General features: G+C 39.8%; 1 protein-coding gene across 2 annotated transcripts; it reads left to right on the top strand.

Moving 5' to 3' along the window:
- The first annotated feature begins 20,173 nt into the window (after nt 1–20,173).
- Nucleotides 20,174–50,667, top strand: RLIM (ring finger protein, LIM domain interacting). Of its 2 annotated transcripts, XM_030933955.1 has the most exons (5): nt 20,174–20,351; nt 22,159–22,222; nt 39,514–39,706; nt 41,192–41,275; nt 42,828–50,667. In XM_030933955.1, exons 3-5 carry the CDS (start codon nt 39,538–39,540, stop codon nt 44,441–44,443), a joined length of 1,869 nt encoding a protein of 622 aa, XP_030789815.1. In that variant the 5' UTR covers nt 20,174–20,351; nt 22,159–22,222; nt 39,514–39,537; the 3' UTR covers nt 44,444–50,667. The 2 variants fall into 2 exon arrangements, with proteins under 2 accessions (XP_030789815.1, XP_030789814.1); XM_030933954.1 differs by lacking the exon at nt 22,159–22,222.
- Nucleotides 50,668–72,089: the final 21,422 nt, after the last annotated feature.

The following is a 72,089-nucleotide window of genomic DNA, read 5'->3' on the forward strand; positions in this document are numbered from 1 at the left end:
GAACTCATCCTTTTTAACGGCTGCATAGTATTCCGTGGTGTATATGTGCCACATTTTCTTAATCCAGTCTATCACTGATGGACATTTGGGTTGGTTCCAAGTCTTTGCTATTGTGAACAATGCCGCAACAAACATGTGTGTGCTTGTGTCTTTAGCGTAGCATGATTTATAATCCTTTGGGTATATATCCTGTAATGGGATCGCTGGGTCAAATGGTATTTCTAGTTCTAGATCCTTGAGGAATCACCACACTGTCTTCCACAATGGTTGAACTACTTTACACTCCCACCAACAGTGTAAAAACTTTCCTATTTCTCCACATCCTCTCCAGCATCTGTTGTTTCCTGACTTTTTAATGATCGCCATACTAACTGGCATGATATAGTATCTCATTGTGGTTTTGATTTGCATTTCTCTGATGACCAGTGATGATGAGCATTTTTTCATGTGTCTGTTGGCTGTATGAAGGTCTTCTTTTGAGAAGTGTCTGTTCATATCCTTTGCCCACTTTTTGATGGGGTTGTTTGTTTTTTCTTGTACATTTGTGTAAGTTCTTTGTAGATTCTGCATATTAGCCCTTTGTTAGATGGGTAGATTGCAAATATTTTCTCCCATTCTTTAGGCTGCCTGTTCACTCTGATGGTAGTTTCTTTTGCCATGTGGATGCTCTTTAGTTTAATTAGATCCTGTTTGTCTATTTTGGCTTCTGTTGCCATTGCTTTTGGTGTTTTAGTCATGAAGTCCTTGCCCATGCCTATGTCCTGAATGGTATTGCCTAGGTTTTCTTCTAGGGATTTTAAGGTTTTCGGTCTAACATTTAAGTCTTTAAACCATCTTGAATTAATTTTTGTATAAGGCGTAAAGAAAGGATCCAGTTTTGACTTTCTACATATGGCTAGCCAGTTTTCCCAGCACCATTTATTAAATAGGGAATCCTTTCCCCATTTCTTGTTTTTGTCAGGTTTGTCAAAGATCAGATGGTTGTAGATGTGTGGTGTTATTTTTGAGGTCTCTGTTCTGTTCCATTGGTCTATATCTCTGTTTTGGTACCAGTACCATGCTGTTTTGGTTACTGTAGCCTTGTAGTATAGTTTGAAGTCAGGTAGCGTGATGACTCCAGCTTTGTTCTTTTTGCTTAGGATTGTCTTGGCAATGTGGGCTCTTTTTTGGTTCCATATGAACTTTAAAGTAGTTTTTTCCAATTCTGTGAAAATGGTCATTGGTAGCTTGATGGGGATGGCGTTGAATCTATAAATTACCTTGGGCAGTATGGCCATTTTCATGATATTAATTCTTCCTATCCATGAGCATGGAATGTTCTTCCATTTGTTTGTGTCAGGAGGAGGTTTTTTAAAAGAGACACGGTCTGGCTCTGTCACTCAGGCTTGAGTGCAGTGGCACGATCATAGCTCACTGCAGCCTTTAACTCCTGGGCTCAAGTAATCCTCCTGCCTCAGCCTCTGAAATAGCTGAGACTACAGGCGCATGCACCGTCACGGCTAACAAAGTTGTTTTTTTTTTTAAAAAAAAGAAAATGTACAGAGAGAGGGTCTCACCTTTTTGCCTGGGCCGGTCTGTAATTCCCAGGCTCAAGTGATCCTCCTACCTAGGCTTCCCAAAATCCTGAAATTATAAGTATTGGCCACTGCACCCAGGCCATTTTTTACATAACATGGTTTTATCCATATGGATACTATTTTTGGACTTTTGTTATTCAACGTTAATTAATTGACTCAACATCACTGATTAAAAAGTAATCTATTATTCAGTTGATTTGAAATGCCATCTTTATCAGATATGTACTTGGAATATTTGTGTATGATTTGAGTTTCTATCCCTGCCCCACTATCTATTCATTCCTGTATCTAGCACTACTTCTTTGACATTCTCTTAAAATAATAATAGTATATCACATTTGCTCCCAATTAAGTTCTTCTCTAGGGACTCAAGTTCACAGAACTAACCTTGCCTACAGTGTGTAACTGCCTAGAGTGTGATTTGATATCAAGCACTCCCACCAGAAAATGTCTTCCCCACCAAACTACTATGGCTCCCAAAAGACCTCCCTTTAGGTTATACCAAAGTTCCCAAACAGGATGCACATTCAAATTACTATTTTTTTTTTAAATACAGATACTTTGACTCCACCCCAGACCTACTGAATCAGATTTGCTCTGGTACCAGTGATTTGGAGCTTTGAAGGTCATTGGTTTCAAGAACAAAAGGCAGCAAGTATCTCAAGCATGCAAGAGTTAAAACCCATATGTATTACCTGGAGTCTCCTCCAATCTTCTCTCCTAAACTGGAAATTGGTTTATCCAATCTGTACTAATTAACACTTTTGACTAGGCCACTAAGGAGGCTTAAACCCTAAGAGGAAAAACTGTAGAACTAGCTTACTTTGGAAGGGAAGGAAGAAGCATAATGTAGTAACTTCTGGACAGGAATGAGTTCCAGGCCAGGAACGTCAATCCAAAAGGGTTTTTCTTGCTTATGTTATTCAGCACGTCTTAGGTAATATTCAGATGAACATTCTGCAATTTTTTTTTTTTTTTTGTGACGGAGTCTCACTGTGCTGCCCAGGCTGGAGTGCAGTGGCGCGATATCGGCTCTCTGCAAGCTCCACCTCCTGGGTTCACACCATTCTACTGTCTCAGCCTCCCAAGTAGCTGGGACTACAGGCACCCGCCACCACAACCAGCTAATTTTTTGTATTTTCAGTAGAGACGGGGTTTCACCGTGTTAGCCGGGATGGTCTCGATCTCCTGACCTCATGATCCACCCACCTTGGCCTCCCAAAGTGCTGGGATTATGGGCAAGAGCCACCGTGCCGCCTGGCCCAAACATTCCATATTTTAATAATTATGTATTGATTTTTTTGACTATCATCCATTTATGGCAAGTGATACTGGTTTTTCATTTGTAATAGTGATATAAGATATCACTTTAATTAATATATTTACATTTTAATAGGTAAGTCCTTTTCTAAAAATCAAGAACAAGATATAACAAAAGTTTTAATCGTAGCTAAGAGTAATTAAAGTTGGGTAAGCACTGACAATGAGATTCCTGGGATAGATGCTTGAAAGTCTAGTTGGGGGAGGGATGCTGAAAAGACAACCAAAATAGGTTTTGTCTATCTGACAAATTTGTTTAGGGTCAGAGCTAATATTAACTCTTAGGTCCCCCACCTCATTTTGTATTGGCTTATAATGTATTTGTTCAGTGGGCAGCATGTCAAGCAGTACAATTTCAATTCCACATGAATGGAAAATGACCAATCTATCTATGCTGCTGCCTAAGTCTGATGTTCTATTTATGACTCTAGGCTTCTTGCTGAATCAAGTTCTGGACCAAAGAAAAGAGTAGGAGATTTAGTTATGTGCCTTACTATGATGATATTTTTATTACTGTGTATCTTTTTGTAGAAGATTTTGTTAAAAAAAAAATTGAACAGTAATCCAGGACTGTGGCATTCTGAGTCAGAGAAACTCCTCACTCTTTGCTCTTTGAAAAATAGACTTAATTCTATCTAAAAAGAAGACTTTTTAGGTGTTCAAAATCAGGCAGCTTCAAGCAATAATCCTTCCTTCAAAAGTGCAAGTGTGCCTTCCAGTATGGGAGTAACTGAGAGACCATGATGGAGAAGATAGTGCATTGAGTTAAAAGGAGCATGAAGTATTTCTTTTTCTCTGTTCAGTGCTCAGACCACCGCAGGTCAGCCACTATTCAATATGAAAGGGCTATAAGGGAGGTAGGCACTTAACATTTGAGAAACAAATGCATCTGTTGGCCCAGTGCTCTGTGGGGAATACAAAAGCATCTAAAATAAAAATACGTGATTCCACTGCCTATTCTGGGTCATGTGGGTGTGTCTCTTTAATAAGCCACTTGCAGTTCTTTTTCTGTCTAAGGTGTGCTATTTTCCTGAGAGGTTAGTTTGTGGAAGTAGATAAAGTACTTAAACACATGGTCTGAACTCTAAAGTCAGACAGACTCAGTTTGAATTCCTGGGTCTTCCACTTACTAGCTGTATTACATTGCTAGTTACTTTAAACTTTAATTTTCCCAGCTGTAATATGGGTATAATAATACTTATGCCCAGGTTTATCATGAGCCTTAAGATACTTAGTACAGAGCCTGACACATTTTAAATGTACAATAAATACTAGTTTTATTAACTACTTATTACCATTTATGTAGGTAGTAAGGTGTATTTTTAAATAGCATATTTTATCCTTGAACTAAGAGTTATAGAAGATTGATAGCCATTTTCTCACAGCTGGATTATCTAGAGTGCTTGAAAATATGTAGTGCAGCACTGCCAGTGCTTTCCTGAAGTCAAACACTGCATCCTTTTTCTAAATATTTCCAAGTGCTCTTGTTCTGCCAAAAAAAAAAAAAAGTAATGAAACTGGCCAAATAAATAGGTGACTTTGGCTGATTGCTGCCATAAGGAGAGAGAGAGGAAGAGGGGCAAGAGGTGAAAGGGAGAAAGGAAGGAGAGAGAACTTATATTTGAAAAGACCATGCCAGCCGGGAGTGGTGGCTCATGCCTGTAATCCCAGCACTTTGGGAGGCCAAGGCGGGAGGATCGCCTGAGGTCAGGAGTTCAAGACCAGACTGGCCAACATAGTGAAACCCCATCTCTACTAAAGATAGAAAAATTAGCGGGGCCTGGTGGTGGGTGCCTGTAATCCTAGCTACTGGGGAGGCTGAAGCAAGAGAATCACTTGAACCTGGGAGGTGGAGTTTGCAGTGAGCTGAGATCACACCTCTGCACTCTAGCCTGGGTGACAGAGCAAGACTCTGTCTCAAAAAAAAAAAAAAAAAAACCCAAAGCAATCAAACAAAAAAACCATGCCCATTCAAGATCGTTAGTATAAGGTATACAGATAGAACTTCTGAGGAAAGAAATTGCCAGCAGAGCCAAGTTTTCCATCTATTAAGTAATCTTTAAGAAAACATTTTTTAGATTTATGATTCACTTGAGACCTGGTTTAGGAGCTAGGAGACCTGCCTGGGTTGTTAGATGCAGCATGCACTTAGAGTCCAAACCTGTCTCCTTTACTTACTACTGGTGTGATTGCAGATAAATTTTGTTTTTCCTGTTGTTTCTCACTGCTCTGGGCTTCATTTTCCTCACCTATAAAATGTTCATAACATCTTACAAGGTTTTTTTTGTGAGAAGTAAATGAGATAGTGTGCCTATTTCTGACACATAGTAGGTACACAGTAAATGGTAGCTATTATTGATTTAAGTATACCCATCTTCCAAACACTTCTCTGCAGATAGCCTGCATCTGAATTTTCTGGGGACTTTATTCAAAATGAAGATGCCTGAATTCCACCCGAAAATGTCTAAACTGGAATCCTAGAATGGGGCCTGGAATCTGTATTTTAATTAAGCACCAGATGAGTTCTTGGGGGAGAGGAGGTTTTTTGGAAGCTGGCACTTTTCGGTCAAAGTACTGAGAAGGAGAAACTCTCTACCAAGGGACTAAGAAAGCTGGAGAGCTTATTAGTATTGAATGCACTGTTTCAGAGGGCTTGGTGGAAATTGTTGAGAGTGTAAAGAACAGCGTAAGTGGAGATGAAAGTGGAAACTGATCTCTATGAAAATGGAAGTTTAGGTGGATGTGGGACCAGATGGACTTGAGGTTTTTATGGTGACTGAGGAGAATCAAGATAAGAAGCAGGGATGGAGTCATCTTGTCTTTGGCAAAGAGAAACTTGGTATGCAGCTGTTTGGTGTCAGAGGCAGTGCATAATCAACCTAGTCTACTGTAAACCTTTTATTCTTCACAATTTAAATAATTAAATGGAGGGGAACCTATTTATTTATTTATTTATTTTTTTTTTTTTTGTGATAATATTTAACTTTATTTTTTTTTATTTTTTTTTATTTTATTTTTTTTTTTTTATTATACTTTAAGTTCTAGGGTACATGTGCATAACGTGCAGGTTTGTTACATATGTATACTTATGCCATGTTGGTGTGCTGCACCCATCAACTCGTCAGCACCCATCAATTCATCATTTATATCATGTATAACTCCCCAATGCAATCCCTCCCTCCTCCCCCCTCCCCCCTCCCCATGATAGACCCCAGTGTGTGATGTTCCCCTTCCCGAGTCCAAGTGATCTCATTGTTCAGTTCCCACCTATGAGTGAGAACATGCGGTGTTTGGTTTTCTCTTCTTGTGATAGTTTGCTAAGAATGATGGTTTCCAGCTGCATCCATGTCCCTACAAAGGACGCAAACTCATCCTTTTTTATGGCTGCATAGTATTCCATGGTGTATATGTGCCACATTTTCTTAATCCAGTCTGTCACAGATGGACATTTGGGTTGATTCCAAGTCTTTGCTATTGTGAATAGTGCCGCAATAAACATACGTGTACATGTGTCTTTGTAGTAGACTAATTTATAATCCTTTGGGTATATACCCAGTAGTGGGATGGCTGGGTCATATGGTACATCTAGTTCTAGATCCTTGAGGAATTGCCATACTGTTTTCCATAATGGTTGAACTAGTTTACAATCCCACCAACAGTGTAAAAGTGTTCCTATTTCTCCACATCCTCTCCAACACCTGTTGTTTCCTGACTTCTTAATGATTGCCATTCTAACTGGTGTGAGATGGTATCTCATTGTGGTTTTGATTTGCATTTCTCTGATGGCCAGTGATGATGAGCATTTTTTCATGTGTCTGTTGGCTGTATGAATATCTTCTTTTGAGAAATGTCTGTTCATATCCTTTCCCCACTTTTTGATGGGGTTGTTTGTTTTTTTCTCGTATATTTGTTTGAGTTCTTTGTAGATTCTGGATATTAGCCCTTTGTCAGATGAGTAGGTTGCAAAAATTTTCTCCCATTCTGTAGGTTGCCTGTTCACTCTGATGGTAGTTTCTTTTGCTGTGCAAAAGCTCTTTAGTTTAATTAGATCCCATTTGTCAATTATGGCTTTTGCTGCCGTTGCTTTTGGTGTTTTAGACATGAAGTCCTTGCCCATGCCTATGTCCTGAATGGTACTACCTAGATTTTCTTCTAGGGTTTTTATGGTATTAGGTCTAACATTTAAGTCTCTAATCCATCTTGAATTAATCTTCGTATAAGGGGTAAGGAAAGGATCCAGTTTCAGCTTTCTACTTATGGCTAGCCAATTTTCCCAGCACCATTTATTAAATAGGGAATCCTTTCCCCATTTCTTGTTTCTCTCAGGTTTGTCAAAGATCAGATGGCTGTAGATGTGCGGTATTATTTCTGAGGACTCTGTTCTGTTCCATTGGTCTATATCTCTGTTTTGGTACCAGTACCATGCTGTTTTGGTTACTGTAGCCTTGTAGTATAGTTTGAAGTCAGGTAGCGTGACGCCTCCAGCTTTGTCCTTTTGACTTAGGATTGTCTTGGCAATGCGGGCTCTTTTTTGGTTCCATATGAACTTTAAAGCAGTTTTTTTCCAATTCCGTGAAGAAAGTCATTGGTAGCTTGATGGGGATGGCATTGAATCTATAAATAACCTTGGGGAGTATGGCCATTTTCACGATATTGATTCTTCCTATCCATGAGCATGGTATGTTCTTCCATTTGTTTGTGTCCTCTTTGATTTCACTGAGCAGTGGTTTGTAGTTCTCCTTGAAGAGGTCCTTTACATCCCTTGTAAGCTGGATTCCTAGGTATTTTATTCTCTTTGAAGCAATTGTGAATGGAAGTTCATTCCTGATTTGGCTCTCTGCTTGTCTGTTGCTGGTGTATAAGAATGCTTGTGATTTTTGCACATTAATTTTGTATCCTGAGACTTTGCTGAAGTTGCTTATCAGCTTAAGGAGATTTTGGGCTGAGACGATGGGGTTTTCTAAATATACAATCATGTCATCTGCAAACAGGGACAATTTGACTTCTTCTTTTCCTAACTGGATACCCTTGATTTCTTTCTCTTGCCTGATTGCCCTAGCCAGAACTTCCAACACTATGTTGAATAGGAGTGGTGAGAGAGGGCATCCCTGTCTTGTGCCAGTTTTCAAAGGGAATTTTTCCAGTTTTTGCCCATTCAGTATGATATTAGCTGTGGGTTTGTCATAAATAGCTCTTATTATTTTGAGGTACGTTCCATCAATACCGAATTTATTGAGCGTTTTTAGCATGAAGGGCTGTTGAATTTTGTCAAAAGCCTTTTCTGCATCTATTGAGACAATCATGTGGTTCTTGTCTTTGGTTCTGTTTATATGCTGGATTACGTTTATTGATTTGCGAATGTTGAACCAGCCTTGCATCCCAGGGATGAAGCCCACTTGATCATGGTGGATAAGCTTTTTGATGTGCTGCTGAATCCGGTTTGCCAGTATTTTATTGAGGATTTTTGCATCAATGTTCATCAGGGATATTGGTCTAAAATTCTCTTTTTTTGTTGTGTCTCTGCCAGGCTTTGGTATCAGGATGATGTTGGCCTCATAAAATGAGTTAGGGAGGATTCCCTCTTTTTCTATTGATTGGAATAGTTTCAGAAGGAATGGTACCAGCTCCTCCTTGTACCTCTGGTAGAATTCAGCTGTGAATCCATCTGGTCCTGGACTTTTTTTGGTGGGTAGGCTATTAATTGTTGCCTCAATTTCAGAGCCTGCTATTGGTCTATTCAGGGATTCAACTTCTTCCTGGTTTAGCCTTGGGAGAGTGTAAGTGTCCAGGAAATTATCCATTTCTTCTAGATTTTCTAGTTGATTTGCGTAGAGGCGTTTATAGTATTCTCTGATGGTAGTTTGTATTTCTGTGGGGTCAGTGGTGATATCCCCTTTATCATTTTTTATTGCATCTATTTGATTCCTCTCTCTTTTTTTCTTTATTAGCCTTGCTAGCGGTCTGTCAATTTTGTTGATCTTTTCAAAAAACCAACTCCTGGATTCATTGATTTTTTGGAGGGTTTTTTGTGTCTCTATCTCCTTCAGTTCTGCTCTGATCTTAGTTATTTCTTGCCTTCTGCTAGCTTTTGAATGTGATTGCTCTTGCCTCTCTAGTTCTTTTAATTGTGATGTTAGAGTGTCAATTTTAGATCTTTCCTGCTTTCTCTTGTGGGCATTTAGTGCTATAAATTTCCCTCTACACACTGCTTTAAATGTGTCCCAGAGATTCTGGTATGTTGTATCTTTGTTCTCATTGGTTTCAAAGAACATCTTTATTTCCGCTTTCATTTCGTTATGTACCCAGTAGTCATTCAGGAGCAGGTTGTTCAGTTTCCATGTAGTTGAGCGGTTTTGATTGAGTTTCTTAGTCCTGAGTTCTAGTTTGATTGCACTGTGGTCTGAGAGACAGTTTGTTATAATTTCTGTTCTTTTACATTTGCTGAGGAGTACTTTACTTCCAATTATGTGGTCAATTTTGGAATAAGTGCGATGTGGTGCTGAGAAGAATGTATATTCTGTTGATTTGGGGTGGAGAGTTCTATAGATGTCTATTAGGTCCGCTTGGTGCAGAGATGAGTTCAATTCCTGGATATCCTTGTTAACTTTCTGTCTCGTTGATCTGTCTAATGTTGACAGCGGAGTGTTGAAGTCCCCCATTATTATTGTATGGGAGTCTAAGTCTCTTTGTAAGTCTCTAAGGACTTGCTTTATGAATCTGGGTGCTCCTGTATTGGGTGCATATATATTTAGGAGAGTTAGCTCTTCCTGTTGAATTGATCCCTTTACCATTATGTAATGGCCTTCTTTGTCTCTTTTGATCTTTGATGGTTTAAAGTCTGTTTTATCAGAGACTAGGATTGCAACCCCTGCTTTTTTTTGTTCTCCATTTGCTTGGTAGATCTTCCTCCATCCCTTTATTTTGAGCCTATGTATGTCTCTGCATGTGAGATGGGTCTCCTGAATACAGCAGACTGATGGGTCTTGACTCTTTATCCAGTTTGCCAGTCTGTGTCTTTTAATTGGAGCATTTAGTCCATTAACATTTAAGGTTAATATTGTTATGTGTGAACTTGATCCTGCCATTATGATATTAACTGGTTATTTTGCTCGTTAGTTGATGCAGTTTCTTCCTAGCCTCGATGGTCTTTACATTTTGCCAAGTTTTTGTGATGGCTGGTACCGGTTGTTCCTTTCCATGTTTAGGGCTTCCTTCAGGGTCTCTTGTAAGGCAGGCCTGGTGGTGACAAAATCTCTAAGCATTTGCTTATCTGTAAAGGATTTTATTTCTCCTTCACTTATGAAACTTAGTTTGGCTGGATATGAAATTCTGGGTTTAAAATTCTTTTCTTTAAGAACGTTGAATATTGGCCCCCACTCTCTTCTGGCTTGTAGAGTTTCTGCCGAGAGATCTGCTGTTAGTCTGATGGGCTTCCCTTTGTGGGTGACCCGACCTTTCTCTCTGGCTGCCCTTAAGATTTTTTCCTTCATTTCAATTTTGGTGAATCTGGCAATTATGTGTCTTGGAGTTGCTCTTCTGGAGGAGTATCTTTGTGGCGTTCTCTGTATTTCCTGAATTTGAATGTTGGCCTGCCCTACTAGGTTGGGGAAGTTCTCCTGGATGATATCCTGAAGAGTGTTTTCCAACTTGGTTCCATTTTCCCCCTCACTTTCAGGCACCCCAATCAGACGTAGATTTGGTCTTTTTACGTAATCCCATACTTCTTGCAGGCTTTGCTCATTTCTTTTTCTTCTTTTTTCTTTTGGTTTCTCTTCTCGCTTCATTTCATTCATTTGATCTTCAATCGCTGATACTCTTTCTTCCAGTTGATCGAGTCGGTTACTGAAGCTTGTGCATTTGTCACGTATTTCTCGTGTCATGGTTTTCATCTCTGTCATTTCGTTTATGATCTTCTCTGCATTAATGAGTCTAGCTGTCAATTCTTCCACTCTTTTTTCAAGATTTTTAGTTTCTTTGCGCTGGGTACGTAATTCCTCCTTTAGCTCTGATAAGTTTGATGGACTGAAGCCTTCTTCTCTCCTCTCGTCCAAGTCATTCTCTGACCAGCTTTGATCCGTTGCTGGTGATGGGCTGCGCTCCTTTGCAGGGGGAGATGCGCTCTTATTTTTTGAATTTCCAGCTTTTCTGCCCTGCTTCTTCCCCATCTTTGTGGTTTTATCTGTCTCTGGTCTTTGATGGTGGTGACGAACTGATGGGGTTTTGGTATAGGTGTCCTTCCTGTTTGATAGTTTTCCTTCTGACAGTCAGAAGGACTCTCTGTTGGTCTGTTGGAGATTGCTTGAGGTCCACTCCAGACCCTGTTTGCCTGGGTATCAGCAGCAGAGGTTGCCGAAGATAGAATATTGCTGAACAGCGAGTGTACCTGTCTGATTCTTCCTTTGGAAGTGTCCTCTCAGGGGTGTACTCCACCCTGTGAGGTGTGGGGTGTCAGACTGCCCCTAGTGGGGGATTTCTCCCAGCTAGGCTACTCAGGGGTCAGGGACACACCTGAGCAGGCAGTCTGTCCGTTCTCAGATCTCAACCTCCGCGTTGGGAGATCCGCGGCTCTCCCCAAAGCTGTCAGACAGAGTCGTTCGCGTCTGCACCGGCTCCCGCTACTTCCCCTGTTGGTCTTCAGCTGTGCGCTGTCCCCAGAGGTGGAGACTACAGAGACAGGCAGGCTTCCTTGAGCTGCTGTGAGCTCCACCCAGTTCGAGCTTCCCAGCGGCTTTGTTTACCTACTTAAGCCTCAGCAATGGCGGGCGCCCCTCCCCCAGCCTCGCTGCTGCCTTGCGGATAGATCGCGGCAGACTGCTGTGTTAGCAGTGAGGGAGGCTTCGTGGGCGTGGGACCCTCCCGGCCAGGTGTGGGATATATTCTCCTGGAATGCCTGTATGCTTACAGCGCAGTATTGGGGTGGGAGTTACCCGATTTTCCAGGTGTTGTGTGTCTCAGTTCCCCTGGCTAGGAAAACGGATCCCCTTCCCCCTTGCGCTTCCAGGTGAGGCGATGCCTCGCCCTGCTTCAGCTCTCGCTGGTCAGGCTGCAGCAGCTGACCAGCACCGATTGTCCGGCACTCCCTAGTGAGATGACCCCAGTACCTCAGTTGAAAATGCAGAAATCACCGGTCTTCTGTGTCGCTCGCGCTGGGAGTTGGAGACTGGAGTTGTTCCTATTCGGCCATCTTCGGGGAACCTATTTATTAAAATGGATTACAAATTGGAGCTAAAGTGAGTATCTATTATCTAAATCCAACCCTTTTGTCTTCTCCCTATTATACTGCTCTTAATTTGTTCTAGAAAGCTTACTTTCTAGCTGCTTTGGCATGAGTTGGAAAACCACCCTGTGCTTTCTAAACCAGCGCATCTGAAACATTTATGTTTGGATGTGTAAGGCACTTGATATTGCTTCACTGGGCAGATTACTTTTATATTCCCAGAAAGCATAGAATGTGAAGAGAAGCCTTTCGCTGCTGCTTTAATTGCTGGAGGAAAAAAATACATGACAGTAAATCTGCTTCGAATTCCCCGATACTAACATAATTAACCAGGCATGGGTACATATTTTATTTCTACTATATTTGAATATTTGCAATAACATTTCCTATTTCTAGAATATGCTTTAATGGGGGATAACAACCCCAGTTAATTAAGTTCCAGGGCATTTGTGGGAGGAATAATATGCATCATAATACACCTTTTCAAAGAGATACATTGAGCTCTAGAGAAACTAGGTTTTCAATAACAATGCCAATATAAACAAGACATTGTGCTGCTAGAAACAAAGGCAATTGTAATCTTTTCTACTACCATAAAATGAATATATACGATGCTGTTTTAAGGCTTTTGGGTTAAAAATACCTTCTACAGATGTTAAGGAATAAAACGGCTTTACTCTTAAGATTTGCGTGCTATACTCTTTAAACCTTGATTTATTTTTAAGATCTCCGACATTCAACAGGTACAAACCTCCTAAAGCGACTTCCTAAAGAGTGATACCTGGGCCCCTGCAATGAAAGCAACACATCAACTTTAGTTTTCACATATGTTTACAAAATGACTAGATGAAATTACATCCTACTAGGATGCCACTCTTCTCCTGGTTTGTGAGCATGTTCAGGGCAGAGATTACAGCTCCAGAGCCTAGCACAGAGTATTGGGACAAAATAAGTATCTGTTGAGTGGGTGACTTAACTGAATTAATAAATTAATAGATCACTGATTATCTTTCACTTGTCTTTCCATCTTGCTATTCCCCTTCTCAGGGCAAACTGAAGCAAACGCTTAGAATTCATCCATATCTTGAATTTTATTGTGAACTCCTAAAGGTGCAAACTTTGGCAAAATGGAAGCACTAAGAGACAGACATTGGTTTTCTTGTCAAATTGATTTTGCCCAGTGATTCTTATTCAAAAGATTTAAAAACCTCCCTAGCCATTAGAGGCAAAACTTAAACTAAATAAATATTTTGTGGGTGTCTCTTAAAAAAGTCCAGTTGGCTGGGCGTGGTGGCTCATGCTTGTAATCCCAGAACCTTGGGAGGCCGAGGTAGGTGGATCACGAGGTCAGGAGTTTAAGATCAGCCTGGCCAACATGGCAAAATCCCGTCTCTACTCAAAATACAAAAATTAGCCGGGCATGGTGGCATGTACCTATAATCCCAGCTACTCGGGAGGCTAAGGCAGGAGAATGGCTTGAATCCAGGAGGCAGAGGTTGTGGTGAACTGAGATTGTGCCAATGCACTCCAGCCTGGGTGATAGAGCAAAACTCCATCAAAAAAAAAAAAAAAAAAAAAAAACTCGAGTTTCTTAAAGAAGTATTGTAATCTTAAAACAGTGACCGTATCCACTATAAAGAAAAAGAAAAACACTGTTTCAAACACATAGCAGCCAAGAAGATCTTTTTATTTTAAAAAACAACTGAATCAGATTATATGGGGTTCCTTTTAAAAACTCTTCAACAACTTCTCATTGCTCTTAGGATAAGATCCAAAATGTCTAATATGAACTACAAGCTAATTTGATTCATTGAAGAAATATTGATTGAGTGCCTTTTAGGTATTTTAGGCTGGGAAAATACCGCTGGGGGGGTGGGACAAAGTCTCAGTTCTCACGGAGCTTACACTTGCCAGAAGTGGGGGCGGGCCAGCGGAAACACTGACAGACTATAAACATATAAATAAAATCAACAAACAAAATCAACAAATAACAAGACAAATTCCTTTCTGACGAGTACTACAGAGAAAATAAAATAGAATATTTGCTAGAGAAAACAAGCTATTCTTCCAGTTCCCCAGGTTCCTTTCTCTCATCCCATGGAATTTGTACGAGTTATTCCCTCTCCCAGGGTTCCTCTCTCATCTTCCTCTCATCCGGAACCATCATTCCGTCTTCAGGTCTCAGATAAAAATGGCAGCTTCTTTTGTTTAAATGTTCCTTTTATATACTTGCCATTGTCCCCTTATGTCTCCTTTGTAATGTTCATTACATTTAAAAGTATCTGTTCAATGTCTTTCTTGCCATAGGGAAGGGTCTTCTAGTGTATGTTCTACTGATGGTGGTATGTCCCCAGCGACCAGAAGGTAGCAGATTATCAATACATTTTGTTAAAATGAACAGAAGGAAGATTGGGAAGATCTTTTCTTTTTTTCCTATTAAGGGCCACTTGACCAAGAATGGGTAAAAATCATTTGAAGGTCACACATACATAAAAAGAGCATGGGGCTGGGCGCTGTGGCTCACGCCTGTAATCCCAACACTTTGGGAGGCCAAAGTGGGCGGATCACCTGAGGTCAGGAGTTTGAAACCAGCCTGACCAACATGGCGAAACCCCGTGTCTACTAAAAACTCAAAAATTATCCAGGAGTGGTGGGTGCCTGTAATCCCAGCTACTCAGGAGGCTGAGGCAGAAGAATCTCTTGAACCTGGGAAGCAGAATTGCAGTTAGCTTAGATCGCACCATTGCACCTCAGCCTGGGCGACAGAGCGAGACTCCGTCTCAAAACAAACAAACAAAACAACATGGGAGGAAAATGCAATTAGGTTAAATAGAAACCAAATAAGTATTTAGTAGTCACTTTGGTAGGTTCTAGAGTGGCACTGAATGCCACCATGGGATAAATTGTTTTCAGAAGTACTTTCCTTGATATCGTAAGTAAAGTAGCTCCACGTTTATAAAAGAACACAAATGAATATGTGGAAAAGGAAAAGAAAGAAAGTATATTTGAAGCATGGAAAGAATAAGTGGTAAGGGAGCTATGTATTTTTCAAATCCAGGCAGATTTTCCTTTCAAAATAAAAATGGCTCTACCCCTTTCCAATACCAAGTAATAATGCACATTGTAAAATGTTGAAGACAATACTGAAAGAGGTAGAGAACATAAAAATGGGCCCTGAGCAGTGGCTCATGCCTGGAATCCCCGCACTTTGGAAGGCAGAGGCGGGTGGATCACTTGAGGTCAAAAGCTGGAGACCAGCCAGGCCAACATAGTGAAACCTCGTCTCTACTCAAAATACAAAAATTAGCTGGGCGTGGTGGCACGAGCCTGTAGTCCCAGCTACTCAGGAGACTGAGGCAGGAGAATCGCTTGAAACCAGGAGGTGGAGGTTGCAGTTAGCCGAGATTGCGCCACTGCACTCCAGCCTGGCTGACAGAGTGAGACTCCATATCACAAAAAAAAAAAAAAAAAAAAGTAACCTGAACCTATTTACAGCTCAGGTACTCATTTTTAATGCCTACATAGTAGTCTATTATGTGGTTATACTGTAACTAATTATTGTTGAATTGTTATTTTTTCTGATTTGTCAATATTTCGGTGTCATAAATCACACTGTAATTAGCATCTTTGCACATTCGTTACATACATATTTGCAAATTTGTCCACTTCTTTCCTTAAAATAAATTTCTGTATCTGGACGTGTTGGTCAAATACTATGAATATGAGTCTTTTGAAACACATCACCAAATTGCCTTAAGAAAACTGATACTGGCTGGAAGCGGTGGCTTATGCCTATAATCCCAGCACTTTGGGAGGCTGAGGCGGACAGATCACAGTATCAAGAGATCAAGACCATCCTATCCAACATGGTGAAACCCCGTCTCAACTAAAAGCCTGTAATCCCAGCACTTTGGGAGGCCGAGATGGGCGGATCACAAGGTCAGGAGATCCAGACCATCCTGGCTAACACGGTGAAACCCCCGTCTCCATTAAAAAATACAAAAAAACTAGCTGGGCGAGGTGGTGGGCGCCTGTAGTCCCAGCTACTCGGGAGTCTGAGGCAGGAGAATGGCGCAAACCCGGGAGGCGGAGCTTGCAGTGAGCTGAGATCCGGCCACTGCACTCCAGCCCCGACGACAGAGCGAGATTCCGTCTCAAAATAAATAAATAAATAAAATAAATAAAAAAATTAGCTGGGTGTGGTGGTGCACGCCTGTAATCCCAGCTACTTGGGGGCTGAGGCCAGAGAATCGTTTGCACCTAGGAGGCGGAGGTTGCAGTGAGCCAACATTGCACCACTGCATTCCAGCCTGGCAACAGAGACAGAGTGAGACTGTCTCAAAAAAAAAAAAAGACAACTGATATCAATTCGTCCCACTGGCGATACAAATGCGCCCATTTCATGGGATCTTCATCAACAATTAATATTATCAATTTTTTTATCCTTGACATTCTGATAGGCAAAAAAAAAGGAATTAAAAAAATTTTTTTAGTTCATTAAATTTTTTTGTTTTGGTTTGGTTTTTCTGAGACAGAGTTTCACTCTTGTTGCCCAGGCTGGAGTGCAATGGCGCAATCTTGGCTCGCTGCAACCTCCGCCTCCCGGGTTCAAGGGATTTTCCTGCCTCAGCCTCCCAAGTAGCTGGGATTATAGGTGCCTGCTACCACGCCCAGATAATTTTTTTTCTGAAGTTTTAGTAGAGACGGGGTTTCACCATGTTGGCCAGGCTGGTCTCAAATTCCTGACCTCAGGCAATCCACCCACCTCAGCCTCCCAAAGTGCTGGGATTTCAGGCATGAGCCACCAAGTCCAGCAATTGTTTTTTTAATTATTGTGGATACATAACAGTTGTACTTAATTGTTTTTATTTTTATTTTTGATTAATTACTAGTGAGGCTGAATATATTTTCATCAAGTACAAGGTTATTTAGTAACAAGAAAAAAAGAATATATTGTCATATGCTTATCAGTCACGTGTTTTATCCTTTTATGAATTACCCATTCACGTTCTTTGCACATTTTGAAATGGAAGTAGTTATCATTTTTTTTTTTTTTTTTTTTTTTTTTTTTTTTTTTTTTTAAGATGCAGTCTTGCTGTTGCCCAGGCTGGAGTGCAGTGGCACAACCTTGGCTCACTCCAACCTCCGCCTCCCGGGTTCAATCAGTTCTTCTGCCTCAGCCTCTCAAGTAGCTGGGACTAGGCGTGCACCACCATATCCAGCTAATTTTTGTACTTTTTTAAGTAGAGACGGGGTTTCACCATATTGGCCAGGCTGGTCTTGATCTCCTGACCTCGTGATGCGCCCGCCTCGGCCTCCCAAGGTGCTGGAATTACAGGCGTTAGCCACCATACCCAGCCGGTATTTATCTTTTTAAAAATCAATGTTTAACAACTCTTTATAGGCTAACATTAGCCATATGCGTTTATTTCATATGTAACATTTTTGCTAGTGTTTCATTTATCTTTTTATTAAGTAAAGATATTACCCCTTGGCTGTAATATGTTATTTTGAAATGATTTTTTTCAGTTTATCATTTGTCTTTTAACTTTACTAACCTTGTATTTTGACATTTAGAAGGTTTACTTTTATTTATGAAGTTCTACTTATTAGTCTTTCACATTACGGATTTTGTGTTGTATTTCGAAAGTGCTTCTGCATCCCGAAGGCTATAGAAATATGAACCTAGGCCAGGGCAGTGGCTCACGCCTGTAATCCCAGCACTTTGGGAGGCCCAGGCAGGCAGATCAGGAAGTCAGGAGTTCGAGACCAGGCTGGCCAACATGGTGAAACCCCGTCTCTACTAAAAATACACAAATTAGCCGGCCGCGGTGGTGTGCACCTGTAATCCCAGTTACTGGGGAGGCTGAGGCAGAAGAATCGCTTGAATCCAGGAGAGAGAGGTTGCAGTGAGCTAAAATCATGCCACTGCACTCCAGCCTGGGCAACAAAGCAAGACTCCAAAAAAAAAAAAAGAAAGAAAAAAGAAAAGAAAACAAAGGAAGGAACGGAGGGAGGGAGGAAGGAAACATAAATAGTAACCTATATTTTATTCCACTTCTTTTGTGATTTTATATTTTACATTAAGCCACATAAGCATCAAGAATACGTTAAGGAGTGGCTAATGTTATTGCCATAATCAGAATATCAGGCTTAATGGCAATTGCAGGCTACTGAAGAATTCATTTTACACGTTCTAGGTAAACGTTCTAGTACATGATTATGTAAAATAAGACAATAATCTGAGTAGATACACAGCACCTAAATCATGTATCCCTCTGCCAAAAATGACAATATCAATGAGTCTTCTAGGGAGTTGAGCAGGTAAGTATGAGGGATATTGTTTTAACTGCTTGGAGTGAAATACTTATATTCCAGGCTGATATAACATCCATCAAGCTGAGGGGGTAATTCTCCCAAAGTATTTTGAGGGCTATGTGGTCGCTGGGGACACAACAGTGAACAAAACAGAGAGGTTTACTGCTCAGAAAGGGTGAAGTAAACAAATAAATAACATACTTTCAGATTAAGTGTTTTACAAGAAAAGTAAGCAGGTAAGGAGATGGGAGAAATCGTTATTCCTTTTTTCTTTTTTTTTTCCTCAGACCCTTTTCCGCCTTCAAGAAGAAGTTATTTTATGTAGGGTGGTCAGGGAAGGCTTCCCTAGGAAGGTAATAATTGTGAGGCTTGGATGATGAAAGCAAAGATATGAAAATAAAATATTCCAGCAAAGGTAAAGTAGTTGAGGTAGGAAGAAGTTAGCTTTGCTGAAAAAACAGTAAGAAAGCCAGCATAGCTGGCATGCTATTGGAAAACAGAAAAATTGGGAAAAGGAAAAGAACCTAAAAACTTGGGTAAGGTTTTCCTTTAACTGTGACAATGGGAGTGGCATGCTGTGTGGCGCGTTCCCTCAATTCTTTCAGGCATTACTACCGAAGAAAGGCCTTCTTTAACTGCCCTTTTACAAATTCCAACGTTATCAGATTTTCCCACCCTTTTACAATCACCGCCCTTTTTCGAATACTTTAGAGTTACTGCCTCAAAGTTATCAGTCTTTTAAACATCACGAATCCGTTTGCCCCTAGAAGGAACTCTTCCCTCCCCCTTCTCCTTGATTGTTCTCCTTGGTATTTACCACTAACATGATATATATATATATATTTATTTATTTGTGTGTGTATATATATATTTGTTTGTTTCTAAATTATTGTCCCCGGCCCCCAGTAAATTATAAAGACTCAAGAACTGGGATTTTGATATTTCTTCTTTCTTTTTTTTAAGACAGAGCCTTGCTCTGTCACCCAGGCTGGAGTGCAGTGGCGTGATCTTGGCTCACTGCAACCTCCGCCTCCTGGTGTCAGCTATTCTCCTGCCTCAGCCTCCCCAGTAGCAGGGATTACAGGCGCCCGCCACCACGCCTGGCTAATTTTGGTATTTTCAGTAGAGACTGGGTTTCGCCATGTTGGCCAGGCTGGTCTCGCACTCCTGACCTCAGGTGATCCGCCCGCTTCAGCCTCCCAAAGTGCTAGGATTACAGGCGCGAGCCACTGCGCCCGGCCTCTTTTCTTTCTAAATTTTGGTCTATTTTAATTTCCTAAGCAGCTACAATGGCGTTTGACATACAGTTGGCATTCAGTAAATATATCTTGAATAAAACGTAGGCTACTGTATGAACTGGTCTGGACGGATTGTGTGAACTGATGTGATGCCAGGTTAAACTAATATCACATTTCTCACTCTCTGAAAATGTCTTCAAGCAGTCAGACCGTGACGTCCTTCAGTTTTCAAAATGGGAAAGCGAAGGTTCCCACAATTCTCACAACGCAAATTTCTCGCCACAATTCAAAATGGCGGAGGAGGGTGGGGCCTGTCACATGGTGGGCGTCATAACAGCTTTCCTTTTCCAAACCGCCGCGTCGTCTGCCGTCCCCCTCCTCCTCCCGCGGAGCCTTTTCGAGGAATCGACTGGGATTGGCTAATAGGCTGGGAGTGGGGCTGCGGTGCCGGGACGCGGCATCATCACTTCCTGTTGTGGGCAGTCGTTTCCTGTCGCTGCTTGGTAACAATGGGGAAGATAATGGCTGCCTGAGCAACGTCTCCGAGCAGGCGCTGGGCTAGAGGCGGGTCTCAACCAGCTACTCATTGGAGCGGGCTTGAGAGCGGCGGCCAGGGAGGTGCGGAGCAGCCTCGGCGGCGGCGGCCGAACCAACCGAGTCGGATCCTGACCCTAAAACCTAGTAAGTGAAGACTTGGGAATCCTGTCAGAAATGGATGTAGAGCGAGAGGAAGACAGCGGAGCCGCTCGCTGCTGCCGCGTTCTCTCAAAATGGCCCGAGTGACGCGTCGTGGCAGAGGCTCAGTGCCGCCTCCGGACCCCAGGCCCGTTGCTGCGGGGGGCTCCGTGGCGTAGTCGCCGCTGCCATTTTAGTTGAGTGGTATAGTCGACAGGCTCTTTGAAGGGGAAGAAGGTGGGTAGTACTTCCTCTCCGTGGCCGCGCGAGCTGCAGCCCAGGCCCTCCCGAGCCTTAGGAAATCAGGGGAGGCGGTTTTCGAGTTTTGGCCTCAGGCGTCAGAATCTTAGAGCGTCTCAGGCTTTTTCTTCTCTGTTATCTGAAGGCTTCCCTGACCTCCCCGCGTTTTTCATGGCGGGCTTGGGTTTGGGAAAAGGAAAGTAAAAAATCAGGCTGCCCCAAGTGAGATGCTGGGAACTCCTGGGCCTTTAGATTTCCCCAGATTTGCAAAACCTCGTTTTGTGCCCTTCTGCAGGGTATTACCAATTAGGCGCCCCCTGGGGTCGCGATGACATCTTCCCTGAGGATCTGAGGCAAATGTGGTCTTGCTCGAATAACCCTGGCATATCCTTTGCCAGGTATCACTGGAAGGATCCCCTGCAAAAGAGAGGGAAAAGCCGTTAGGTGTTTGTTGTTTTCTCCTGGGTAAGGGATGGAATTAGGCCAAATTATTTTCAAGTTAATTTCTGTTTAATCCACCAACAACCCAATCCCTCCCCCGTTTAAAAAAAAAAAGTCTAAGGGGTCTCTGCTTCTGCAGGCGGTACCTGCCACGCACGCCATAGCTTAGTAACTAGTATTAACCGGTTGGGCTTCTGCTTCCTGAATACTCGGTCCCTTTTTCCCTTATGCTGATTAATTTCAAGATGGAGGAGACAGCCACGTTCCTTCCCTAGACAGTTTCACCATACTTATTCCACAGGTTAGTCTGGGAATGTGAGGCCTAGCAGTCTTGTTATTGAGGTCGTTTTTTTTTCATTTTGGGGCAAGAGGAAGCAGTTATATCAGATTGTCATCTACCATTTGCAAGACCCCACAATGATTTTTTTGCCAGAAATAAGGAGCCCGCATTTCCTGAATCAGAATTAACTGCAGTGCTTTGGACTGATTGAAAGGGGGAAGAAATAATAAACCTACTGCTGCTAATCATTTCTTTCACTCTTCGTGATTATAGACAAAGTAACTACTTATCACCCCATTCGGTATATTGTATCTTCCCTGGAAGACTGGCACAATTATAGCCTACCCCGCTCCCCGTGACTTTTCTAAACTGTAAAAATATAGCTTAGGTAGGTAGAAAGACCAATCCACTTTTTAAAACTTGATTTTTGGGCACTCTCCACTTACTGAAAGATGTTACAAAGATTTTTTAGCCCATGATGTTGTGATGAATTTTAATACTTTAGTCTCTACCTTAGGCTAGTGTAATGTGCCCAGTAAGTTCTTGAAAGTGACTATCAGAATCTGAAAATAATTACTGATATGAAAAGAAAGGCCTATTTTAAGCTTATAATAAAACGTAAATTGTCTCTCAGTCTTAAAAGACATGTTTCATCTAACTTCTGGTCCCCTTTGACCTTCTTGCTCTCACCAAATGCCCTAATACTAGCATTGAGTTAGGTTGGGTTATGGTGTGTCTGTATTGTGTTTTGTTTTGTTTTGTTTTGTTTTTTTGTTTTTAGGTTGTGTCCAATTCAAAGAAAATGTGTATCTTTTAAAAGAGGAAGAATAATGGATTCTTTTTTTTTCCTAGAGCAGAGTGTGAAGAAAACTAAAATCCAGTTTATTGTATTTCAATACTATGTCATAACAGTCAGGTAATTTATTTTTTGTTGCGTCTCCTGATGATTTATGTGTAGAATGCATGTTTACAAATATTTGTTGTTCTATTTTGCAGGCCCTGTAATTCGATGGGCTCATTGATAGATGTTAGATGGTATTGGGTATTCTTCATGATAAGAATGGGTACTTTTCACTGGGAATTAAAAGGGTATTGTTTCTGGATACCTGGAACTCACCAGTGCTTTATCTGTGCATTTGACTCTTTAATGTCTGAGGTTTACCAATACCTGTATAGAACAAAAAAAATTTTTGTTGTCTAATATCATTGTTGGAATGGCATGAGGATAAGTAAAATAACATTTAAATGTTCATTGGATAACTAAATGAAATATCAGTAGAATAGCTTACGAGAGTATGATCTTACATTACTTTGGTGGTTGATTTTTTTCCTTTAAGATTCAAAAATTCATAATTGATACATGATACTCTTAATTGGTATTAACTCCTTTCATTATTATTATCATCATTAAAGTAACCACATAATTTATTGCCCTAACGAAGACACTTTTTTTTAAATTTTTATTATTATTATTATACTTTAAGTTCTAGGGTACATGTGCATAATGTGCAGGTTTGTTACATATGTATACTTGTGCCATGTTGGTGTGCTGCACCCATCAACTCGTCAGCACCCATCAACTCGTCATTTACATCAGGTATAACTCCCAATGCAATCCCTCCCGCCTTCCCCCCCCATGATAGGCCCCGGTGTGTGATGTTCCCCTTCCCGAGTCCAAGTGATCTCATTGTTAGGTTCCCACCTATGAGTGAGAACATGCGGTGTTTGGTTTTCTGTTCTTGTGATAGTTTGCTAAGAATGATGGTTTCCAGCTGCATCCATGTCCCTACAAAGGACACAAACTCATCCTTTTTTATGGCTGCATAGTATTCCATGGTGTATATGTGCCACATTTTCTTAATCCAGAGAACAAAAGGAACATTAATAATTCCTGGACAACAGGTGCAAACCTTGATTGTCCCAGACAAACTGGGATGGATACTTAGCCTAAATTCATAACCAACTTCTGCTGAAGGCCTGTGGTACTAGGCCATGTGCTTTACATGCATTATTTATAATCCTCACAACAAAGCCTCATGAGAATGTTAACTGTTTTATAGAGGAAACCAAAAACCCAAAGAGGTTAAGTATAATTTGTCCTCAGTTAAATAGCTTTAATTGGTAGAGCCCTTATTTTATCCCAGGCCTGTGTGACGTTATGCTTCTAGGTTTGATTGCTGTCTAATTAGATAGGAAGTTCAATGAAAATGAAAGGTTGTAGTAAACAAGTCTGTAGGTTATGTTGCATCAGAAACTTTTGTTAACACTTAAAGGTTATCCTGCAATCCCCCCTTTTTGTCTGTTACATTCCTGTTTCAGCTATTATACATGTTTACAAATATTTATTGTTCTATTTTGCAGGCCTTGTAATTGGATGGGCTTATTGATAGATGCTAAATAGCTCTTTGTATATAATTTGATAAACTTAATTTAAAATCAGAAATTATTTTAAGAAATAGCTTGGCCGGGCGCGGTGGCTCACGCCTGTAATCCCAGCACTTTGGGAGGCTGAGGCGGGCGGATCATGAGGTCAGGAGATCGAGACCATCCTGGCTAACACGGCGAAACCCCGTCTCTACTAAAAATGCAAAAAATTAGCCGGGCGTGGTGGCGGGCACCTGTAGTCCCAGCTACTTGGGAGGCTGAGGCAGGAGAATGGCGGGAACCCGGGAGGCGGAGCTTGCAGTGAGCCGAGATCGCGCCACTGCATTCCAGACTAGACTAGGGGACTGAGCAAGACTCTGTCTCAAAAAAAAAAAAAAAAAAAAAAAAAAGAAAAGAAAAGAAAAGAAATAGCTTAATAATGAAATGATCCGGAAATATTAGGCTGGTTGGATATCTTTGAGGTTAGTGAACATGTAGTGAACCTTAAATAATATAGTAGGTCAAATGAGGCATCTGCCTTTATGGAATTACATTATGTATACATTAATTTTTCCATGGCCATGGTGGATCAGAAATAGAGCAAATCAGCAACCAGCCTCCTCCTGTTCTCTTCATTTACAATAGAGTGGATGACCAATTAGAGAATAAAAAGTCTTCTGTCAAACCCAAACCAATGAGGTCCTAGAATTTTGTGCCACTGCATAGAACTGGACAAGTTTTTCTTTAACACAAAGATTTACAAAACCTATGGCCCATTGATTTCAGGAAGTATCTAGTTTACATAATAAATTGAAGTTCTGATGTCCAATATAAGAAAGCAGTAACACTTCTGTGTCTATTTTTCTTTCATTTTTTTTTCTCAACCTCAAATATGAGTTTCCCAGATAATCCAGCAATTCATTTCTCTTTTTATCAATTGAGGTATTTTTTAAATACACCTCACTTGGGGGGATATATTTATGAACTTGTGGTTTTTCTCCTGAAATATATAGTTGGTATTTTTGCTCTAGATTTTCTTATATTGTAATGCTCCAACCCAAGGTGGGTTTGTTTTTTGGTTTTTTTGGTTTGGGGGAAGGGTGGAACAAGTTTTGCTCTGTCGCCCAGGCTGGAGTGCAGTCGCGCGATCTTGGCTCACTGCAACCTCCGCCTCCCGGGTTCAAGCGATTCTCCTGCCTCAGCCTCCCGGGTAGCTGGGATTACAGGCATGTGCCACCACGCCTGGCTAACTTTTGTATTTTTGTTGGAGAAGGAGTTTCACCGTGTTGGCCAAGCTGGTCTCGAACTCCTGACCTCAGGTAATCCACCTGCCTCGGCCTCCCCAAGTGCAGGGATTACAGGCGTGAGCCACTGCGCCTAGCCCCCAACCCAAGAGTTTAATCTCATTAGTCATAATAGCACCTACATATTTGGAGACAAATAATCTATAGGCAGAGAGCACTTGGTGCATTATATAGATTCGTGAATTTCTTGCAGTAATTTTGCAACTACAGGTTGGGTTGCTATTAAAACATGTGACAGGCTAATGGTGTTTCCATGATGGTGAACATGTTACTTCCTGGGAGAAAGGAGGTATTTGTGTTTGATGTTTTAAATTTTTTTCTGGAATGACAAAAGGTCCCTTCTGATATCCCCTTGACTGTAGGAAGAAAGGTGTTAACTACAATTTTCATGTTTTATTGACGAATAAAAGTTCCCTTTAGTGCTGATTATAACTAAGACCATATGAATCATCTAAACTGGGACACTTTTGAGAGTGAAAGGGAGAGCCATATTACTAATTGCTTCAGTACAAGTGTAAACCATTACTCTTCTGGACAAACCAAAGATGTATGGTCACCCTCTTCATGTTATTTTTATGGAGGTATACTAGTTCAGGAAGGGCAATTGTCATCATGGTTGGTCTTAAATACAAAATTATTTCCTCAAATAATATAACTGATTGGTATAGATAGTATTTTTTAGTTAAGTGATTTTAATTTTTAAAAATGGCTTCACTCTTTAAAAACCTGATTTTTGATGGAAAAATCTTAGGTCCTTAAAATAGTGCCTTAGTTACTGAGGAGCACCAACATTGTCAGTTATCAGTGATTTTTACATTAATAACTTAAACACATGCACTCTTTGGGTTTTTGAGTCATTTTCTTTTTGACTTCTTAGGAATAATGAGAGAAGCAAGTCAAAATGAGTTTATGGATAAGACCAAATTCTAATTTAGTGGCATAGCTTGATAATAAAAGAACATAAAATGGGTAATTGAAGATTAAATTCACTGTCTAGATTAAAGTATTTGACTGAGATGAAATGTCATAATGGTTTCCTTTTTTAACTAACTTGATCCTGTAGATCGACAGAATTTGGCATGGTCTTCAGTCCTTTGATTTACTGAAGTTCTTAACACTCTTTCAGTTTAACTGTTTTAGAGGGTTTTAGTAAAAGTTGTTTGAGCTGCAAGTTGGTAGGTACATGAGGAACATTCCTGAGTCCTTTTAGTTTTTCTCTGTCCTTTTCAAGTGATAAAGATAGAAGAATGTAAGTGGAGGCGAAGCTAACTGCCATTCAGAATCTCTTATTGCTATAGTAGCATGAGCAGTGGTGGATGCCTTGGTAGCATTTTCTGATAGGCCATTCTTGGAAATTATCAACAAATTGTTTAGTTGGTGAGAGGTATCATGCAATAAGGAAAGTCAGTGAGACATTAACCCTGCCTGTTCTTTTTTTTTAAGAATGCTTTATATTTCTTTTCAACAAGATAAGGTAACCGCATAAGTGGAGATAAGAGTACATTGAGTGAAATGGTAGTGAGAAAAGCAGAGTTTATAAGCTTATGTCCTAGTTATTTGTGCTGTTTCCTAAACTTAATTTTTCTTAATATCATAATGTGGCCTAGGTTATATCTTATTTACAGTCACAGACACATAGAACTGGAAAGTACCTTGCAGATGGTTTAATCCAGTACTCTAATATTGATGGAGATTCTCTGGCACAAGAGGTTAAATGAATTGGCCAAATCCACATAACCAAGTTATAGCCAAGACTAGATTTCAGTGTGTCTTTTTTCCTTTCACAGAGCCGAATTTCACCCTGCTACCCATGTGTAGAATAAAAAAAGATACCTGGTTGTTATCAAATATTTGTCTGTTACAAATACCGTAACATTTTAATTAAACATTCTATATATGAAGAATCCCCAACACTTTTGGTGCCTACATACGTGATGGTACTTTTGTTTTCTGGCCTGAAATTCAGCAGTTCTTTGTGATTTAACTTTTAAAAAACTGAATAAAGTGTTTTTCATTTTTGTGATGGTATTTAACATTTTCTTCATTGACACAGATCACATGTTATTAGTTCTTATCTCCTTTATGAGGTTCTTTTTTGGGTTTTGTTTGTGGTGTGTGTTTTTTTGTTGTTGTTGTTTGTTTTTGAGACAGAGTCTCGCTCTGTCACCCAGGCTGGAGTGCAATGGCACGATCTCTGCTCACTGCAACCTCCACCTCCCAGGTTCAAGCGATTCTCCCGCCTCAGCCTCCCGAGTAGCTGGGATTACAGGCAGCCGCCATCATGCCTGGCAAATTTTTGTATTTTTGTAGAGACAGGGTTTCACCATGTTGGTCAGGCTGGTCTTGAACTCCTGACCTCAGGTGATCCGCCTGCCTCAGCCTCCCAAAGTGCTGGGATTACAGGCGTGAGCCTCTGTACTTGGCCTCCTTTATGAGGTTCTTAATGAAGCTCTGTTGCAAACAAAATGGATTGCCCTTCTCGTCAGTGTGACACATTTTTGTGTTCATACCCATAATTTTTAAAACATTGGCATGTCCTGCTTTAGAACTTTATTATAGAATTTGGAGCTTGAATGAACACACGCACAAGGTGAACATATTCAACATGATTTAGTAGTTACTTGATGTTAGGTTACCTTAATTCCTCCCTCCCACCCACCCCACTTTTTTTTTTTTTTTAAGAGGTAATTTCTTCCAGGTGACTTTTTTTTTTTAATTTATTTATTATTTTTTTTATTTTTTTTTTTGAGACGGAGTCTTGCTCTGTCACCCAGGCTGCAGTGCAATGGCGCGATCTTGGCTCACTGCAAGCTCTGCCTCCCGGGTTCACGCCATTCTCCTGCCTCAGCCTTCCGAGTAGCTGGACTACAGGCGCCCGCCACTACGCCTGGCTCATTTTTTGTTTTGTATTTTTAGTAGAGACGGGGTTTCACCGTGTTAGCCAGGATGGTCTCGATCTCCTGATCTCGTGATCTGCCCGCCTCAGCCTCCCAAAGTGCTGGGATTACAGGCGTCAGCCACCATGCCCGGCCCCAGGTGACTTTTTAAATTTTGATATGGAGTCTCACTCTGTCACCGACTGGAGTACTGTGGCGTGGTCTGAGCTCACTGCAACCTCTGCCCCCAAGCTCAAGCAATCCTCCCACCTCAGCCACATCAGGTCCCAAGTAGCTGGGACCACAGATGGGCGTTACCCTGCCTAACTAAGTTTTTGTATCTTTGGTAGAGACAGAGTTTCACCATGTTGCCCAGGCTGGTCTTGAACTCCTGGGCTCAAGCGATCCACCAACCTCGACCTCCCAAAGTGCTGGGATTACAGGTGTACGCCACCACACTCGGCCAGCACCATGCCCAGCCAAGATGACTTTTTAAAATTAGTTTTTACACAAGCATTTCACTTGGTGTTTCAGAATTTAGTTTTGTAAGGTCTGTTTTATTAATGGTATTTTTGGATGCCTTAAGTCTCCTTAATTGGGTACTGTAATGTAGTGTGTCCATCAAATACAACATGCCTGTGTTTATGCTTAGCACCAGGTCTCCTGACCTGTTAGTACTGAACAATATGTTTTAAATGACTTTTTGCCTTAACATTATAAAAATTAAATTTTTAAAAAGTTTGGGCCGGGCACGGTGGCTCAAGCCTGTAATCCCAGCACTTTGGGAGGCCGAGACGGGCGGATCACGAGGTCAGGAGATCGAGACCATCCTGGCTAACACAGTGAAACCCCGTCTCTACTAAAAAATACAAAAAACTAGCCGGGCGACGTGGCGGCGCCTGTAGTCCCAGCTACCCGGGAGGCTGAGACAGGAGAATGGCGTGAACCCGGGAGGCAGAGCTTGCAGTGAGCTGAGATCCGGCCATAGCACTCCAGCCTGGGTGACAGAGCGAGACTCCGTCTCAAAAAAAAATAAAAAATAAAAAAATAAAAATAAAAATAAAAAGTTTGGTGTGCATGGATTAGAAGAATTAAATGAGATACTACATTTAGCAGTAATCAGAAAGTCATTTGCATAATTTATATTAATATAATGACTAGAAGAAGTTGAGATTATTAACAATACTTTAAAATTCTCAAGGTGAATAAAATCTGTTTTAAATAAATCTCAGGCCTGTTGTTCTTGCTGGCCTTTCCTCCCCAGAATTAAATTTACCTGATACAGTCCCATTCATTGACCAGATGAGTAGCTCTTTGAAACGATTGGGCAGAATTTCTAATTTGGTTTCTTGTTTCCAGGAATGGATTTGGATATATTGGCACACAGTACTGTAAAAGAAATAAGCTTAATAAAATATGCTGTTTATCTAAGGAGCAACTGTATTTTTAAAAATTACTAAAAGTTGACTTATTTAAAAATAAGTCCATCTAGGTTTGTGCTGCTTATAAAAGGTGTTTTGTCATTTTGGAATTTTTCATACAGGGAGTGAACATGCTATAAAAAGCTCATCGAATAGTTTAGTCATCCCTATTGGGATTGAAGGAACGAATGTGTTTTAAAAGTATAGAGTCTTGGGATATGTTGGAGGGGGGTTATCTTAAGTGAAAAGTTGACTGGATTTGGAATGCAGAGACCTGGATTTAGTTACTGGCCCTTTCCATTTACTAGCCACATGGTTTTTGGTAAATCACTTTCTTTCTCTGTGCTTCTGTTTCTCACCTGTAGAGGTGGTGATTCCTACTTAATGAGATTATTGTGAAGCTTAAATGAAATACAGGTGTATGGGCTATGTAAATACAGGGTGATGAGTATTGCTTATAGCCAGAGAGAGACCTAAGTGACTTCAAAACAATTATATTTCATTGTCTAAATTACTGTATGTTTCACTGGTAATCTTTGTAGAAAAACAGCTGATGCTAATCATATGCTGAAGTCAAAATTTCTGACTAAAGAAATAGATTTATGACCTTCTCTTTTACAGTGATGTTGAAAGATCCCAGGGGTGTATAAGGATTCTTTTTTTCCTCTTACTACTTAAACTAGAAATGTACCACAGTGTTACTCACTGTAAAGTAGAATCTGGAGACCTGTTTTGTTAATGTTATTCTTCAGTAATATTTTCACACCCAAAATGGAGATAGAGCTGTATTTGATCATTTGGACTATGGTTTCCTGATATTTTTGGCATGCCTAAACTTTAAAATGTTTATTTGCACTTAGTAAACAATAGTGGCAGATTACATCTACCTGGGGCAGAATTTGTGGTTTTTAGATTTATTCCATTTCTTTTTTTTTATGCCACTTAGTGAAGGACTGCTTAAAATAAGACCGGGCTCATTGGGTGTGTGAGAGCAAAATTAGTTTACAAGGCATTTGAGAGCATTGCCTGAATTCTTGATTTCCATTTTCTTTGCAAATGTAATTACCTCTAGTCCAGGGGACCTCTGCAGGTATTGTAGCCATAGCTTACTCTTTAAATTCCCTTTTAAGGGAAGGAGTGCCTTGCCAGTGCTGAAATGTCTTGACCCCCGATTCCAGTCCATGGGAAATGCTAAGTTAATGCAGAAAGGATGGAGTCTTTGAAATAAGTGTGTTGCAGGAATATCATGGGGAAAATATTTTCCTTGATTGTCTCTGGCATATATATGGAAGGGTATGGGGAAAGGAGACAGCAGCATATTATTATTATTGAAGAGGTAGTGATTTGGATTTGTTCACATGTTGCTTTATGAGTGTGTCTCATTTACATTTTGAATTAAAATTTAGAAATCTCTCTTTCATGGAGTGAAATCCAAGCTCATCAAGCAGGAGCTGTTTAGGATTCAGAAATCTCTGAAATCACAGTGTCAGGAAAATTTTGAATGGAGGTATAATGTTTTGTCTCTAGTTTCCATGTAGGAAATAGTAGAAATTCTAAAAGGTCAAGAATGAGTCTTGAAGATTCATGAGCATAGGAAAGACTTATCTATCCCATGAGTATGGAACATTGTAAGATATTGAACCTTATTGTTTTATTTTTGGAAAACATAAAGGGGATGCAAATAGTGGGTTTGTAGAGCATGAACAATATATTGGTCACATTTAAAACTCTCCCTATTTGGGATTTCTTTGTCTTACAAAGAAATACTTTAAAGTTATGCTGCCCAATATGGTAGCCACTAACCACTGTGTGACTGTTAGACACTTGAAATAAGACTAGTGAAACTGAAATTTTAAGGTTTTTTTTTTTTTTTAATTTTAAGTTTAAAAAACTGAAATAGTGTAAAATGTTTTTCCATGGAACACAACTTTAGAACTACATTCCATTTTATCTGTTGAAAATTTAGCGTCCAACTTGTGATAGGCTCTAAGTGTAAAACACACACCAGGTTTCAAAGACAGTATTTTTTAATGTAAAACATCTAAATAATTTTTTTATGTTGATATGTTGAAATGATTTTTTTTTTTTTTTTTTTTGAGACAGAGTCTTACTCTGTCGCCCAGGCTGGAGTGCAGTGGCTTGATCTCTGCTTACTGCAACCTCCACCTCTTGGGTTCAAGCAATTCTCCTGCCTTAGCCTCCAGAGTAGGAGTAGCTGGGACTATAGGCGCCTGCTACCAGGTCCGGCTAATTTTTGTATTTTTAGTAGAGACGGGGTTTCACTATATTGGCCAGGCTGGTCTCAGAACTCCTGACCTTGTGATCAGCCTGCCTCGGCCTCCCAAAGTGGTGGGATTACAGTGAGCCACTGCAGTCAGCTGAAATGATTTTTTTTGGTTATGTTGAGTCAATAAGATACATTACTAAGATTAATTTCACATGTTTTTACTCTTAAAGCAGCTGCTTGACATTTTTAAAAATTACATATATGGTTCAAATTGTATCTCTTTTGGACCGTGCTGTTTCAGACAGATTACTAAGGGAAATGAACTCAGTGTTCACATTGGATTACTTTCAGTCATTTAAATATCCACAATATGCAAGGTACTGTGCTAGTGGCATTTGGCAGTTTTTAAGGGACTGTAATTCTGGTTCATTCCCTAAAAGAAATTACTTGGGAAGAGAAGACACATACACTTCAAAAATATAAAACATTATGGAAGGCAGGAAGTGCCACTCTAGTAGCATAGACAAGTGCTATATGCAGAGATGGATGGAAAAATTGCTAGCTGAGATAGTAATAGCTCCTTAGGAGGGAATATCTCATTGGATCTTGAAGGGTAGGTGAAATAGGGAGAGGCTAAGAGGGGGCTGAGGGGAATAGCAGTACATTGTGACAGTAGTAAAGCACAAGGTATGTTGGGGAAGGGGAGTATGGGGTAGAGGCAACCTAAGTGGATTGGTGTTGCCAAGAAAATGTTGTAATTTTGTGTCACTGGAGTATGTAGCTTACTATGACCCTAAGCCCAGAATAGAAGACCAAGAGACTTCATTACCCTGAATAGCATTTTAGTCCAAATGGTCTTTTGGAATCAGTCTCTTCTGGCTCTCACCTAATAACGAATCCTTTTTTTAATATCCAGCTTCTGCTTGATTATCTCTGGAGACAGTTTGCTTGCTTCAAGAGACTGATAACATCTCTCTTTTTTTGACAATTTTGTTAGATTGTTTTACTGAAAGGAAGAATTATTTGCTTCCACATGTCTTTAACTATTGACTCTAATTTAACCCTGTGGTTGCGCTCTCTTTCATGTTATTCCTCTCTAAATATTTGAAGATGGTAATTGTGTCCATTTTTAGTCTTTCTGCAGGCTAAGTACCTCCAGGTAATTCATCCATTTCTTTTGTGATGCTCCCAGGCTTCTCACTGGTGTTTCACTTACTCTACATGTAGTCTGCTTTTGTTTTTGAGATGGGATCTTGCTCTGTTGCCCAGGCTGGAGTACAGTGATGTGATCTTGGCCCACAGCAACCTCTGCCTCCCAGGTTCAAGCGATTCTCCTGCCTCAACCTGCCGAGTAGCTGGGACTACAGGCATGCATCACCATGCCCAGCTAATTTTTTTGGTATTTTTTTCAGTAGAGACGGGGTTTTGCCGTGTTGGTCAGGCTAGTCTCAAACTCCTGACCTCAAATGATCCGCCCAACTCTGCCTCCCAAAGTGCTGGGATTACAGGCGTGAGCCACCATGTCCGGCCTTCCACATGTACTCTGAACAGCAAGTTTCAGTGGGGCTGTTACCTGCTTTTATTTGAACACCATGGTCTATGAAATCAACTTGTGATTCTCATAGGTTTTGTAGCCAGGTCAGACAGGCTTTTTATTGAGCTTGTGTTAACCAAAAACTTGAAGTATCTTTCATGTGAACTGCCAAGACAGGTTCTTCCCCGACTGTATACTTTTACTATGGGCCCTTCATAAAGTGTCTGAGGTAGGATATTTACCATTGTTTTTATTTCAGCCCATCCTAGGAATCCACTGATAATTCAGCATATTTTTTATCATATATATCTTCTGTGCTAACTCACAGCTTCGAGTTGTTTATGGATCTGTTTACCATGTCTTGGGCAGATTCATCCAATTGGTTCATTTAAAAACGGTAAAGTTTACAGGGCTGTTTGCAAGTTAACATTGCTTCATAATCTTCGAGGGTGGTATTCAGCAACTGTGAATCCGTTTAATTGTATTGTCATCAAGCTCCTTACTACTCAAAAGAGTGTATGATTCTAGGTTCAGCATCAACATCACCTGGAAGCTTAATAAAAATGCAGAATCTCAGGCCCTACCCCAATCTGCTGAATCAGAATCTGTGTTTTAACAAGATTTCCAGATAATTCCTATTACACTGATCTATATTTCTTCATAATAGGAAGAAAAACCTCAGATCCTGTGCAGAAATCAAGTCAGTAAGTCAGCAATGTTATCCTGATGTACCTGTCAAAGAGATTCTCATCCCTGACTTTCAAAATAGAATTACCTGTGGAATTTAAAAAATATCCATGTCTGACCAACCCCAGAGAAAGCTCCCTAAGTAATTCTAATGTGCGAGCCAAGGTTTAGAACCATCCCTATGTAATGCAAATAAGGTTAATCTTTTTGGGGTTTTTTTGTATTTTTTTAAGTTTACCAGCAGTGCACTCCACTTCTAGTGAACATACTGTCTTCTACATGTTTGCAGTTTATCTGATAATGTATTTGCAGAATTTTCCCCTAGATGTATTGTTAGATTTTACTGCTCTGTAGTTTATAGATCTCACTTTTTTTGAAGATTGGATCATTTAGCATCTCTCCTGTTCTCTATGACATCTCAAAAAGATTGTCATTAGAAATTATGCATTGTTGGCTTTTGATTTTCTTTGAAAAGTTATTTTTTCCACTCTTTCCAGTTAGATGATTCTCATTGTTGAATAAAATAGAAACAAAATGGAAGTTGAGTGACTCTTCCGTCTTCTGTTAAGGTATCTGATACATCCCCCTCCATACTCAGTACAAGACCCCTTTCTTGCTTCACATTCAGTGTTTTAAATCTTTCGCATATTTTTGCAAGTTTCTGTTCCTTCTGGGTTTTTACCTCCCTGATAACTTTTTTTTTTCCTTTGAGACGGAGTTTCGTTCTTGTCGCCCAGGCTGGAGTTCAGTGGCACGATCTCGGCTCACTGCAACCCCCATCTCCCAGGTTCAAGTGATTCTCCTGCCTCAGCCTCCCAAGTAGCTGGGATTACACGCATGGGCCACCCCACCAAGCTCTTTTTATTTTTAATTTTTATTTTTTTTCTAGTAGAGACAGGGTTTCACCATGTTGACCAGGCTGGTCTCAAACTCCTGACCTTAGGTGATCCACCTGCCTCGGCCTCCCAGAGTGCTGGGATTACAGGTGTGAGCCACTGCACCCAGCCCCCTGATACTATTATTAAGACTTTGTGCCACTGCTGTAACCGTCCTTGGCATGTGAGTTTTCTCTTTTCTTTGATTCATGTCCTTCACATGTCAGAACTTAACCAGATATCTTTGCCTTCTTTGGAAGATTTATATTTTTCAAGCCTTTTAACCCTGCAGCTATTTTTCAGAACTATTTACGTATCCTACACAAGTGAATTTTGTCTTAACTTTCATGCATTAGCGTTCGAACTACTAACTGCTTTATTAAGAACATTGGTTAAATGTTCTTAGCAAATTTGAGAAATTATGGCTTTTTTTTTTCCTTTGTGCTCTTCTATATTTTTAAAAATCAGCTGCCTTTACCATTTCCAATACCAAGTTGTATTACTTGAGATTCATGTGGGAAAACTTGGCTTCCTTTTCATGTTTTTTTTGTTTTGTTTTGTATTTTTTACTGCCTGTTTTTTGTGCGGGTTTTATTTAAGTGTCAAAGTTTCAAGTATTATAAAGTAAGCATTTGTCAGAAATGTATATAGTATAATCTTACTACAATTAAGCAATCTCAATTATGAGATTAAGCAACTCCAAAAATATTATGATCTCGTCCCCTCCACCACCACCACGGTTCTTGACATGCTCATCTTAATTAAACAATGATAGGATAGTTCTAAGAATAATGATCTAAGGAAAACAGTGGAGATCTAGGTATGCCCATGTCTAGACTAAAATCTATTTAGGCTTAGCAAGCAGGCAGGGTTTGACAAGACAGGCTTCTTTGTGTTTTTATATCTGGAGTAAGACTTGACTTACTTTTCTCTTTAGAATTGATTTGTGAACATTCTGGCACTTCAGGGGTTGTGTGTGGGTGTATGTGGGGTTAAGTCATAGTACCAATATAGACTACCCTTTTTCCATAAGTCAAATTTTCATATTGTCCTAGTCTGTTCAGGCTGCTATAATAGAATATCACAAACTAGGTGGCTTATAAACAACAAAAACATATCTTTCACAGTTCTGGAGACTGGAAAATCCAAGATCAGGGTGCCAGCAGGTTTGATATCTGTTGAGAGCCCAATTCCTCATAGACAGCTGTCTTCTCACTTTAACCTCACATGGCAAAAGGACAAAGGAACTCTCTGGGGACTGTTTTATAAAGGCGTTAATCTCATTCATGAGGGCCCAATCCTTATGACCAAAGGCCCTACCTCCTAATATATTTATCTTGGGGTTTAGGATTTCAACATGTGAATTTGAGGGGGACATTCACATGTTGGGGTTTAGGATTTCAACATGTGAATTTGAGGGGAACATTCAGTCAGTAGCCCATATGTTCATGGAATTTACTTGTGTTTGTGGGGAACGTAAGGGAAATCTGGGGTTGTAAGGGAAAGAATCAGGATGAACATTTTTGTTTGTAGTCTCCCTGTATTTTAGATTGTTGACTACCATTGTTTTTGTTGTGTGCAGTGTTAATTGATGAGTATGTGTGGAATGTCTGCCAATATTCTGGTTTCCTTAAACTCGTACAAATAGTGAATGACAAATAAGAATTTTTGGCTAAGTTTATATATTACCTAGAACAGGAGTTGGCATACTTTTTTTGTAAAAGGCCAGATAGTATAATATTTTAGGCTTTGCAGATCAAAAAGCAAAATTGAGCATATTGTTACTTACACAAAAAAAGAGAGAAACAAAATTCTCAGTTTTTCCTGGTAAAATTCAAAATTCAAAATAACAATAATTGAGTACAGTGTTTTGTGAGATCGGTTTACTAATGAGAAGAATGACAGTCTTTTGAGGATAACATTTTGCTTAATTGGGATTCATAGCTAGTCTTCCTTATTAGTCATTTGCAAATGTTCATTTATGGCTAACTTAAATATTTAATATTTGAAAGTATCTTTTCATACATATAGGTATTACTATCTTAAGCAATCCACAAGTGTATGATTTTAGTGAAGTGTATGCATCTTTTAGAAGGTATCTACAGAATTTTGTTAGATTTTTTATGGGTTTTTTTTGTTGTTGTTTTTGGCTTTTTTTCAGATGGAGTCTTGCTCTGTCACCCAGGCTGGAGTGCAATGGCGCGATCTCTGCTCACTGCAAGCTTCACCTCCCGAGTTCACGCCATTCTCCCGAGTAGCTGGGACTACAGGCGCCTGCCACCACACCCAGCTAATTTTTTGTATTTTCAGTAGAGGCGGGGTTTCACCGTATTAGCCAGTATGGTATCCATCTCCTGACCTCATGATCCGCCTACCTCGGCCTCCCAAAGTGCTGGGATTACAGGTGTGAGCCACCACGCCTGGCGATTTTTTATCCTTTAATTTTTTATGAAGATGGGGTCTCACTATGTTGCCCAAGCTGGTCTTGAACTGCTAGGCTCAAGTGATCCTCCTACCTCGGCCTCCCAAAGTGCTGAGATTATAGGTGTGAGCCACCACACCTAGCCAGATGATTTTAATATTTACCTTTTGGCATATTACCACTGCGGAGATATCACTTCCAGTTGAGAGTTAGATGGAAGCTCCTCAGTTGCACAGTTAAATGGATTTTGAAATAAGGAAATTTATTTTGTGCTTACACTGGGGTCTGCAAAACACTTCTGGAATTGTAGTTTGAGCTCAGAAAATGTATGTGTTACAAATTTGCCTGGGAATGGAGCTCTCATTACTTTGTCAGCACATGAAGTATATAAAACAGCTTGACATTACATGTGATACGAATGTTATTGTTGAAATGGCTTTACCACAGTGTAAGTTTCATATATAAGTGTTTTTTGCTTTGTTGTTTTAGGATGGGTTCATTAAGAAACATTATCAAGTCTGCAGGAAACACTAATTTTCCAAGCTATTTATTGTTTGGTAATAGTAACTGAGAGCAGTTCTCATGCAGAAAAAAATTCCATCTTTGCCTTGAGCACAACAAATCACAATAAAACTTTACCAGTATTAGCCCGTCAAAATGCTGTGTGGTAGAGCAAGACAAGATTTCTGACAAAAATTCATGGAACTTGAACTTAAACCAGAGTTCATAAGAGAGAAGTTCATCATTAGTGCTACTGGTTCAGTAATATGATAGATTGAAATATTTTCTTCAGATCACCTGCTGATGAGTAATAAAATAAATAACCATAAACATTAAATACCTTACATTTTCATAAACTTGGTAAATTTGTCCAACTAGATCTTTTTCCATTCCATATGTATTTTTACCATTCCAGTAGTAACATATCTTATTATGAGATTCTGCTTCAGGTTGTGCTGAATTAGAGTTTTCTCAGCTTTGAAAATATTCTCACCTATGATTATTTCATGTAGACTACACATAGAGGCTACTTCTGCAGTTCAAACTCCTTGAATAATCAACACTTGGCTCTTTGAATAAACAATAACTTTTAAGTAGTATCAGTTACATTTTGTCAGCAAATCAAGAGCCAAAGAGAGAACCACTCCATCATTTACCTTATTTTTCAGTTGATTAGTGACGTTGCTTTCAATATTCCCAACTTTTTGGACCACTATACTCAACAAAAGTCCAATATTACATTTATTTTCTCTGGACACAGTTCTTTAGCTTCTGCACTCAAACATAATTTCACTAACTCACCATCAATAAACAGCTTTCCTTGCTTAGCCAATAAATTAGCCACTTGGAAATTTACTTTGACTGAAGCCTCATTTTTATTTTTGTGAAGAAATATTTTGTGATGAGATTTCACTTTAAATTTTCTGACTTTTTAAACCGTAGCTTTCCTGTGAATTGGGAATATTGTCACTAGTGTTTAATAGTGTCAGTATATATTGTATTTAGTATATAGTCTTTTTTACATAATCATGCATTCTTTGCCATCTAATACGATTTTTGAAAAATCCATCCTCTGCTGCACCTTTAAGCATGACATTCAGAGTCCACTTTTCTCTTTGTTTGAGATGATGAGTGTGTACTCAGTTTTTTTTAATGCCACAGTATGAAGGCACTTGAAATGCTGTCGTTATAACTACATCACTGCAATCTGGAGTGCACAGAGCAGCAGTCCAAAGCAATGGAAGTGCCACATACAGTCTCAAAACTGCTTAACTCTGCCATTATAGCACAGAAGCAGACATAGATAACGTGTAAATGAATGTGTATGGCTGTGTTCCAATAAAACTTTATGAACACTAAAATGTGAATTTCATATGTCACAAGTTAGTATCTAAAAACCATTCTTCGATTGCAAGGAGAATAAAAATATGCAGCATGAGGCTGGGTGCGGTGGCTCATACCTGTAATCCCAGCACTTTGGGAGGCCGAGAAGGGTGGGTCACTTGAGGTCAGGAGGTTGAGACCAGACTGGCCAACATGGTGAAACCCTGTCTCTACTAAAAATACAAAAATTAGCTGGGCGTGGTGGCAGGTGCCTGTCGTCCCAGCTACTTCAGGAGGCTGAGGCAGAGAATCACTTGAACCTGGGAGGTAGAGGTTGCAATAAGCTGAGATCACAGCACTGCACTCTAGCCTGTTGAGAGAGCAAGGCTCCATCTCAAAAAAAAAAAAAAAAAAAAAAAAAAACCACAGTATGTCTGGATTTGGCCCAAGGGCTTTAGTTCGCCAACCCTATCTGGCTCAAGGGCTGTAGTTTGCCAACCCATGACCTACTCTTAATATAACAGTGCTTTTCAGGAGTTTTTGTTAGGAAATTTCATTTGAGGTCTGAAAATCCACGTCTAGACCTACATTCTGGATTTTTACATAATTGAAACTGTTGTATAGAATGCATAGTGACTTTTATTTTCAAGATTAGTCTCCTTTCTCTTTTCAGGTAATTTCCCACTTGTTCATCAATATGGAAAACTCAGATTCTAACGACAAAGGAAGTGGTGATCAGTCTGCAGCACAGCGCAGAAGTCAGATGGACCGATTGGATCGGGAAGAAGCTTTCTATCAATTTGTAAATAACCTGAGTGAAGAAGATTATAGGCTTATGAGAGATAACAATTTGCTAGGCACCCCAGGTATGCTTACATATATTTAAGGATTTATAAATGTAAATTGCTGGTTTAAAAAAAAACCTGAACCTGTTTTAAAAATCCATTTCTTTAGCCATTATGAAATATTATTTAATATAAGGGATATGGAATGACATTTATTGCTGTATTTATTACCTGATTGTATTTACTCATGTTTGGAATTACACTATATCAGAGAGATTTTTAACTTATGAATTATAATATGAATTTTTAGTGTTCTTAGTTAGCTTTATCTAACTTACTAGATAAAAATCCGAGTGTGGAATAGCTAATGGGAACTTAGTTTTTAGGAAAGACTTACTCTATTTTGTTAAATCTCTGATTTTCTGAATATGTCCCAGTTGTAATACTCTAGATCTAGCCCTGGGTAACATAGCAATTAGAAGTTTGTGCTTGATTATCTTTTACCCCACGAAGTCCCATTTGATCCTAGTTAAAACTCAGTATCTGTCTTCCTCCTCATTTCTGTTTAATTCTACTTACCTTTGAGTAATTGCTTAGATTTTAAAAGGTAAGGTTTTTGCATGACTTTTAAGAGAGGGAGTGTGTTTTGAGCCAACAGTACCAGGCTTGAATCAGAATGCCTTAGTTGAAGTTCTGGCCCTGCTGTTTGGTGTGGCTTCTGGCAAGCCAGTCTGTCACTCAGTCTGTTTCTTCATTTTAAAATGCAGTTAACAATATCTTCCTCTCAAAGCTTCAATTCTTAAAAATTACTTATTTATTTACTTTTGAGACAGGGTCTCATTATGTTGCCCTGGCTGGACTCAAGGGATTCTTCTGCCTGAGTCTCCCAACCCAACAAGCTGGCACTACAGATGCAGTACCACTGTGCGCCCAGCTTAGAATTGCCTTTGCCTTTTTTTTTTTTTTTTTTTTTTTTTTTTAAGCAGAGTCTTGCTCCGTCGCCCAGGCTGGAGTGCAGTGGTGCAGTCCCAGCTCACTGCAACCTCCGCCTCCTGGGTTCAAGTGACCCTCCTCCTCAGTCTCCTAAGTAGCTGGGATTACAGGCGCCCACCACCACGCCTGCCTAATTTTTGTGTTTTTAGTAGAGATGGGGTTTTGCCATGTTGACCAGGCTGGTCATGAACTCCTGACCTCTGGTGATCCACTTGCCTCGGCCTCCCAAAGTGCTGGGAGTACAGGCGTGAGCCACCATGCCTGGCCTAGAGTCGCAGTTTTTAAAAGTTAGATCTTATATGCAAAAGAACTTTGTAAATTGCTTGTAATATGTTTCCAAAGAAGTGAATTTTTCCCGGGTCCTACCTACTCCTTGGTTTTTCTCTCAGAGAATTGGGAACCACTGGTTTTCTTTTCTCTCTCTCTCTTTTTTTTTTTTTTTACGTTTTCTCTTAACTTTTAAAAATATGATTTTTTTCTAATCATCTTGTGTGAGATTACTATGAGTCACTGATAAAGTATTTGATTGTCATACCCCTAATGTCATCTTTGCCCTGTGGTGTTAAATTTCAGGTGAAAGTACTGAGGAAGAGTTGCTGAGAAGACTACAGCAAATTAAAGAAGGCCCACCACCGCAAAACTCAGATGAAAATAGAGGTATATTTTGGTTTTGGTGGGGAGGTGGATAGATGATAGAATGATAGGAGCTTTGTAATAGTAAATGTCAGCCAAAGATTATCCAAATTTGGCACAAATTAATTTGGTGCTAAGTAACTGCTCATAAAAAGAAAACTGACATTTTCTTATACTTAGTGAGAATGTCAGCATTTTTTTTCTACCTCGCCTTTGGGATGTTTATGTTAATTGGAACACAGTGAGAAATGGCCTATTTAAATGTGATTTTGTTTGTTTTTCACCTCCATTGAAATTTACTCCTACTTAATTCCTTCTTTATAAACGTGCGACTTCTTCACCAGCAAAAAGAAATGTCTAAACCCAGTGGCTCCTAATGAGATATAATTTTGCCCCATGTGGGACATTAGCAACGTCTGGAGACATTTGTGTAGAGGGCAGGAATGCTGCCAAACATCCTGACATGCCATAATGCACAACACAGCCCCCATGACACAGAAGTAACTGGCTTAAAATGTCAATAGTACCACTGTTGAGAAATCCTGCTCTAACCTCAGGTCTGGTGTTTCACTCCCAGTGTCGAGTAGGGATTTTGACTGTGTAACCTGAGAGGCTACGATAATAATTTGGTTCTTGAGCATGCCAGTGTATGTGCTATGCAAGGTTCAGACTACTTACTTGATTTGATCTTTAGTTTCATGTCAATTGAAAACCTTGGTAACTTTAAGAAATATGCAAACGCTTTTAAACCTATAAATCTTGTTTGTATTTTTCTTATGGCTACAATAAGTAGTCCTGTATTTTAAAACAACCTCAAATGTTATCAAAGGCACAGTATGTAGACTAATAAAAATTTGACAGAAATGTAGCTTGAACTAAATGTGACTATTCGTTAAACACTGTCTCCTTACCTAGTCTGATTACATTAGTGTTTTGGCAGAGGACTGAAAAAATGTCCTCTGGCCATCCCACAGTGGTATGCTTGGCCTTTATATGATAAATTACTGGAAATAGACTTCCTCCAGATTCCCTTTAAAAATCAGATAATTCTCTAAATTTCTCTAATATAGATTGCTCTTTTCAAATGGAATTAGAATTTTCTTGCCTGATAAGTTTATGCAGTGTAGTTTGTAAAAATCTGTAATTATGAAATGTGTTCCGAATTTTTTTTTTTTTTTTTTTTTGAAACGGAGTCTCGCTCTAGCCCGGGCTGGAGTGCAGTGGCCGGATCTCGGCTCACTGCAAGCTCCGCCTCCCGGGTTTACGCCATTCTCCTGCCTCAGCCTCCGGAGTAGCTGGGACTACAGGCGCCCGCCACCTCGCCCGGCTAGTTTTTTGTATTTTTTAGTAGAGACGGGGTTTCCCCGTGTTAGCCAGGATGGTCTCCATCTCCTGACCTCGTGATCCGCCCGTCTCGGCCTCCCAAAGTGCTGGGATTACAGGCTTGAGCCACCGCGCCCGGCTGTGTTCCGAATTTTTAAGTTCTTTAATGCAGAGTTTTAGAGCACTTATTATATGATTGTCCTCATTTTAGTAGTTCCTTTTTCTCCCTCTCCCCCTCCTTTGTTTTGAACAGGAGGAGACTCTTCAGATGATGTGTCTAATGGTGACTCTATAATAGACTGGCTAAACTCTGTCAGACAAACTGGAAATACAACAAGAAGTGGACAAAGAGGAAACCAATCTTGGAGAGCAGTGAGCCGGACTAATCCAAACAGTGGTGATTTCAGATTCAGTTTAGAGATAAATGTTAACCGTAATAATGGGAGCCAAAATTCAGAGAATGAAAATGAGCCATCTGCAAGACGTTCTAGTGGAGAAAATGTGGAAAACAGCAGCCAAAGGCAAGTGGAAAACCCACGATCTGAATCAACATCTGCAAGGCCATCTAGATCAGAACGAAATTCAACTGAAGCATTAACGGAGGTCCCACCTACCAGAGGTCAGAGGAGGGCAAGAAGCAGGAGCCCAGACCATCGGAGAACCAGAGCAAGAGCTGAGAGAAGTAGGTCACCTCTGCATCCAATGAGTGAAATTCCACGAAGATCTCATCATAGTATCTCATCTCAGACTTTTGAACATCCTTTGGTAAATGAGACGGAGGGAAGTTCTAGAACCCGGCACCATGTGACATTGAGACAGCAAATATCTGGGCCTGAGTTGCTAAGTAGAGGTCTTTTTGCAGCTTCTGGAACAAGAAATGCCTCTCAAGGAGCAGGTTCTTCGGACACAGCTGCCAATGGTGAATCTACAGGATCAGGACAGAGACCTCCAACCATAGTCCTTGATCTTCAAGTAAGAAGAGTTCGTCCTGGAGAATATCGGCAGAGAGATAGCATAGCCAGCAGAACTCGGTCTAGGTCTCAGACGCCAAACAACACTGTCACCTATGAAAGTGAACGAGGAGGTTTTAGGCGTACATTTTCACGTTCTGAGCGGGCAGGTGTGAGAACCTATGTCAGTACCATCAGAATTCCCATTCGTAGAATCTTAAATACTGGTTTAAGTGAGACTACATCTGTTGCAATTCAGACCATGTTAAGGCAGATAATGACAGGTTTTGGTGAGTTAAGCTATTTTATGTACAGTGATAGCGACTCAGAGCCTACTGGCTCAGTCCCCAATCGAAATATGGAAAGGGCAGAGTCACGGAGTGGAAGAGGGGGTTCTGGTGGTGGTAGTAGTTCTGGTTCCAGTTCGAGCTCCAGTTCGAGTTCCAGTTCCAGTTCCAGTTCCAGTTCCAGTCCTAGTTCCAGTTCCGGTGGTGAAAGTTCAGAAGCTAGCTCAGATTTATTTGAAGGCAGTAATGAAGGAAGCTCATCATCAGGCTCATCAGGGGCCAGGCGAGAGGGTCGACATAGGGCCCCAGTCACATTTGATGAAAGTGGCTCTTTGCCCTTCCTTAGCCTGGCTCAGTTTTTCCTCTTAAATGAGGATGATGATGACCAGCCTAGAGGACTCACCAAAGAACAGATTGACAACTTGGCAATGAGAAGTTTTGGTGAAAATGATGCATTAAAAACCTGTAGTGTTTGCATTACAGAATATACAGAAGGCAACAAACTTCGTAAACTACCTTGTTCCCATGAGTACCATGTCCACTGCATCGATCGCTGGTTATCTGAGAATTCTACCTGTCCTATTTGTCGCAGAGCAGTCTTAGCTTCTGGGAACAGAGAAAGTGTTGTGTAATTAAGATCTGAACTCTCAGCTATGTAGCTGATATAGTGATGGGCAAACAGGAATCACTTGCTTTTATGTCCACTTTTTGAGTGGTACTTAAATGTAAAGTAACAACCTGAATTGAGTCATTGCTTTCTGAAGGAATCATTGTCCTTTCTCCACTTTTTGTTCCAGTATAAAAGGAAGTATTTTAAAAGCCACGTTTTAGGACCTAAAAATCTGATTTCTGTACCAGTTAAATTGGTAGCATCACTGTTACTGATAATTTATCATATACACTCGTCAATTTTTCCTTTGTTATCTTAAAAGATCTGCCTTAGCAATGGCTCCTGTTTCATGTTGATCTTTAAATTTTCCCACGCCATAAGAGAGAGGAGCGAAGGAAATTACTAGTTTAGACTAAGTTACAGTATGTGTTTCATAAGTGATTAAAGCTATACCATTCCCAGTTATTAGTTGACACAAATTCAGCCACATTCTGAATATTGTTTGTTCACCTTTCAGACTTGGTGATACTGGACGTGTCAGTGTAAATAACACTAAGGTTAGGATCTTCTAAGTGTACAACTGTCTCCTAAGCCCATCACTGTGGCACACTGTAGAGTGAGCTTATAGTTTAATTGAGATATTTATCTTGTGGAAATATTAAAAAGCCTATGCTTGTGTAAGTGAAAAAAAAATCACATTCATTTGTTTAAAAATGTAAAGCTATTTTGTAGAGGCTCAGTACTTTTCCAATGCACTGTTGTATGAATGCATTAAAAATTGTAAAGTACCATGCTTAGAACTGAGAAAACTGCTTTTTGTGAGCCAACATAGTAACAAACACACCAAACAAAGTACAAAGCTGCTTTTGTAAGTGTGTAGATGTCAAGAGCAGAACATATCTATAATATTTAATGTATGTGAACAGCTACTGTGACATGCAAAGGAAAGGACAGTGCAGAATCAAACTGTGTTGAAGACCAGTGGAAATCGTATAATTTAACTTGGATTTAGGCAGGAAGTGAAAGATGGGAGGAATAAAGAAAACGGCTCTGGAGGATTTAAAAGTTTTCCTGAAGACAGTAATAATGCAGACACAAACTGGTTTCATATGGTGAGAGCAGCCGCAGCAGCAGCTTGACCTGGTATTCTACCTGAGTAGATGAAGCAGAAGATCAGCAAATTTGGCAGAGTTTTGGTTTAAGAAAAACAAACCACTACCACCTCACACAAGTTAAATTGATGTTTTTACAAGTCTGCTCCTCAAAAATGAAAAGATGGAGGAAAGAGACTATAAAACCACTTGTAGCATATGAAATGCAGTTGGTACACATGTGTGTGTTAATAAGAAAGTCTCGAATTTGTGTTATTTTTGAGATTTGTCATTTAAGGTACCATTGCACACGTGATAATATTTCATTACTATCTCTAACACAGACCTAACATCTTGAATTTAAAGACCAGTTGAAGATTAAGGGATTTTTATCCTTTGTTGAAAGTGAGTCATGTTGGGTTATTTGAAATTCAAGTTTTAATTGTGCTGCCCATATATGAAAATGAGACTGCTGACTCACTATCTATGGACATGCACTTTATGTTGGTTTCTTAGTAGTAAGAGTAACTTCATGATAACCCCAGTCCTCTTGCCTAGTTTCTTTTTTGAGGCTAGCTGGGGTTAGGATTAGAATGACTATGGAGCAGGTATTTATTCTTCTGGGAAAAGCTTTAACAGGCCAAAATAGGGATTGAACTTGTCCTTGGCCTTTATCAAAGCAAGCTAGCTACCCAGACATAGTCAGATACTCTACAAAATAAACAAGTCTGCTTTAGGAATTGTCTGGCTACCTTCACTGTTGTCAACTTAGCTGTAAAGATTATTTCAAAGCTCACTCTTTCATGATTTCTTCTGGCTTTCAATCCTACCTAAGTATCAAGGAAATTAACTTGTAAATATGGTAGTTGTTTACTAAGGATATGTACTGCTCTTGCAAGGAAATAATGTCCAAACAAAGCTTCACTTATTTTTTTTATAAGCAGATTTCACTGTTTATGGCGCTTATGTAATACATTTTATCTTTTTAAAAATTTGTCCGTGTAAAAGTCAGGATTCCTTTATATTTGTGAGCCTCCTTTTCTCCTTTCCTAAGGATATAATCTACAGTTTTCAGATCTGCAGGGTAGTCTTGATTGGCTAAAAACAAATCAGTTTTCTTCTTGGCATAAAGTGTTTCATTATTATAGGGGTGTTCATTTTAAATAGTTTAAAAACAATTGCAGCACATTCTAAGCATAAGAGAAAGTTATTGACAACAGGTACCTTCCTAACCTCCCAAGATGTACGACTCATTTGTGAAGTATTAAGAGGTAACTCAAGCAGAATGCTGGCTATGAATGTAGATATTGAAGCTATTCATAAACACTGGAAATAGAATTTTAAGCTTGTAGCCTTCAGTGGAATGCACACATTGGACATGTGCATGTGAACACCTTTTTCAATAGCACTCACGGATTTCCATTCGATTGTATAGAATGAATACAAGTATTTTAGTGGAATTTGCTACTTAATTTTTTAATCTTGCAATGTCCATGATTATTACATGCTTACTGGTGTTGTGGACATTGAAGACAAGGTCATTCGTAGGTGTCAGATTACGGTGGAGAACAAAAATCGTTTTCCCCCCACCAACATCCAATCACCATTCTCGAGGGAACATTTCTTGCAAAACACCTTACATTTCATTTTCTATCTTTGCACTTTTTCTTAAGTACAGAAATGTCTTTAAGACCTAGTTTGAACTTCATGCAGTTAGAGGAACAAGGATAAACAATGTTGGGAGTTCACATTGTTCAAAGCATAGGGAAAAGTACCAAAACCCAGATTTTCTTGAATATTTCAGATGTTTTTAAAAATTCACTTACTAGTCTGAAATGTTTGAAGTGTTTTAACTGAGTAGCTGACAAAGTTGAGGTTTTTTTGTTTTGTTTTGTTTTTTGAGACAGAGTCTCACTTGGTCACCCAGGATAAAGTGCAATGGAGCGATCTCGGCTCACTGCAACCTCCACCTCCTGGGTTCAAGCAATTCTCCTGCCGCAGCCTCCCGAGTAGCTGGGATTACAGGTGCGTGCCACCACACCTGGCTAGTTTTTGTATTTTTAGTAGAGATGCGGATTTCACCATGTTGGCCAGGCTGGTCTTGAACTCCTGACCTGAAGTGATCTGCCTGCCTCAGTCTCCCAAAATGCTGGGATTACAGGCATAAGCCACCATGCGCGGCCAAAGTTGAGGTTTATTAGTACTATTAGAAACAGTTGAGCAAGGTAAATTAAAAGATTGCAGACTTTGTATCAACACTATAGAAGATGAGCCACCTTGTTAATTTGGAATATTTGCTCTAAAAAGAACATGTAAGTTATACCTCAATGGTGTTAATGGAGGTGGGGATTGAGAAAAGTGTTCACATTAGTGTTGGAATGTAGGTAATTATACAGTCCATAAGAAAACCTTCAGCACCAGGAAATAAAATATGTGTGTGTACACACACACAGTTTTTTAAAATGATTATTGGAATTCATCCAAACCTTAAGATAGGAAACTGGTTGGCTGTAAGTGTTGCCTCAAGTAATGTGTCCCCCTTCCCTGGAATAACATGTCTTTTCTGTGCCAAGTATCCTCTCCTAGTGTCAGTGTCTCAAATTGTATTTATGGAGGGTTGTCACATAATATGCTTTGTATTTAACTACCTGCTTCTCGAGCGTCTGTGACATGAAATGGGTCAAGCATCAGCCATGACTTTCAGTTCCCAAAATACCCATATGATAGGGAGGTAAAGATTGCAAAATTCCTCTTAAAAGGCCATTTTTACAGCTTGCTAAAATATAGTGGCACCTTGTGGTTGTTAATATTTTTTCTTTTAAAGATGGAGAATGTTTTTATTCTTCCCCTTTTCTCCTTTGTTCTTTTGCGAACAAAAAAATTTATAATCTGCCTTATTCGATTTTTTTTTTTTAAGTTTTACCTTACAGGCTTCCCTGTCACATGTTTTACCATATTAAGTACATAGAAGCCATGTTTGCAGGGCACTTTTATTCTCCTAGTCTTATAAGACTATGCTGATTGTTACTTTCTGAAGTATTCTGTACCTTAGTATGCAAGATTGTTAAGGCACATGTTAAAGTGTCAGGTGTGTTTTTTTCCTTTAATTCTTCAGTATGTTTATATTCAATAACAGTATTGTAATTCATTGAGTTAACTAGTAAATTGTGTGCTTTTGAAAAAACATGAAAAATGTAAATTGACAGCATACTTCATTTGGAAAAAAGTAAAAGATCAGAGGAACTAGTATGTCACTTATTTATTTTTATTTTATTTTATTTTTTACTTTTTGAGACAGGGTCTTGCTCTGTCATCCAGCCTGGAGTGCAGTGGCATGGTCACGGCTCACTGCAGCCTTGACTTCCTGGGCTCAGGTGATTCTCCCACCTCAGCCTTCCAAGTACCTGGGACTACGGGCATGCACCACATCACCTGGCTAATTTTTTGTGGAGATGGGGTCTCGCCATCTTGTCCAGGCTGTTCTTGAACTCCTGGGCTCAGGCAATTCGCCTGCCTCATTCTCCCAAAGTGCTGGGATTATAGGCATGAGCCACTGTGCCCAGCCTCACTTATTTTTAAATCAGATTTTTTAATCAACTAAAACAGCTGTGAGTTAAGTACCTGCCCCGCAAAAATTGTTAGGATTATGAAATTTAAGAATTATTTTCCTTAACTGGAACAGTTCTAAAATTTATCTGATACTCCTCTAACAAGTGAGTGATCTCATTTAAGTAACCCCAGTTTGTATCTTAAAGGCTACAGCATGGAATTGAGCTGTTTAACAGTGTTAGAACTGTCAAGTGATAATCACAGAACAGTTTGTATTGGTTTTATAATTCTCATGTCTTGATCAAATCTGAAGGAACTAGGCATACCCTCCAACACTCTAAAAATTAGTGAGATATTTATTTTTATTAGGATTTGTTTATTAAAGTTCCACAAGCTGCTTTATGGTCAGTTGGGCTGAGTAGTAGATATCTTAAAGACATGCAGTGAAAGTGAACCCTGTCATACCATGGTGCCTCTTGATTTCAAGGTTCCTCTATAAGTTCTTCATCATGCAGAATTATTTCAATACCAAGGTATGGTTGAACCAGCTGTCCAGCCTTAACTCTATTTAGTGCCCCATTACTAATGTTCTTTTAACTGGTTTGTATGTGTTTTAACTGTCCAGTGTTTGGATTTTACCTCTTGATAGCTCCATTTGTCCCTGGTGCTGCTTTTAAGGATGTAGGGCCATGTGATCAGGTATCAAGTTGAGTAGGTACGCAGTTGGCCTATTGATGTATCTGTGCCTGTTTTATCTTCTCCCAGGAAGAGCTGCTTTGGTATAGTTGTTTACTTGGATTCATACAAAGAACAGGGCAGCAATCTTGGAAAGCTTTCTGAAGCTTATAAGAACCTGAAGGGATTTGGAGGGGGAACAGTAACAAAGGCTGCCTTTATGTCTTTGGACACAAAGCACATAGATGTATGTTCTGTAAAGACTAAAGTGATTGTTACACCAGGGCTTCCTGACCTTCGGGAGAGACTCAAAAAAGCAGAGAGGAGCACAAAGTGAAGTTAATTTGGTTGGTTTGCTTTTTCTGGTTTCTCATTTTCTTTCAATTTAAACCTGAACATAACACCCTTCTCCAATATCTATCCAGCAGACTCCTGGTTGGGAAGCCCTGTATTAAATTTTGAGAATGTACACAGTTTTCTTTTGTACAGTGCTTTACACCTGCTAAAAGTTAACTTGTTTAATGCAAAACAAGACCTTGAAAGGTCAATCATATTAAAGCTGGTTTGATTATTAATAGTTATCTTTTAGGAAGAAGCTTTTTTCCCTATGTAAGATGTCATACTGCAGATTTAAAATATAGACTATCAATAAAATGCATGAAGTGATCATTTGTGCTTGATCATCTCTCCTTGGGTTTTTCTTTAAAAAGGGGAATCTGCTTTAAAGGTTCTGTTGCTTCAAACCAATGTCAAATGGACTTGATTTTTAGAATCAAATGGAATTACAGTGCAACCTTGATTTTTATTCCCCTCACTGCTATAAGTGTGGGCAGGTACTGGTTTATATGTTATAACTTCTGTTTTATCTGTGTTGTGTAGTTGAATGGCTTAATCGTTGAGTGGTAAAATAAAAGATTATATTCCAATACAAGAATCCTGGAAAGATTTATATGAATGACATTTTAAGTAGGTGCATCTTTGCTGTTTCTTGTATTCTTGCCATTGCTCTGACAACTCCCTTGCTTGCCCTCTATATATACAAAAACTTGTAGGTGTGCACATGTGTTTGTACTTCTGTCTTCCATTTCTATCTTCAACCTCTTTTTTTTTTTTTTTTTTTTTTTTTGAGACGGAGTCACTCTGTCGCCCAAGCTAGAACTGTGGTGCGATCTCGGCTCACTGCCAGCTCCGCCTCTCGGGTTCATGCCATTCTCCTGCCTCAGCCTTCCGAGTAGCTGGGACTACAGGCGCCCGCCACCACGTCCGGCTAATTTTTTGTATTTTTAGTAGAGACGGGGTTTCACTGTGTTAGCCAGGATGGTCTCAGTCTCCTGACCTCGTGATCCGCCCGCCTCGGCCTTCCAAAGTGCTGGGATTACAGGCGTGAGCCACTGTGCCTGGCTCTATCTTCAACCTCTTAAACATATTGCTTAAGTCACTAAGATGTCCTTGTTTCAAGTAAATCGTCTCATTGTGATACCTGGTGTATTTTTTTATAGTTTCATTTTCTCTGAAACTATAGCAGAGCCATCTGTCATTGGCATCATAACTCAGTTTCTCAGGATAGTTTTGATGTAGTCAGCTCTTCAACTCATGACCTTCCCAGGGTTTTAAGTTTAGTGTCATTCATGATTTTATTATTTGAAACTCAGTACCACCACCAAAAAGTGTGTGCTCTAGACAGTGACGGCAAAGCACAGGCATCTTAGGTCAGTGAAAAGGATCCAGACATAAATTAGCCAGGTGTGGTGGTGCACGGCTGTGGTCCCAGCTACTCCGGAGGCTGAGGTGGTAGAATCACTTGAGCCCGGGAGGTCAAGGCTGCACTGAGCCGTGATCACGCTGTTGCACTCCAGCCTGGGTGACAGAGCGAAACCTTGTCTCAAAAAAAGGCCCCAGATACCTAGAAGAGAGGATTCGATAAATCTGGGTGGATTATAAACTGAACTCTTACAATGGTCATTTTGAAAAATAAGAAAGCAAGTCCAGTTTATTTGAGGTCTTTTAGACAAGATTCAACTATAAGACCTTGCATGGATTACTAATAACTGTATTTAAATTAGCTAAATTATTCTGGTTGCTGTTAGGCATTGTATTAAGTACTCTATATAAATTATTTAATCATCACAGTGACTGAGGTGAAAGTATGCCACCCATTTTATAGGTAATGCAGCTGAGATACAGATGTTTGGTAATTTGCCCAGGTCACATAGTAAGTAGCAGATTATTTGCAGTCATCTTTGATGCAGAGTTATCTTCCTTGTGCTCTTAATCCCATTACTATATGTAATATTTATCCCAAGCCCTAGACTAGACTGCTTATGAGGTGTAATTTCTTAGAATAAACATCAGTTTTGGCTGATTTGCCAAGAAAAAAAAGGCCGAATTGGTTTTTGTTTGTTTTTTTGAGACGGAGTCTCGCCCTGTTGCCCAGGCTGGAGTGCAATGATGTGATCTCAGCTCACTGCAACCTCCGCCTCTGGGTTCAAACGATTCTCCTGCCTCAGCCTCCTGAGTAGCAGGGATTACAGGCACCTACTACCACGCCCAGCTTATTTTTGTATTTTTAGTAGAGACAGGGTTTTACCGTGTTGGCCAGGCTGGTCTCGAACCCCTGATCCCATGATGTGCCCGCCTCAGCCTCCCAAAGTAGTGGTAGTACAGGCGTGAGCCATCGCACCTGGCTGCAATTTTTTTTTTTTTTTGGAAGATTAATGGTAATATACTGTAAATTCAGTAAAGCAGTGGGCATTACCACTTACCTTAGCACTGTGAATAACATCAACTATCATTTTAGCAGTTTAAGTGTACCTTGTAATCAGCCCTGGGGCAAATGGTATCAAGGTGTTTTATTTCCAGAAGTCTCAAAATAGGCTGGAATAAAATTTTGGGGAATTCATCAACACAATGGGTCCACGTCCTGCAGCTGCAGCTGCTGCAGCTACTCCTGCTCTCTGCACCGTTCCACAGTATAAATATGATGCGGGAGTTCGCAATTCTCAGCAACATCTTAATGCACAGCCACAAGTTACAATGCAAGAGTCTGCTATTCATGTACAAGGTCAGGAACATTTGATTGCTTCCATGTTGGCATCTGCCCCTCCTCAAGAGTAAAAGCAAATGTTGGGTGAACGGCTGTTTCCTCTTATTCAAGCCATGCACCCTACTCTTGCTGGTAAAATCACGGGCATGTTGTTGGAGATTGATAATTCAGAACTTCATGTGCTCGAGCCTCCAGAGGCACTCCCATTCTAAGGTTGATGAAGCTGTAGCTGTACTACAAGCCCACCAAGCTAAAGAGCCTGCCCAGAAAGCAGTTAACAGTACCACCGGTGTTCTAACTGTTTAAAATTGATCAGGGACCACGAAAAGAAACTTGGCTTCATCAAAGAAAAATATCTAAACATCGAAAAACTTAAATATTATGGGAAAAAATTGCAAAATATAAAATAAAAAAGGAAAGGAAACAGCCTTATGTACCGAGCAAATGCCAGGTCTAGCAAACATAATGCTAGTCCTAGATTACTTATTGATTTTAAAAAACACACACACAATAAAGTAAAATATAAAAACAAATTAATGTTTTATACACCCTGGGAAAAAAAATTTTCAGCAAAGTACAAAAATTTAAAGCATTCCTTTCTTTAATTTTGTAATTCTTTACTGTGGAATAGCTCAAAATGTCAGTTCTGTTTTAAGTAACAGAATTGATAGCAAGGAAACATAATTTGGATTATAAAATTCTTGCTTTAATAAAAATTCCTTAAACAGTGAAAAAAATAACAAAAATTGGGGAATTGTTAAAACAGTCATCTCAGCCCCTTATTACATGTGCTCAGCCCCTTATTACATGTGCTCTTGGCCCCAATTATGACAATTTGAAATATGAAATGACTAGAAAGATTCAAATACAGCTTTTTAAAAATATACCCTGCCAGGTGCAGTGGCTCACATCTGTACCCATTACTTTGGGAGGCCGGGGCAGGCAAATCACAAGGTCAAGAGATCGAGACCATCCTGGCCAGCATGGTGAAACCCCACCTCTACTAAAAATACACAAATCAGCAGAATGTGGTGGCACACACCTGTAGTCCCAGCTACTCGGGAGGCTGAAGCAGGAAAATCACTTGAACCTGGGAGGCAGAGGTTGCAGTGAGCCGAGAGATAGTGCCAGTGCACTCCAGCCTGGCGACAGAGTGAGACCATCTCAAAAAAAATAAATATATATGTGTATATATGCATATATATGTGTATTTATATGCATATATGTGTGTAGATATACACGTGTATGTGTATATATACATATATACACATACACATATAAATACACATGTGTATATGTGTGTGTGTGTGTATATGCCAGCCAGCTTATTAGTATGCAAGTAAATGCACTTTAAAGTTAGTTGCCTTGGGCAGCCATCAGCATTCCAAGAACTTTATTGCTGAGAAGATATTTAGAACTTGTTTAAATAGCTTTTAGAAACAACTTTATGAACCACTGCGAAAAGCAACCCTATTCAATTTGTTCACTTTATTTGCTACCCTTGAGATGAATCTGCTGTTTCCAAGAATTATCTTTTTTTTTCTGGATGAATGGAGATTTGCCATCCTTAAGCATATTCAGAAATGTACTATGCACTCTAAAAGCAATAGCAAACAAAGCATTTCCAAATAATCAGTTTAGTAGTATTTAGAGTAAGTAAATGGCTGCTGAGGGTAGTACTTTGAAGATTATTACAGCTCCTTCAACATTTGAAGCACAGGGAGAAAGACAATCCCCACCCACAAAGAACCAGCATTTAGTGAGGAGACATGTAAATAGATAAAATAGTAGGCTAGGCACGGTGGCTCACGACTGTAACCCCAGCACTTGGGGAGGCTAAGGTGAGCGGATCACCTGAGGTCAGTTGTTTGAGACCAGCCTCACTAACATGGTGAAATCCCATCTCTACTAAACATTCAAAAACATTATCCAGGTGAGGTGATGTGCGCCTGTAGTCCCAGCTACTCAGGAGGCTGAGGCAGGAGAATCGCTTGAACCCAGGAGGTGGAGGTTGCAGTGAACTGAGATCACCCCACAGCACCCCAGCCTGGGAAACAGCAAAACTCTGTCTCAAAAACAAAAAATAGATAAAATAGTACCAAAACCTTAAGAAATGTACATACTGTAATTATCCATCTCCATTCAAATATGTTGTAACTGCTAGATCTAGTATGTGTTTGAGGAGTAAAGTTTATGGATGAATAAGGGCTCATCTGAATCTCGTTTGTTTTCTTGTTTCCTCAGGAGATAAATGTGTATTGTGCTCCTATTAATACGTTCTTGGCATTCTGCTGGTCTGTGGTTTCTCTTCCCTGTGTCTTAGGTAGGGTGGGGACCTGAAGTCTAAAATATTGCTGAGTTTCTCAGTGGACAGTGTTGGTAACTGTGGTGTACCTACTTCTTAAAATTCACAATTTGTCTTCTATATGCACCAAATGCTCTAGAATAGCACTGTCCAGTAGAAATATAATGCATCACCACATGTAGTGTTAAATTTTCTGGCAGCCACATTATAAAAGGTAATGTGTAAAGATACTAATTTTAATAATGTTTTCATTTAACCCAGTAAATATTTAAACATGTAATCAATATAAAAATTATTAGTGGGATATTTATATTTTTTTCATACTGAGTTTTCAAATTCTGGTGTGTATAATACATTTCAATTTGGACAAGGCACATTCCAAATGCTTAATAACCACAAGTGGCTAGTGACTACCATATTGAACAGTGCAGCTCTAGAACAATATGGAGGAATGTGATTAAGGTAGGTAGGATGCAAATGGGGTTGACTTTTAAAAGTTCGCTCATGAATGTGCATAGGCACATCTTACCTGCTCAAGTACACCATGCCAGAACTAAAGCCTCATTCTTTTAATTGTGCATCAAAGCTGTCCAGGCTTACAAAATTACCATCTTTCTCCTTCCCTTTAAAAAAAAAAAATTAAATTTTTTTGAGACAGAGTCTCACTCTTGCCCAGGCTGGCATGCAATGGTGTGATCTTGCCTCACTGCAACCTCTGCCTCCCGGATTCAAGCGATCCTCCTGCTTCAGCCTCCCTAGTAGCTGGGACTACAGGCGTGTGCCACCACACCAGGCTAATTTTTGTATTTTTAGTAGAGATAAGGTGTCACCATGTTGGCCAGGCTGGTCTCGGACTCCTGACCTCACATAATCAACCCACCTCGGCTTCCCAAAGTGCTGGGATTACAGGCGTGAGCCACTGTGCCCGGTCCCCTTCCCTTTTGCGGTTAAAAGAATACACTCCCAGCTGGGCGCGGTGACTCATGCCTGTAATCCCAGTACTTTGGGAGACTGAGGCGGGTAGATCATCTGAGGTCAGGAGTTTGAGACCAGCCTGGCCAACACGGTGAAAATCCATCCCTACTAAAGATACAAAAAAAACATTAGCCGGGCGTGGTGGCGTGTGCCTGTAATCCCAACTACTCGGGAAGCTGAGGCAGGAGAATTGCTTGAACCTGGGAGGCGGAGGGTGCAGCGAGCTGAGACTACGCCACTGTCCTCAAGCCTAGGCAACAGAGTGAGACTCCATTTCAAAAACAAATACATACATACATACACTCCCTACCAAAGTTTGAAATCTATTAAGAATTAGCAAAAGCAAAAGAACTTGGCTGGCTGAGGATCCTGTGTGGGAACTGAACAATGACATCACTTGGACTCGGGAAGGGAAACATCACACATCGGGGCCTATCATGGGGAGGGGGGAGGGGGGAGGGATTGCATTGGGAGTTATACCTGATATAAATGACGAATTGATGGGTGCTGATGAGTTGATGGGTGCAGCACACCAACATGGCACAAGTATACATATATAACAAACCTGCACGTTATGCACATGTACCCTAGAACTTAAAGTATAATAAAAAATAAATAAATAAATAAATAAAAATTAAAAAATAAAAACAAAAATTATTAAAAAAAAAAAAAAGTTAGGAAAGCCCACCTCAACTGCAGCATTATATAGCGGCCGATAAATAGCAGTTGTTATATTTATTTATTGCAGGAATGAGCACCCAAACTTTTACATAGAGCTTCTCTTAGTTCAGTTCGTAATATATGTTAAAATAATACAAATAAATAACTTCCAAGCAGTTCATCTGAAATAGCTGTATTTGAATATTCCTGGCGTTTGTTGGGAACAGCTAACCTGGATTTACCATCTGTTTCCACTTTGTAGTTAAGTACTAAGTGATACCATATGTTTAAGTGAGTTTTAAGTTAGTTTTCTGGGGTGGAAGGAGAAAAGTTGACAATGTGAGAATAAAGGGCTGCCAGATCAGAATGAAAGCAAGTATTTTCCAACACCAAGTCTCTAATGCCATTTCTGAAAGTGTGTTTTGTTTTGTTTTGTTTTGTTTGGCAACATGGAGTGAAATATTAACAGTCCTCTGAAGAAAGAGCCTTTGGAATTGAGGTTTTGGAGAAAGCTGATTCGTTTGACTTAGTTTGTACTTTCTGTATGAGTGTAACATAACACTTTCTGTGGCCTTTTTATTTAAGAACCTGAAAACCAGCCGGGCATGGTGGCTCATACCTATAATCCCAGCAATTTGGGAGGCCAAGGCAGGAGGATCACTTGAGGCCAGGAGTTTGAGACCATCTTTGGCAACATAGTGAGACCCCGTCTCTATATAAAACAAACAAAATAATCTGAAAACCTACTTAGTAGTAGAGGACAGATGTTGGTTTCTAGCATGGGTAACTCCAACCTGTCTGTAGTACATGAATCCAACTGCTTACTTGTAAGATGCCAGAGAAGCACATCACTCAGTCTTTCTCTTTTTCTTTCTTTCCCTTTCCTTTCCTCTCCTCTCCTCCTCCTCTCCTCCTCCTCTCCTCTCCTCTTTTCTCCTCTCCTCCCTCCCTCCTTCCCTCCTTCCCTCCTTCCCTCCTTCCCTCCTTCCCTCCTTCCCTCCTTTCTTTCTCTCTCTCTCTCTCTCTCTCTCTCTCTCTCTCTCTCTCTCTCTCTCTCTTTCTTTCTTTCTTTCTTTTTATAATCTTGGGTGTAGCCCCATCTAGATTGAAGGTAAAAATTCAGGAAAATTCATTCATTCTGTTTTGCCTTGGCCCTTCCCTTTCCTGGAAGAAAGAAAATAATGGAACAGTGTCTGTTGGCATGAAGGTACAAGATTGCTCCTAAAACGGGAGACCAACTCAGCAATCAACTAAGCCCAAATTCTGCCCATTCTGATGGAAAAGAAACTTTCCCCTAATAATGACGCTATCTTTTTTTTTTCCTTGCTGCAGTAGGCACTGAGAAGTTATCTTCTTCAGCATCTGAATTAATCCCCTTTCCCCACTTTTGGGGACCAGAAGCATCTATATATTTAAACAGGAAAATCACTCAGTCTGATCTGCTAAATAGAAATTACATTCCAAGCTTCATTTTAGTATAGGTGCTGTTTAATAGCCCTTGTACAGACATGGGCCCTGACTGAACCCTTTCTCTGTCTTTTAAAGACAGGTCAAAACCACCTGCAGGGAAAAAAAAAGCTGGAGAGGACATTTTGTTCTTTGCTTCTATCCCACCCCAAGGTGTTCCCTTCAGTATTGTTATTGGTATGTTTGATTTTTTTTTTTTTTTTTTTTTTTTTTGAGAGAGAGAGTCTCACTCTGTTGCCCAGGCTGGAGTGCAGTGGTGCGATCTTGGCTCACTGCAACCTCCACCTCTTCGGTTCAAGTGATTCTCTTGCCTCAGCCTCCCAAGTCGCTGGGATTACAGGCCCGCACCACCACACCAGGGTAATTTTTGTATTTTTAGTAGAGACGGGGTTTCACCATGTTGGCCAAGCTGGCCTCAAACTCCTGACATCAGGTGATCCACCGGCCTCAGCCTCCCAAAGTGCTGGGATTACAGGCGTGAGCCACGACAGCTGGCCGGTTAAGTTTGATTTTTGAATACCTTATAAGTTAACTGCCCAGCATATATAAACTCGACCTGACTTAGGCCTTATTTCCTGTTCAAAAATATCAGCTTATAAACCAAAGCCTAGAAATGAGTGGGCTAGATTCCTGACTCTGACATCTTTGTGGATGACTCAAATATCTACCTATAACTGTTCCAAAGAGGTACCATGAGACTCACAGGAAAGTGCAATTTATACCATCCACCCTCTCCGGTCACCACCACTCTACTACACACTCTTTGCTCCCACTGAAAGGTTAACATGAACTGTCAGCGTGGCCTTGAAAGGGAGGGGGAGATAGAGAGATGGTTACAGATTGATGAGTAGGTCATATACCAAAGTATGTTGAATGCTTATTAGCTGCCAGGCCTTTTTACATTTGTCCTCTTAATGTGTTATTCATAACAATTTGGGGGCAATTGGATATTTGCATTTTATAACAGAATCAGAGGTTAAGTGACATGCTCCAGGTCCCACTGCCAGTATTGATCATTCAAGAAAATATTTAAGCTGGGCACAGTGGCTCATGCCTATAATCACAACACTTTGGGGGGCTGAAGTGGGAGAATTGCTTGAGGCCAGGAGTTCAAGACCAGCCTACACCACATAGTGAGATCCTGTCTTTACATAAATAAATAAATAAATAAATAAATAAATAAATAAATAAATAAATACATACATACATACATACATACTAGGAATCTATGTCTCAAGCACTGTTCCAAGTACAAGGGGTACTGTGGTCAACAAGACCAAGACCCCTGCCATCATGGAGGTTGCATTCCAATAGGGATAGGCACATAATATTTTTGTAAATACAAATTCAGATAGTGCTTTAATGCTGGGAAGAAAAGAAAATGGGGTGATGTGATTGTGACTGAGATGCAATAGTGTGGTTGGAGAAAACCTGAGGAGTTGATCACAAGCTGAGACCTGAATGAATAGATGGAGGCAGAACCTTCCAACCCCAGGGAATGAACTCAGCTCATTATCTGGAAGGAGGAAAAGGGGCAGTGTTAAAGTGGGGAAGCAGTACGAGATAAGGCAGGGCCGGTTCATAAAGGTTGTATAGTCCAAGGAAGGGAGATAGAATTTCATTCTGAGATGAGAAGCTGTTGGAGAATCTTAATCATAGGAGTGAAGTACTCTTAAATAATACTAAGGGGCAAAATCAGGGCTAGAAGACAGATCTGACTCTAGGGCCACTGCACAACACCACAGCAGAAGACTTTCCCATACCTATCCTTTCCTTCCCCAGGTGGAAGTGCAGGGAAGCTGGGTACACAGTACCCTGGAGACAGCTCTGCCTTGCAGAGACGGCTTTTGACTTCTCTTTCCAGGTTTCCTTCCTTTCCTAAGAAACTCAGCTTGTGAGATTCATATAAACAGTGATGTGGCTCTTTGTGTTATTTTAATCTAATCTGGTTCGAATGACCTTTAAAAAAAAAAAAAAAGTTAAGACGGAGTCTTGCCCTTTGGCCCAGGCTGCTCTCAAACTCCTGAGCTCAAGCAATCCTTCCACCTTGGCATCCCAAAGTGCTAGGATTACAGGCGTGAGCCACCACAGCCGACCTGAATGACCTTTTTCTGCCATCACTGAGAAAATTATCAGATAGGCCCCAATATCACAAATTAAACAAAACAAGCTTCTCCCTGATAACTGGGCCAGCATTGTTTTGTTTGTTCACTAATAACTGTAGGGATAAGGGTTGTCCAGATAATGAAGAAAAGGGACAGCTGAGTTCTTAATTTTTTAAAGAGCTGATTATACAAATCCTTTTCATTAGATGCCTCTTGGTGATTTCTTTACTTGTTAGTGATTTTACTGATGGGTAACCTAAATTCAACAAGTAAATTTAACATATATTTTGGAACAGCTAATATGCCCAGTCACCCAATCCAGCTTCCTAGATCCAGGCAGGTCTACATTGCAAATCATCCTGACTCAATTGGTGGCAGAAAAATGGGAGACTGGATTAGCTGTTTCCAGTTATTGTGGGGATATGGGGTCCCAATCTTGGCATCCAGGTTCTTAGTTCTGGGTTTCAGACATAGGTGCACAAGTTCTGGGGCAGCTGTGGGAGCTAAAGGAAAGACAGTTACTGAGCATAGGAGGCCAATCTACATGGAAATTAGCTCCTTTTCTGCTTGTTTTGATAGCATACATTACTTCTCTAGTCTAGATAATTAGGTCCATCTTACAGTCCTACCTCATCTCTCTTTCATGCCACTAATAGTTGGGGTGGATCTGATGGTGATTTCCTAGCCACATTCCCTCTGGATCCCAGCGAAGTCTAGGGATTTTTAGGGTTGCAGGTGAGTGCCCATGGAGCCTGACTCATCTGCAGAGGTGTCTTCTCAGGCTAAACAACAAGTTTTGGGAAGAGGCCCTAGTTCAGTTGGTGTGAAAAGAGTTAATGGCCTCCTGAGTTGCTATGATATGGGCTTTAGTCCTATTTAGGACACTCACTTAGGAAAGTTAACTCCCGGGGGCTTCCCTGCTCAACCCCCCTCAAACTTCCCTCTATCTTTGTTCCTTCAAACAATCTATTCATCTGGAGATCCAACTGAATTATTAGAATGTGTCTGGATAAGGACACATGGCCCCAGGAACTTTGTTTAAGAGGCAATATAAGGGTCCAAGACCTTTACAGAAATGAGCGATAATCTATTGAGCAAATGGTCCATGGAGAGTTGAAGTGGGGACCTAAATTTGTAGTGAGAAGAATAAAGGTTTAGGAGCCAGTCAGGCTTAGATTCATAGTCCTTTTACAAGCTGTATGGTTTTAGATAACACACTTACCTTCTCTGAGTCTCAATTACTCCCAATTCTGCAAAGTGGGAGTAATGACGCCTACTTTGTTGGGATGCTTAGAGATCACATATGTAAATTTCCTGACACTTTAATGGTAGAGACATTATATTGAACTATAATTAATAAGGTAGAAAATCAGTACTACCCAGCATGGGAGGAGGTAGCTGGGCCAACCTCCAGTGGCTGTGAGGTCGTGATTTTCAGACATTTTTCAAAGATTTGCAGACATTTTTCAAAGACTGAGTGTGTGAACTGGGACACCAGCTTCAATAAAGATGAAAACAAGCTGGACACAGTGGCTCACACCTGTAATTCCAGTGCTTCGGGAGGCCAAGGAGGAAGGATCACTTGAGGCCAGGAGTTCAAGCCTAGCCTGGGCAGCATAGAAAGACCTTGTCTCTACAAAAAAATACATAGCCGGGTGTGGTGGCACATCACATGTCTAATCCCAGCTACCTGGGAGGCTGAGGCAGAGGATCACTTGAGCCCAGAAGTTTAAGGCTGTAGTGAGCTATGATCACACCACTAGACTCCAGCCTGGGCAACAAAGCAAGACTCTATCTCTTAAAAAAAAAAAGAAAAAAGATAAATACATTGGCCAATGATCTTTGGATACCCAAGAAATTTTACCAGGTTTGTGTGAAGATGACAGGCAAGGAGACAGACACAGGTGCTCTAGAATAATACTTGTCCATTGTGAGACAGTATGAAGTAAACAAAAAAGCTCATATAACAAGTCCTTGCTTTACTAGGTAGGTATACTAGGATTACACCTAATTGCCTGCGAAGCAACAAATCAATGGCTGAACATTTGTTGCTATGGCAACCTTTTTTGCTCAACATCTAGCTGCTGTTTAGAGGCTACAACAGGAACTAGATAGGCAAATAATTAGATATATCAGGCATAAAACCAAACAAAAAAAATATGCTGGTGAAATAGGATAATTGGCATACACACACACAAAATCTTACAAAGGTTCTTTTAAAATGTGCATGTGTCTCGACAAAGATTCAAAACATGTTGAGTGACGCTAAAAAAGAAATTTTGGATACAGCTAGAAAAGATTGAGAAGGGAAAGAAATGTGAAAAGTGTAGATTTTAGGCCCAAGGAAAACTCTTCTCAGAAACCAGGGACTCTCAGAATCTTGCCTAGAATTTTCCTGTAATTGGAGGTCCTTTAATTTAAAGGTCCTCTTTGCTAGGAATGGCAGCTCCCAGGTATTCTTTGTCAATCTTTTGAAAAATTTTTATTGAGGCAATGTCTTGCTCTGTTGCCCAGGCTGGAGTGCAATGATGAGATCATAGCTCACTGCAGCCTTGACCTCCTGGGCTCAAGCAATCCTCCTGCCTCAGCCTCCCAAATAGCTGGGACTACAGTCACACACCACCAAGCCTGGCTATTTTTTATTTTTTAGTTTTTAGTAGAGACAAGGGCTCGCTATGTTGTCCAGGCTGGTCTCTTAACTCTTGGCCTCAAGCAATCCTCCTACCTCAGCCTCCCAAAGTGTTGGGATTACAGGCATGGGCCACCACACCCAGCCTATCAACCTTTTAGACTGTTTCTAGGAACCTTCTATTTTTAATCAGCATCTCAAGGTCTGAGTTAAACTGAGATTTTCCTTTGTTCTTCTGAAAGGAGTGAAGCTATTCCTAGGTCAGAGATAACCTGCAAAAAAACCACTGAGGCCATTCATCCAGAGGGAACCCCTCCTCGTATTACATCATCCACCACACAAAACCCTGCTAACTTTTCCTCAACATGCGCAGGATGTTTCAAGACTTCAGCCATCAGAGATTATAGCTGAGAAAAAAAGCAGTATTAGACCCTTCATTCTTCTCCAATACTGTTCAACTTTACCAACCCCATAGTATTGTTCCTTTAAGTCAAATTGTTTTTCTTTGGATTACAGAAGAAATTTCCTGATGGTTTACACCAATGACTCATAAATCTGTATCTCTAGACGTGATCCCTCCCTGGAACTTTAGTTTTTCGTAGCCGTTTGTTGAATATCTCAACCAGAATATTCTGCAGGCACTTTAGATACATGGAATATCTTCCATCTCAATAGGTGTCACTATGTAGTGTTCAGCAGTGGACTTGAACTGCTAGGCCTAGCTAATGAGTGGGCCATTTCTCAACAGAGAGGATTATGAAATAGGCAAGAAGTGTCTATGAAATCTTGAACATGACTGAGCCAGAACTGAAGGCTTCCTGTAAAGAGTTAGGAGTGGAGGCCCAGCTTGGTGTCTCACGCCTGTAATCCTAATACTTTGGGAGGCCCGGGGGGCAGATCACTTGAGGTCAGGAGTTCTAGACCAGTAGAGATGGTGAAACCCCATCTCTACTAAAAACACAAAAATTTGCCAGTGGCAGGTGCCTGTAATCCCGGCTACTCGGGAGGCTGAGGCAGAAGAATTGCTTGAACCTGGGAGGTGAGGGTTGTAGTGAGTGGAGATCGGGCTCCATCTCAAAAAATAAAAAATAAAAACAGGAGGGGAGGTTAGAAAATCTACCCTAGGGCCGGACACGGTGGCTCATGCCTGTAATCCCACCACTTTAGGAGGCCAAGGCGGACAGATCACCTGAGGTCAGGAGTTCAAGACCAGCCTGGCCAACATGGTGAAACCCCATCTCTACAAAAATACAAAAATTAGCTGGGCATGATGGCAGGTGCCTGTAATCCCAGCTACTCAGGAGGCTGAAGCAGGAGAATCACTTGAACCTGGGAGGTGGAGGTTGCAGTGAGCCGAGATCACGCCACTGCACTCCAGTCTGGGTGACAGAGCAAGACTCTGTCTCAAAAAAAAAAAAAAAAAAAAAAAAGAAGAGGAAGAAAATCTACTCTAGTAATATATATTTAAGTATATGACTGCTAAAAAAAATGTTGAGCTACCTAGAAGTGGAAAATCCAGTAGGAAAGTAGAACTCTCAAGGGAAATCTGACCAACAAGAAGAGCTAGAAGAATTTTGGTGTAAGGGAATGTGATGAAAGTGTGGGCAAGTTGATGCTGGAAAGTATATTGGTGAAAGTTGTTGAGTTTTGAGAGCTCCAAAGAAGAAGGTTAGATCTTAGGACAGTAATAAAGGTTGCAAAGTCTCAGTACTGCCCTAATAGTTGTGTAACAATGGGCCAGTCATCTGCCCTTTTGGCATCCCAGTGACCCTGTTGTGAAATAAGGGATTTGGCCTAATTATTTTCCAGCTAATTCAATGTTTTATTTATTTTTTTTTTACTTTGAAATAATTATAAATTCTTCTCTCTCTTTTTTTTTTAATTGAGATGGAGTCTCGCTCTGTCACCCAGGCTAGAGTACAATGGCACGATCTTGGCTCACTGCAACCTCCGCCTCCCAGGTTCAAGCGATTCTCCTGTCTCAGGCTTCCAAGTAGCTGGGATTACAGGTGCACCACTATGCCCAGGTAATTTATGTATTTTTAGTAGAGATGGGGTTTCACCATGTTGGTCAGGCTGGTCTCAAACTCCTGACCTCATGATCCGCCCATCTCGGCCTCCCAAAGAGCTGGGATTACAGGCCTGAGCCACCGCACCCAACTGAAATAATTATAAATTCACAGGAATTTGGAGAGATAGCAGAGACGTACTGTATGCCCTCCACCCAGTTTCCCCCAATGGCTACATCTTATGTAACTATAATACAATATCATAACCAGGAGACTGATACTGGTACAATGTGTGTGTGGTAGTTCTATGCCATCTTATCGTGTTTAAATCCTTAAAGCCACCATAGCTATGAAGATACAGAACTATTCCATCATCCTCAAAGATCTCCCTTACCTACCAATTATATTCATACTCATACCTGCTTCACCCCCACCACTTTCCAACCCCTGGCAATCACTAATTCCTCCATCTCTATCATTTTGTCATTCTGAGAATGTTATATAAAAGAAATCACACACTCTGTGACTTGTTAAGACTGGCTTTTTGTCATTAGCCTAATGCCCTTGAGACCCATCCAAGTTGATGCATGTATCAATCGTCTCTTCCTTTTTATTGCTGAGTAGTGGTTCATTGTGTGTATGTACCACAATGTTTAACCATTCAGCTGCTACAGGACTTTCTGGTTGCTTCCAGCTTTTTGATATTACAAATAATTCCATGAATAATCATGTAGAGGTTTTGTGAGGACATATGTTTTTACTCCTCAGAGATAAATGCCCAGGAGTACAGTTTTGGGTTGTGTGGTAATACATAATTAGCTTTTTTAAAAACTGGCAAACTGCCGGGCGCGGTGGCTCAAGCCTGTAATCCCAGCACTTTGGGAGGCTGAGACGGGCGGATCACGAGGTCAGGAGATCGAGACCATCCTGGCTAACACGGTGAAACCCCGTCTCTACTAAAAAAATACAAAAAAAACCCCAGCCGGGCGAGGTGGCGGGCGCCTGTAGTCCCAGCTACTCGGGAGGCTGAGGCAGGAGAATGGCGTAAACCCGGGAGGCGGAGCTTGCAGTGAGCTGAGATCCGGCCACTGCACTCCAGCCTGGGCGACACAGCGAGACTCTGTCTCAAAAAAAAACAAAAAACTGGCAAACTATTTTCCACAGTGGCTGTAACATTTTACATTCCCACAGCAATGTATGAAAGAGACAATTTCTCCATGATCTCACCAGCATTTGGTATTATTTGGTAATATTTTATAACCAGTATTTAGCTGTTCTAATGAATGTATAGTAACATTCATTTGCATTTCCCTAATGCAAGTAATGTTGAACTTTTTCTTTTTTTCTTTTTTCTTTCTTTTTTCTTTTCTTTTCTTTTCTTTTCTTTTATTGAGACAGGGTCTCACTCCATCCATTACCCAGGCTGGAGTGCAGTGGCACAATTATGGATCACTGCAGCCTTGACTTCCCAGGCTCAAGTGATCCTCTTGAGAGGGCATTTCACCATGTTTCCCAGGCTGGTCTTGAACTCCTGGGCTCAAACAATCCTCCCACCTCAGCTTCCCAAAGTGCTGGTATTACAGGTGTGAGCCACTGTGCCCAGCCTTGAACGTCTTTTCATGTGATTATGTGCCATACATGTATTGTCTTTAATGAAATGTCTCTTTATGGCTTTTGCCCATTTTTAAATTGGATTGTTGGAGGTTTTTCTGTTTTTTTTTTTTTTTTTTTTTTTTAAATATTCTGGATATGAGTTTTTTGTTAGGTATGTGATTTGCAAATATTTTCTCCCAGTGTTGCTTGTCTTTTTATCATCTTAACAAATTCCTTTGCAAAACAAAAGTTTTTACTTTTTATGAAGTCGAATTTATTATTTTTACTGTGAATTGTGCTTTTGGTGTCATGTCTAAGAAACTCCTCTCCAAGCTCTAGGTCCTGAAGATTTTCTCCTGTTTTCTTTTAAAAGTGTTGTAGTTTTACATTTTACATTTAAGTCTATGATCCATTTTGAATTTATTTTTGTGTCTTTTTGCCTATGGATAGCCAATTACTCCAGCACCATTTGTTAAAAAGTTTATCATTTCTCAATCAAATAATTTGTGAAAAATCAGTTGGTCATACTTGTGTGCCATACTATGTCAAGCTTCTCCATTCTGTTCCATTGTTCCATACATCTGTTCCTCTACCAATACCACAGTCTTAATTACTATAACAATAATAAGTCTTAAAATCGGATGGAGCTGGGCACAGTGTTGAATGTCTGTAATCCCAGCTATTTGGGAGGCTGAGACAAGAGGATCCCTTGAGCCCAGGAGTTCAAGGCCAACCTGGACAACACAGCAAGATTTTGTCTCTAAAAAGAAAAAAAAAAAATCAGATGGAGTGATTCCTCCCACTTTATTCTTCTGCAAATAGTAGAATGATAGCATATGTCAATTTTTCCCAAATTGACATCTTTGTTGAGTCTTTCAGTCTATGAACACAGAATATCTTTCCAATTATTTATGTCTTCCTTGATTTCTTTCATCAGTATTTTGAAATTTTCAGCAGAGATCCACTGTACATTTTGTTAAGTGTGCATCTAAGTATTTCATTTTCGTTGTAGTGATTAGAAATGCTATTGCATTTTCAACTTCAATTTCTGCATATTCATTGATAGTTTATAGAAATGTGATTGATTTTTGTATGTTGGTGTGTTGATATTGTATACTGAGGTTGAACTTATTAGTTCTATAAGGTTTTGGTATATTTCTGGGCATTTTCTATGTAGACCATCATGTCATCACCAAATAGTTTTATTTATTCCTTTCCAATCTATACACAACTTATTTATATTCCTTGCTTTCTTGTTTTTCCAATACTGTGTAAATAAGAGTGGTGGGAGTGAATTTGTATTTGTAGATGCTCTTTATCATGTTGAAGTAATCCCTCTTCACTACTAACTTGCTGCAAGTTGTTTGGTTGTTTTTTTTCTTTTTTCTTTTTGAGACGGAGTTTGGCTCTGTCGCCCAGGCTGGAGTGCAGTGGCCAGATCTCGGCTCACTGCAAGCTCCACCTCCCGGATTTACGCCATTCTCCTGCCTCAGCCTCCGGAGTAGCTGGGACTACAGGCGCCCGCCACCTCGCCCGGCTAGTTTATTTTATTTTATTTTATTTTATTTTATTTTATTTTATTTTATTTGTATTTTTTAGTAGAGATGGGGTTTCACCGTGTTAGCCAGGATGGTCTCGATCTCCTGACCTCGTGATCCGCCCGTCTCGGCCCCCCAAAGTGCTGGGATTACAGGCTTGAGCCACCGCGCCCTGCAGGTTGTTGTTTTTTTTTAATCATGAATAGGTGTTGGATTTCGTCAAATGCTTCTTCTGCACCAATTGATAGGATCATATAATTGAAAAAAGATCATAGGATTCTTAATTTGTTGATAGGGCTTATTACATTGAGTGAGCCTCAAATATTAAGCCAGTCTTGCATATTTGGAATAAATTCCAATTGGTCGTGGTGTGTAATTCTTTTTATACATTATTGGATTTGATTTGCTGATATTTTTCTGAAGAATTTTACATCTATATTCATAAGGTGTGTTGGTCTATGGTTCTTTCTTTTTTTATACTATCTTTGTTTGGTTTTAGTATCAAGGTAATACTGACCTCATAAAATCAGTTGGGAAGTGATTTCCTACTTTTATATTTTCTGGAAGGGATTATATAAAATTGCCGTTAATTCTTCTTTGAATGTTTGATTAAATTTTCCAGTGACTGACTCCACATAGGTTTTTCTTTTGGAGAAGCTTCCTTTTCAGGGAGCTTTTAAAATTTTATTTTTAACTTATGTGGGTATATTATTAGGTCTATATATTTATGGCGTACAGAAGATATTTTGATACAGCCATGCAATACATAATAATCACATCATGGAAAATGGGGTATCTATCCCCTTAAGCATTTATCCTTGTGTTTCAAACAATCCAATCATACTCTTTTAGTCCTTGTAAAATGCACAATTAAATTATTTTGACAATAGTAACCCTGTTGTGCTATCAAATACTAGGTCTTATTCATACTTTCTATTTTGTTTTTTTGTACTCATTAAACATCCCCACTACCCTTCCCAGTCTCTGGTAATCATCCTTTTACTCTCTACCTCCATGACTTTAATTGTTTTGATTTTTGGATCCCACAAATATATTAGAACATGAGATGTTTGTCTTATATGCCTGGCTTATTTAATTTAACATAATGATCTCCAGTTCCATCCATGTTGTTGCAAATGACTGGATTTCATTGTTTTAAGGCTGAATAGTACTCCATTGTGTATATATACCACATTTCTTTATTCATTCATGTGTTGATGGACACTTAGGTTGCTTCCAAATCTAAGCTATTGTGAACAGTACTGCAACAAATATGGGCATGTAGATACCTCTTCAATACACTGATTTCTTTTCTTTTGGGTAAATTCCCAGCAGTGGGATTGCTGGATTATATAGTAGCTCGATTTTAACGTTTTTTGAGGAACATCCAAACTGTTGTCCATAGTGACTAGATTAATTTACAGCCCCACCAACAGTTTATGAGAGTTCCCTTTTCTCCACATCCTCTCTAGCATTCGTTGTTACCTGTCTTTTGGATAAAAGTCATTTTAACTGGGGTGAGATGATATCTCATTGTACCTTTGATTTGCATTTCTCTCATGATCAGTGATGTTGAGCACCTTCTCATATGCCTGTTTGCCACTGGTGTGTCTTCTTTTGAGAAATGTCTATTCTAATATATTGCCCATTTTTAATTGGATTATTAGATTTTTTTTTACTATAGAGTTGTTTGAACTCTATGTATTCTGCTTATTAATCCTTTGTCGGATGGGTAGTTTGCAAGTATTTTCTCCCATTCTGTGGCTTGTCTCCTCACTTTGCTGGTTGTTTCCTTTGCTGTGCAGAAGGCTTTTAACTTGACTTGTCCATTTCTGCTTTGGTTGCCTGTGCTTGTAAGGTATTACTCAAGAAATTTTTGCCTAGGATAATGTCCTGGAGATTTTCCCCAATGTTTTCTTGTAGTAGTTTCATAGGTTGAGGTCTTAGACTTGTGTTTAATACACTTTGATTTGATTTTTGTACATAGTGAGAGAGAGGGGTCTAGTTTCATTCTTTGGCAAGTGGATATTCAGTTTCCCCAGCACCTTTGATTGAAAAGACTGTCCTTTCCCTAATGTATGTTCTTAGCACCTTTGTCAAAAATGAGTTCACTATAGCTGTATGGATTTATCTCTGGGTTCTCTATTCTATTCCACTGATCTGTGTCTGTTTTTAAGCCAGTACCATGCCATTTTGGTTACTATAGCTCTATAGTATAATTCAAAGTCAGGTAATGTGATTCTTTCAGTTTTGTTCTTTTTGCTCAGAATAGCTTTGGCTATTCTGGGTCTTTCGTGGTTTCATATAAATTTTAGGATTTTTTTCTGTTTATTTGAAGAATGACATTCGTATTTTGATAGAGATTGCATTGAATCTGTAGATTGCTTTGGGTAATATGGACATTTTAAAAATACTGATTCTTCCAATCCAGGAACATGGAATATCTTCCCATTTTCTTGTGTTTTCTTCAATTTCTTGCATAGTGTTTTGTAGTTTTCATTGCAGAGATCTTTGATTTCTTTGGATAAGTTAATTCCTAGGTGTTTAATTTTATGTGTGGCAATTGTCAATGGGATTACTTTTTAAAATTTCTTTTTCAGATTGTTCACTGTTGGCATATAGAAATGCTACTGATTTTTGTATGTTGATTTTGTATCCTGCAACATTACTGAATTTGTCTATCGGTTCTAATAGTTTTCTTGTATAGTCTTTAGATTTTTCCAAATATAAGATCACATCAGCAAACAAGGATACTTTGACTTTTCCTTTTCTAATTTGAATGCCCTTTATATCTTTCTCTTGTATGATTGTTCTAGCTAGGACTTCTAGTACTATGTTGAATAACAGTGGGCATCCTTGTCATGTTACAGATCATAGACAAAAGGCTTTCAGTTTTTCCCCATTTGGTATGATACTAGCTGTGGGTCTGTTGTATATGGCTTTTATTATGTTTAGGTATGTTCCTTCTATCCCAAGTTTTTTTGAGGATTTTTATTATAAAGGATGTTGAATTTTATCAAATGCTTTTTCAGCATTCATTGAAATGATTATATGATTTTTACCCTTAATTCTGTTTATATGATGTATCACATTGATTGATTTGTGTATGTTGAACCATCCTTGCATCCCTGGGATAAATCCCACTTGGTCAGGATGAATGATCTTTTTAATGTATTGTTGAACTCAGTTTGCTAATATTTTGTTGAGGATATTTGCATCAATATTCATCAGAGATATTGGCCTGCAGTTTTTTTTTTGTTTTGTTTTTTTGTTTTTTTTTTTTTACATGTCTTTGTCTGGTTTGGACATCAGGGTAGTACTGGCCTTGTAGAATGAGTTTGGAAGTATTCCTTCCTCCTCTACTTTTCAAAATAGTTTGAGTAGGATTGGTATTAGTTATTCTTTAAATGTTTGGTAGAATACAACAGTGAAGCCATTGGGTTCCAGGTTTTTCTTTACTGGGAGAGTTTTTATTATGGCTTTGTTCTCATTACTTGTTATTGGTCTGTTCAGGATTTGGATTTCTTTCGTTTACAATCTTGGTAGGTTGTATGTATCTAGGAATTTGTCCCTTTTTTTCTAGATTTTCCTATTTATTGGCATGTAGTTACTTGTAGTAGCCACTCATGATCCTTTGAATTTCTGTATTATCAGTTGTAATGTCTCCTTTTTCATTTCTGATTTAATGTATTGGGATTTTCTCCTTTTTCTGAGTTAGTCTGGCTAAAGATTTGTCAGTTTTGTTTAACTTTTCTAAAAATCAACTTTTTGTTTCATTGACCTTTTGTATTATTTTTATTTCAATTTTATCTATTTCTGCTCTGATCTTTATTATTTCTTTTCATCTACTAATTTTGGCTTTGGTTTGCTCTTGCTTTTCTAGTTCTTTAAAAGGCATTATTAGATTGTTTATTGGAAGATTTTCCTCTTTTTTTGATATAGGTACTTATAGCTATAGAATTCCCTCTGAGTACTGCTTTTGCTGTATCCCATAGGTTTTGGTATGTTATGTTTCCATTATTATATGTT

Source organism: Rhinopithecus roxellana, chromosome 7, assembly GCF_007565055.1.
Source record: "Rhinopithecus roxellana isolate Shanxi Qingling chromosome 7, ASM756505v1, whole genome shotgun sequence".
Taxonomy (NCBI): Eukaryota; Metazoa; Chordata; class Mammalia; order Primates; family Cercopithecidae; genus Rhinopithecus; species Rhinopithecus roxellana.

Coding starts and splice junctions, on each gene's coding strand:
- RLIM (XM_030933955.1), top strand. CDS start 39,538: ATGGAAAACTCAGATTCTAACGACAAAGGAAGTGGTGATCAGTCTGCA. Junction 39,707..41,191: donor CAATTTGCTAGGCACCCCAG/GTATGCTTACAT, acceptor GTTAAATTTCAG/GTGAAAGTACTGAGGAAGAG. Junction 41,276..42,827: donor AAACTCAGATGAAAATAGAG/GTATATTTTGGT, acceptor TGTTTTGAACAG/GAGGAGACTCTTCAGATGAT.